A 72,089-nucleotide genomic window follows, 5' to 3' on the forward strand; every position below is an offset into this window, starting at 1 on the left:
GAAGCCCACCACCAGAGAAACCAGTCTCAAAATGGTGGAAAATAGTCTGTTCCACACCTGATGCTTAAGGAAAGATGTGGTTGTGAGGAACTGCAAATCGTATTAGCAAATTCTGAGCATATTCAGGGTGAGCCAAGAAAATGGACTTGAAGCAAGGACACAATCCTGGTCACTCAGCACAACAATAGGGAGAAAGGCCTTTTATCAAGAGATGCACTCAGCAGGGAAGAAAAAATGGAGAGAAGGATCCCTCCCTTCTCAGAGATCTCCAGTGAACTTAACAGGCATGAAACCCTCAGGAGACAAAGAGGAAGAAGTAAGACACAAAATCCAAGTGTAGAAACCATCCTGTGAAGAGTCAACAAGGGAGGAGGTTTGGAAGACAAGAAAGCCTCTTGAGAAAGCACTCAAGAGATGAGCCTTAAGATGCACAGGAAATGAAACAGCACCCAGAGCTCTGCACCTGGGCTGTCACCCAACCAAACACATTTCAACACAGCCATGAGCTATTTCCTCAGCCAAGCACAGACACTGGTGAGGGATGCAGGCAACTGTGAAGACATGTCTTTAGGATGCTGTTCTGCAATCTCCAAAAAGACTGGTTCAGCCTCAGGAGCCTCTGTTTTAACTGACGTTTCCATCTCCTGGACTGTAACAACAGAGAGGAGAACATCACTACAGTGGGGTTTTCTTGTAGCTTTCTACACCAGCAGATCTTTCATCAGTAACTCTGATACCACTTAGCTTTGACTTCCACACCACCCCTTTCATTGCAGTTTTATCCCTGCCTTTGGAGAAAAAGGCCTAGGTCTCCAGGGTCGCCACCAGTTCCAGCTCAGGACAGGGAGTTCAGAGCCAAACCAAACTTTTGCTGCAACACCACATCCCTACCCAGCACCCAAACTCTGGGGCGCCTTCTAGTAGGCAAAGCCACAAGTATCCCATGGGACAGCCAAAAGAAACAGAAACACAGGTGCTGATCTTAGCTCAGCCACTGCAGCTGCAAATCTGAGTTCCACACAGGCTGCAAAAGCCAGCTGAGGCAGTGGTAGAACAGCTGGATGCTCCAGCCATGCCACACTCCCACTGCCAGCAGCACCCAGCCAGCTTCAACCGAACCTGCCTTGCCATGTCCCAGCTGGAGGCCACAGCACAACCACCTGCAGGCAAGTGCCATGGTCTGAAACAAGTCACTCAGCCTTCCAGTGAGTCAGGATCCCTGTCCATGAAGAGTGGTCAGAGTATGACCTCTCCTATCTCACAGGTCTCCAGCAGAGATCACGAGGATGCTTCTGCAATGCTGGGATTACAAGATATCCCATCAACGAGACAGCTTCCATCGGACAGGAGAGCAGAGAAACCTTCCAGCACAGATGTGGTGGGGCTCCAGGAAGGGTCATCAACTGGAGAAAAGGACTGTTTCCAGCACTGTCCCAGACTCCTGGGTGGAGTTTGACTCACACACATACCAGAACACACAAGTGGTACATGTTTTTCCCTCTGGCCCTGTGTTGTCTCACAGGACCAGCCCTGAAATCCTTTTGAAAGGGATTTTGCAAAGCCCACGAACTGGGACCTTAGGTGTGGGGCCTGCAGAAGCTCATGACTGCCAGAGTGGGATGAGAAACACGGTGCACACAGTTCTCAGTCAGGCCAGGCTTCTTGAGAGGCTACAGAAAAGTAGAGGCAAACAAAAATCAAAAAGCAGAAATACCTGGGGAGGAGGAAGAGACAGATCCAGCATCTTCCTGGTGGGCAGGAAAGGAAAGTCTCACCAGTCTGTGAAGGCAGGAGGGTTTCAGGAGAATGGGGGCAGATTACAGATAGCCACAGGAGAGGTAAGTATGCCACACATCAGGAATAATTTGGTTCATTGTCAAATCCTGCACTCTGGCTGCAAAGGTTGGGGGAAGATGCTCGCAGTGAGCAGCATTTGGTGCAGGGTGGTGGGAAGCTGATGAAGGATAAGAAGGGGTCCCAGGACATAAAATAAATGCTGGGATAAGAATTACAGTCATGCTTTTAAAGAGGTTTCTGCCAAGGCCATAGCATGCACTTGCCCCTGGGCTTGGTGGCTGCACTGTCTTGCCATTCACTGCAGACAGACAGACAGACTGGCTCCAACCATGGGAATCACAGTTCCTTTGTCACTCACTCAGTCTTGAGCTCTCTGAACACCTGAGACACCACAGCATCCATTTCATGCCAGTCTCGAAGACAAGGAAAACCTTTCCAGTGTCTGCTGGAGATTTATTATTTGGCATTTCAGCACCTCTCCACCTCCAGCAATTCTCGCAAAGCCTGGGCTCCCAGGACAGGGCCAGGGCAGCTTGTTGCAGGATGAGTAGCAGCTGACCCCACAGCTCTTTGATCCAGTCTATGAACTGCTGGGGTGGATTAAGGAAAGAGAGCTTCAGCTGACTTTCATTAGCTTTCTGCTGCTTCTTTCCCAACTTGTAAATTAGCAAGTATTTGCATCCAAAAGGCAGGTGAGCCAAATTGCTGGGGCTAGGGCAGAGGCACTTTGCAGAGGGGGCAAAGGGGCTTTTTATTTAAGTGAGGGGAGAAATAGACTTTCCTGTCTACCTGGGACAGGCTGGCAAACCCAGACAACAGAGATGCAAGCTGGCTTTCCCCTCCCCTCTGTGGAGCCCGGTAGAGGGCTGGCCAAATGACCATGTGAGATTTCAAAGCTGCCTCCCAACTTCAATAAGTGGGAGAGCAGGAAGGGAAACAGCCTCTCAATCACCACACCAATTTTCATTGCTATTAAGTATAATCATCTCTGCTTTCTTTCATCTTCACTTCTCCTGTGAGAGTTGGCAATGGAGGCAGCACACAGTGTGGAGAGGCAGAGCAGGGGAATTGCAGCAAAGAACATAACCTCCAAAATGCACTGCCGACCCATGGGGAGGGAAAACAGGGAAACAGGGAAAACAACAGGCCCATTGCTGTCAAAGGGTGGGAAAAGGGACCAGACACAGAAACTTGCTCAGCTTTGTTTCTTGCCTTCACCACAACTGCAATGTCTCCAGAGCATTCTGAGCCTGCTCAACACCACCAACAGCTCCCCTCAAAGGCATCCCAAGAATTTTCAGCATTTTCTGCAGCACAGAGTATGGACTATGCCTCCCATCTCCCACCTGGGCTGCCAAATTTAGAACACCAATGTCATGGCCCACCCTTATTTCTGGCCCTGCTCACTGTGTGACCTGCAGGTACTCAGGCAAGAATTTCTGCTTCTGCCCCCATCACCTGGGCTGCTGTCAAGGCATTTTTATGGACAATCCACCTCTTTGTGCTCAGGTGAGCTCCTCTTCTCTCCAGCAAAGGCTGATGGGAAAGACTGGCCAGCAGGCAGGTTTTCACTTTCTCCTCAGCACACCCTGCTCCAGACACTTTGTGGTAAGAGTTCCTTTTTAAGACCTATTGATTTTATAAATAATAGAATAAAAGAAAGAAACATCACACAAATACACAGGTCAAATAATCTCTCTCTTAAGAAACAAATAGGATCTACAAAGAAAAAATAGCCCAGCAGGCAAGCATTGATCTTTGAGCAGGAGATCAAGTGGCATTAGAGTTATTTGTTAATTAACTTAACAACACATAGATAGGGACAGAGTCAAACAGGTCACCTTGGGGATCTTGCTTCACAAACAGGAGTCTTGAAGCCTGCCTTTCTCACTCCAGGGGCACTCAGCAGTTTCTGCAACACCACAGCTACCACTGTCTTGGTTCTACTGACTGATGTCCACAGGGGACAAGTGCCAAAAGCCAGAATCTTCATCCCTAACTCCTGTAAAAAGCTCCTGACCTAGGGAACCCAATATGCAATGAGAAGCTTTTCCAGCCACAGGCTGGCATCAGAAGACTCTGACACAGAAATCAACACCTACTGCTCCAAGGATGAAAAGAACAGTGTCTTCTAAAGTAACCACAGCCTAGAAGAACAAAAGGAAAAGGGTATTCCTAGGCTTTCACAGGATGAAAACCATCCCAGTTAACCATGGTTAGCACAAGGTGCCTGCTTTACCACCAGACCAGGTGTAAGAGCAGACGGGCAGAGCCTTTGTAGCTGTTACAGCATCTACACGTGGCAGTGGATTCACACAAGGGGAACAGCAATGCCCCCCCATCCTCTGCCCAGACCATGCTGCCAGGAGGATCTTGTGGTGCCCAGCATACTCCAAGGTGCTCATTTCAGCTGAAACAGGTAGAAGTCCTTCCTCCAGTTGAAAGCCCTGCACACCAAAGCTCAGCTCTGGCTGTGAAAACATGAGGAGGAAATCATTGCCAGGAGCAGCCACCCCAGAGGGAAGCGAGGCTATGCAGGAGATCCATCCAGGCAGCTGCTTAGCTTAACCCTTTCAGTCACCAGCTGCAAGAATAGCTACCACAGTGGCACATGCTCCCCACAGCCACAAGCTCTTGCAGTAAGCAGAATCAGTCGCAGTAGCATTCGCCACCGGAAATTTGCAGAAAAATCCTTGTACCATGCAGAGCACCACTGTATCCTCAGCTTGCCTAGTCTCTGGAAGGCAGCAGTGAGTTATTAGCTGCATGGAAGGTGCCTGCAGGGAGCAGAAACAGTGAGGGAGAACAGGGGTGACAGGTTTTTGGCACTGGGTCACGGCAGTGTTCAAGCCTAGCATTTTTGTGACAACAGAATGGTGTGTTTCCAGCTGTATTGCATTATCAGGGAGGAAGGGCTGGAGTGAGTATAAAGAAATCTAAAGGTGGTCACTGGGGAAGGACTTCCTTGCAGATGGCAAATTCCTGGCCTCGAGCAGCGGTCACCTGGCCTGTCTCAGCTGCAGCTAAGCTGAAAATGACCCTCTGCCAGAACACACCCAGGTGTTCATGATGCTCACCCCCCACCAGAAACCACCCCACAGCACTCTCTCCTAACTTGCTGGTTTAACCATGTACCCTCACCTTTCTCAGAATTCATACCAGGTAACTTCAAACTCCACCTGAGGCGACAGCCACCCCTTGTGCAGTGCAGCACAAAGGTTCTCAGCACACCATAACCAGCAGCACTGGCTGCTGTGCTACAAGGAGACAGAGAGAAAGGAAGGGGTGCCAGAGACCTGGGCCCTGCAAGCCTAACACTCTCTTTTCACTGACACTCCACATTCAAATCTCTGACAAGCTCTTCTTTCATGAAACCTGTACTCCAACAGAGGAAGTAATTTATAGATATCTCCCCTGACAAGGAGAACAGGGAACAGGGGGACTGAAGAGTGATGTCTGCCTGCAGTGACAGCTCAGTTGCAGAGCTACAAATCCCAGCTTTCCCTGAGACACACGTAAAACTTCCTACAGCACACTAAATCCAGGTCAAACACACAGAGGAGTATCAATAAGAGACTCTTCTTTCCCAGCTTATTTCCTTTCCAAAACTACAGGTGATCAGGTCCTGCCACTTGAGAAGCACTTGCAAACCAACTGTTTCTAAAAGCAAGAGAAGAAACACAGCCCTGCTCTCACGTCAGAGTGACAAACCTTTGTAAAACAATTCGCTTCCCTCCGCTCCTACTCACTTGTGTTTCAAAAAACATTTCGTTCAAAAGCAGCTCTTTAAAGAGGTTATATAATAAGTGATTTGTACCACAAAGCTGGCTAGTTTCAGCCCAGCTACTTAGATCATAGTTGGATTTTATTTCCTGGTTAGCTGGCGGGACTCATGTCCAGTGACGAGCCTGTGGGCAGAGGATGCTCCTGGCCATTGCATTTCCTGGCCAGGAGAGACAGTACCACAGTGCTCTGCTGTTTCTGCCTATTCAGTAATGAGCTCTGCTCTTGTATCTGTCCAACTCCAACTCCCAGACAGGAAGGAAAGTGGGCAGTGCTTGAAGATTCTTACTTTTTCACAGATCATGGTTATGTTTAACATGCTCCATACTCACAGCAGCCAAAAAGCCATTTGCAGCAGCACCAGGCTCCCCAGGGGCTAATCTCAGCACAAAGAACCCTTGCTGAAAGTTTAGTGAGGTCATATGTCTGGCAAATGTAATGGCAACAAATTAAACTACTTTTTTAAGAACTTGGCTTCCACTGTGCCTTGGTGATCCAAAACAAAATCCTTAACTCTTCATAGCCTCCTCCTGCACAGAGCTCACCACATGAGGTTTTCAAGGCAGGATTTGTCCTCGAGCAGTGCAGAGGCCATGTCAGCCCAAAGACAAGCCACAGGCTTGGCTCCTCACTTGGCTGCTCCACTGCTCCCCAAGTTAACAGCTTCAGAAATGGGACACTGCAGATGTGCCCACAATAAAAAAAAAGATCATGAGTATAAAAACAAAAGTGGGTTTAATTCACTCCAGAAGCTCCACTCTCCTCAGCACTCAAAAACTGTGGTGCAGTTTTAGTGGATAAAGCATGGAGCCTCAGGACAAGACAAGCAACAGGATATGGGCTCCTCAAGAATTTTTTTTTTTTTTTTTTTTTTTTGAGGTTGTAGCTCAATCTTTAAGCACAAGGATTAAAATGTCAGTCTTGTAGTTTCCAAGCCTTGCCTGCCTCTGAAGCAACAGCCAGCCTTCAGAAAGTGCTGGTACATTTTAAGTCCTATTCCTGGTAAGAGGGTTGTAAGGGGGAAAATGAAGTTGCTGAGATTTAGGACAAAGAAAGTAAATAATACTGTTAGAATCTTTTCAGATTGCCTTTCCTGCCACCTAAATCATATAGAGGTTGTAAGATTCCCTCTCCTCCTGACTCCCCACTCCCATCCTCCTGGGGATACCGCTACAACAACATGGAACAAGGTAAGAAAAGCAATTTTCCCAAGCTGCTGCTTTTGATTGGGATAGGTTTTTTTTACCCAGTAGCTTTTATAAGGCTGTTCCAGATTTGTGCTGGTAACAGATTTGATAATTCAGGGATGCTTTAGTTGCTGCTGAGCAGTGCTTACATAGAGACAAGGCCTTTTCTGCTTCTCACCCCACCCCAAGAGAGGAGGCTGAGGGACAAGGAGTTGGGAGAGGACAACCAGGAGCCCAACTGACCCAAGGGATATTCCATGTGGCATCATGCTCAGCATATACAGCTGGGGAAAGAGGGAGAAAGGGAGGGCATTCATAGTTTACAGTGGCATTTGTCCTCCCAAGTCACCATTACACGTGATGGAGCCCTGCTCTCCTGGGGATGGCCTTTTTCACTACTTCTGCTTTACCTGATCAATTGTCTTTATCTCAACCCACAAGTTTTCTCGCTTTTAGTCTTTTGATTCTCTTTCCCATCCCACTTGGGGCGAGTGAGGGGCTGGGCGAGGATTAGCTGCCAACTGGGGTTAAAACATAACACCCTACACATCCCACTTGTCCTCAGCACTTGGGCACTTATACTGTTTTAGAAGCACAAGTACATCTTTCAAATGGATTCGCTCAGAACGTCTGAAAAGGAAAAGCATCTGTATCAAATGTACCTTTGGAAACACATGAAATGTGTAAATTGTACTGCCATCCTCTCTAAAATACTATGTCTCCAAGACATTAGAAACTACACATTAAAAATATGCAAGGGCTATTTTTAAAGTAAATCACAGAATGAGCTGGAAGGAACCCACAAGGATTACTGAATCCAGCTCTTAAGTGAATGGCCCCATACAGGGATCAAATCCACTACTCTGGCATTATTAGCACCATGCTCTGACCAACTTAGCTTAAAAACTGCTGTAGGAATGTTTCAATTTTCCCCTCCACACCCCAATCCCAAAGGCCAGTCCACAACACTGAGGATCAAGTTTAAATTTTAGGGTCTGGCAACCGATTTTTGTCATTGTTTCAGTGGCAGAAGATCAGGGCAGAAACAGCTGTTTTTCTAGCAGCAAATTTGCCACAGCATCTTTGAGTACCCTCCTCCCCACCCATATGCATCACCACACAAGCTCATTTCAATGAAAATGATGTCAGTCTCTCAGCAAAAAGCCACTGAAAGCTTAGAGCAAGAACACAGAATATCACCACTGAATTGATTCCATTAAGGGAAAGTAATGATTTATCAGACTCAGAGCCTGGAAACAGAAAACAAAGTCTGTGGCAGAGCAGAGAGAAACTCATCACCAACCAAGCATGGAAATGAGAAAGCTCTCAGCCTCCCACAAATGAAGGAATGAAATATTGTGATCATGCCAGCAAGGGGCTCTTAGAGATGTACAAAGGACCAGGAGGGAAGGAGACCAGAAGCTTCCTAGTGGCTGGCAGGAAAACACAAAACACAACCAGCTCCCCTCATGTGGGACAAGGAGCATTAACACCACCAAGGTATTGTCCCAGCCAACACAGCCTGCAACAAAAGCAAGTGCCAAAAATCATCCCAAAGCCAAAACCACATGCCCTGGCCTTAACCAGCTAAACCCCATGTGAAGTAAGGGTGCCAGCCTGTCCTCAGACAAGCATCCAGGGTGCCACAACACACGTGGAGATGGAGGCCCTGGAAGCTGTGCTAGGTTGGCAGGTGCTGGTGGCACGAGGTACCACCAAGGGCAGGGACTGAGGCAGCCTCCCTGTCTGCAGAGGTCAGACAGACCTCAGTCAGGAAGGTAACCCTGAGGTGCTCAAGTTTCTCCGGGAATGTGGGTCAGAGATTATTGCAAGAAAGGAGACCACCGGTATGTGTTAGCAGAAGGGGTGTTGCAGACAGGATGTCCCAAAAGTCCAAATTCTTGTGCAGTTACATACTGAACACCTGCTCAAGCCCAAAAAAAGCCAGGAGGAGCGATGAGGGGAGGAAGGTGCCAGTGATGAGCTGCTCAATTATGAAAACATCTGCAAAATTACCAAAAATTAAAGGAGTCCAGTATGAGAAGAGTCAAGTTCCATGATGGAGAAAACATTCCACTGATTAGTTCCCTTCCTGACCCTTTGCTCTGCCTTTAATTTAAGAAGCAAAGATGAAGCAAAATCTCCTTGGAAATCACCCTGCATCTGACACGCTGGGACCTCTGTCCCAGCCTCAATCATTTTTCCTATCTTGCACATGGGAGCAGGTTGAATGTATCAGATTTAATCACCTCTGCACAAATACCATCCAGGGTCTCAGGTGCTGTGTCAGATTTGCTGTGTGAGTCTTGGCTGAGACAAACCCTTCCAGGTGCCAGTTGCACAGGACCTCACCTGCTCTATAGGGTCCTAGACCAGAGGTGAAATACCACTGCTCCAAATATCCTGAGAGCATTTTGCTTCTCACCTTCAGGCAGCACACACCTCAGCAACAAGCCTAATACAGCCTGGGCCAGGCATCTGGCAACTCCAAGTTGCTTACACACTTTAACTTAGGATCAGAGGCAGGAGAGATGTGACCTTCCTGGTTAGTACTCAATCCACATGCTGGCTGCTGTACTTCTGGAAAGTACAAGAGATTACAATTGTTACCCACACTTATGAATAAAATATTGCTTTTATTTTAGTGAAGTAACAAAGCTATTTACAGACACAGTAACTATACATTCCAATTGAAAAATAGATTGTGCTCAAAATTGTTAAAGCAAGTCACACACAGTCTGTTAGAAACACAAACAACCTCAAACCTCCCAATTCCTTTAGCTCCTGTCTGATCTCAGGAAATCAGTTTGTTTTGTTCTGAATGATTTTCTGCTGAGTCTCAAGACATTCCTTCAGCTTGTCTTCAGTGAGTGTCAGCCTCTGCTCCAGGATGGAAACTGTCTGCAAAACAAAGTAAAAACTGCTGTTGAGCTACTGACAGAGACACACTGCACACTGCACTCTCAATAAAATGCTAAATTCACAGGAATATTTCGAGGTATTTCTAGGCTGGAACTCGTGTCAGCATTCCAACAGGGCAGAGCCCCGCATGACTTCAGAGAGGAGCAATAGCAGACAGTGGGCACAAAGCCCTCCTGCAGACAACACCAAGCGCCCATTTCAGCACTGGTGCTTTCAGACTGGGCTCTGCATTTCCTTTCCTGGACAGGTTCATGAGGCACCAGACACGCTTCTGCTAACAAAACATAGATTTTAAACAATTTTGCTCAGTTATGGCTCTGATTTTATCTCCTTGCTTCCAACCATTTCCTCCCTTCCCTGAACACCATGGGTCTGCTGTAATTAAAATGCTCAAAACTTGCTGGACAAGCACCATGACAGGCAAGAAAACCTTCCCAGCCTAAGATAATGCAGCAGGAGTTGGAGGGGGAAAACTCCATCTATATCTATAGCAATATCTACCTCAACATAATGCCTACATTTCTTTGTGTAATCCAGTTACCCTGCAAAGGATTGCTCTCTTTCTCCTCAAGCTGAAGTCATCATGTACAGGATGCACAGGAAGAACATTTTAACCACGTGGCAATAAAAGCTTCTGCTGAAAACCTTTTATTGATCACTCCAAGATAATCAAGGGCCCCAGCTATGCACAACCACTTTCAGCTTCCAGAGACACCAGAATGGCTGATAATGGGTGGTGATGATTTAATGCTTTAATATCCATAAACTTATCAGCAACGATCAATAGCTTCACATTTTGAGCACTTTTACTGCATAAATAACATCCTCTGCTAAAAACAAAGGATGCTCAGAACCCTGGACTTTAATAAAGTAATTCAAATAAACTTGGACAACCGCTGTTTGTATAGCAGTTATACATAGAAAGCCTTTTAATAGCGCATTTCGTAAGCACATCTCTAAGTGCCTGACAAAAGCAAGCAGGTCTCATTATCCCCATTTTACAGCTGGGGAAACTAAAGCACAAAGAGAGGAAATAGCTTGGCTAAGGCCACTTGAGACTAAGAAAAGTCTGCTGTAAAATGATTTGGGGAATGAGACAATTCGCGGGGGAGAAAACAGACATAGTAAAAACAACAGCAGGCATAAGGCAAAGCCATCTTGCAAGACTGCATCAAGGAAGTCAGAAAGGGCTTGAGGTTGTCCAGTACATCATAATGCACCTTTTCCTCCTCCCTAAACCCAGTTCAAAGTTTATTTCTAATATATTTCTTATTTCTGACCTGTAACAAGGCAGAAGAGCTCTGCTGCAGCTCTAGAAAGCTTCACCTGAAAGAATAAACCCTGCATTGCCCAAATATTCCATAGGCTACAGCACCAGCTGCATTTAAGTTTTTTCCTTCTTTATTTCCATCCCTTTGAGGCACAGGAACTGAAGTACACAGAGAACCAGAAGAAACATTGTGGAGCCAGCAGGTAACATCCCAGGTGCCCCAGAGCCAGCAGGAGCCCTCCCATCTATTCAAAGGAGAGAGGACTTAATCTTTTCCACATCCAGCCGTGCCATTGCCTAGTGACTGTCTTGGAGACCAGGACAAAGCCACCAAGGGCAGAACACAGCAGGCCAAACGTCTACCAAGGGTTTACAGCAAAGATCTTTATCCTTTAAGAAACCAGACAGAGAATGAAAACCAGTAGGGATCCTGGCTTTTCCATCTAAAAAATGACCTAGTAACTCAACACTCCAATAAAAAGAGAAAGAATGAAACATTGCATCAAATTTCCTTTAGAAAGATAATCAGCTGAATTAAAGGCCCAGTCACAATGCCCTGCCAGAAGCAATGCCCAGATCACTCATGGTTCCTCTGTTCCATGATTTACTGCCACCATGATCCTGTCAATAGGAGTTAAGAACTGTTACACATGGCAATATGAGACACAAGTAAAGCAGATTTCACAAAGTGTTGAATTTGTGAGAAAGCTGGAAGGAAAATGTTTATTGGAATGGAAACTGCGTGTAAGTATAAGCAGAAACTTGCAGTGAGTATTTTTTGGAAACTAGAAGTGGAAAAGTAGTAGTCAGAAATTAAATTCAGGAAGACCAAAGTAGGAATCAATGACTATAGTCCATTTAGACTTGAATGTATGATGAATATAAATAGACAGGGCATCTGATATCCCAGAAAGGTAAGGGAAAGCACAAATACTGCCCAGCTGCTCTAAGTGCTATATTGCAACTTGCACAGAAAAGCTCCTTTATTAGCAGCTGAAAGTTTTACAATATTTCCATGCTGCTATTTATAAATCATGTCATTCTCAGGAGGCAAATGAAACTGCACCCATTCAACTCCTGCATGCTTTTGCTATGGCTTCTTAAAGATAACAAACCAGCAGTGAAGCCAAGGAGGAGAACACTAGCCAGATCCTGTGAAGATTCACCAGAGCCCAGTTTGCACTCTGTAGCAGGATCTAGGCTTCCTGGTGTGTCAGGAATATAGTACATGTCTCCATTACGCCCCAGGGAGTAAATGCTGGATAATTTATTGAAGTCCAGGCTCAAATTGGCACAAGGATAACAGCTTAGGCTTAAACAAGAAAAAAAGACCAAGCTATTTATTTTTAAAGGAGTATTTCTGGCATTACAGTAATATACTGAGCATTACTATGGGCACCAGAACAGAATACAGGAATTTTTCAGAGAAAACTTAAATCACTTCTACCAACACTTCCAGCAACATTTGTCTTCATTTATCTTCACAGACTCAGCATTGAAAAAAACCACTCTTCTCTTTGGAAACATTAATGAGAAACTATGGAGAAATAAAAAGTTGCGTCCAATTTACTTAAAAATTCTGGGGAATATTCACTTCCATCCTCCTCCAGGACACCTGAACTGCAGCACCCAGTAGTCATTCTTGCTTACCTGATACAAGCCCCTTATGGCATTCCTCCACGTTATTTTTACAACCCAAATAACAGTGATTTGGGATGCTGTTCCAAATGCTCTCATCTTTTCTTTAGCCCCTCTTAAACATGTTTGATTAAGCAGCAGAGATAATTTAAAAGCTACTGGCCTTAGGGTTGATGCTTCTGCAGCAGCCCCGGAAGGGCTTTTCAGCAGGACTGATAAGGGGAACCAGGTGCTAATTGAACACCAAAAGAAACCAGTTCCACCAGCATTGAAGGAAACCTGAACAGCAGAGTCCAGAGCAAGGAGCAGAGGTCACCAGCAAGGCTCTGCAGCAGCAGTGGAGTCCCTACCAGGAGAGATCCAGGCAGATGGCTGCTATGAGCTAAAGCAGGACTTAGCCTGGAGCTGGGGGCAAGGTGGGCAAGGGCACAGAAGGGTGGAAAAACTAATGCTCCCCCTGCTCAGGGACACACTCTGCAAGGCCAAAGGTGCTGCACAGGGCCTTTCCAGTATGCAGTCACAGTGTCTCTGAGTTTGCCATGGAACAGCACAGGGGTCAGAGAACTGCCTGACTGATCATCACTAATCAGGGAAACCCCCAAAAATATGGACACAGCAGTTCCTCAGATCAAGTAACAACAGCTTGGCTGAACCTACAAGGGATATGATCCTGCACAGTGACTGCACCACAGATGTGTTCTTGGCGCCGTGCAGGAAAAATAGGACACTTGCCCTTCTATTGGTGTTTCTTCATAACAGAAAATCCCTCTCTCCCACTGATCTCAAAGAAAGTGGAAGTAGTTTTCTAGCTTTACTTAAAAAGATCCTCAAAAGTTTGCTCCACTGTTTTTTCTAAGCATATGCTAAAACATTTTGCAGAGCACTAGCATATCAAACAGCTCAAAGGAAAAATATTACTTCTGCCTCTTCAGATTTTTCTTCTCTATCTGACATGTTAATTTATGAAGACAGCATTTTCTTTTCAATTTATATTACAAAAAATCACCCACAATAAGCACACAACAAACGCAGAAGTTTTTAAGTTTCTGCTCCTACACTTTCTTCACTCCACTGTGTGGGTACAAGGAAGAACTCAGGGACTGATGGTTTCTAAGAGGTCCATTGAAGACTACAGATTGCCCATAGATTTACAGAATGAGACTTGTCACGTTTGACCTGGAGATGCAGGTTGAAGATGCTCTCTGTAACAAGCATGGCCAGTGCAGGTGTGTTCTTAAAGATGCCCTGCTGTAACTTCATGTGAGTTTCCCTAAAATTAGCAATTTCAGAGCCCACTTTACTCCCAAACATGGCCAAAAAGTACAAATGAACTGCATCATAAAAATGCTGCCTTGGCATCCAAGGGGCAGACAGGTAAATTAAGCCTGGGAGCCCTTTCTCTAAACTAATGCAATGAATGAAACAAACTACCACAGGAAGGGTTTGCACTGGGGTAGCCCTACATACCTTTTACAGGAGAAAAAAAAAAAAAAACAACTTTAACTCCCACCACTAATCACAGTTTACAACTCCAAACTGCAGCTGCAAGATTGAAAGGCTCATGGGAGAACTTCTGCAGCAAGAGTTCAAGCACAAACCTGTCTGGCAACAATGGCCTCTCCTCCTCCCATACCATGTTGGGTTTTGCTCCAACATGCAGCCAGGGCCCCTCCACATCAGCAGCTGCACTTGGACCCCCAGAGCAGATCTCTGCTCTTACCAAGCACATTTAAAGAGAGCTGGGCTGCTCTCCTCACGTGCAAATTGTAATTTAACAGCTCTGAGATAGCATCCATGCCAGCTACACACCTGCATCTCTGAAGCATTCTCAGCAAGAGCTGGCAGTTCAGACTGTGAGGAGATAAGTCTCATCTCAGTAGAACAAGACATGAAGCTTGCACAGAATTAACACTTTATGTAGCAAACAAATGCCTGCAAGGACCAGCCTTACTCCAGGAGTCAAAGCCTTAACCTCAGAGTGGGTTTTGGTTTATAAAAAATGTGTTTTAAAATAAAGTGTGGGATATTTCTAACAGGAATGATAGTTCCTCATGTGCTCAGACTAAAACAAGATGTGCTACCCCAAACATTTAAAATCAGGTCTGTAGCTCCTCACCATCTCAATGGCTTTGAAGGCAAACTCGAATGTGAATACTCATCCTATTTGCATAGAATATTTCAAACCAGGCTGAGTTAATGAGTGAAGACTCAGCACTGTCCCATTCTCTAATTCAACACCATTAATTTTCTTGGGTTTACTTTGTAACTTGCTTCAAATTCCACAGACTTTCATTATTGTTCTACAAGACACTTAGCTCCAATGCAGCTGAAGAGGAACAGCTGGTCAGTGCTGCTGTACAGCCCTGAGTTGGGAAGTCCCACACACCCCTCAACACAGGTTTTGTGCATCCATCCAAGGTTCACTGTGGGGTCACATGGATTAGGAATACATGACAATGCCTGCAGAAGGGCAAATGCCAGCACTAGCCTGGCCTCGTCAAGATCTGCTCAAGTTGTGTTGAGTTGTTGAACAACCTTCTTGTCTGTCCTCTAGTGCAGGACATGAGAGTTCACAGTCCCACCAGCTCTCTTTATCCACCATTCAGACATCCCCTACTGAGGACACTTGAAAAGTAAATAATTTTTTCTATTTAGCAGCCCAAAGCACTACAAGAAGGAAATGGTTAGTTAGAAAACTCAAAGCCAGTACTGGTCAGCTACCCTCCCTTAGTATTAAGATGAGGGTGGTGAGGCCCTGGCCCAGGCTGTCCAGAGAGAAGCTGTGGCTGCCCCATCCCTGGCAGCGTTCAAGGCCAGGCTGGATCGGGCAGTGAGCAACCTGACCTGGCAGGAGGGCTGGAACTAGATGAACTTTAAGGTCCCTTCCAAACAAACCATTCTATCATACTCAGCTGCCATCTCTCCTTCCACCTCCCAGCACACCTCACTTTCTGCAGAATTACTTGAATTACAGTTTACCAACCCTTTCACTAAATTATAGAAACAACTTTGGTGTAATGCACAAATCTCCTCCTGTGGTACTCAGCACAGCAAGAAGTGATCACTGTGCTTTTTACAGAAGAAAAAAACACACAAACATACACAAAAATTCCAGTACTATCCAGTATTTGCCAGAGCAAGCAGCATGATCAGTACCAGTATCACAGTGACCAGAAAAGGTTGTTCTTTGTATTAAATCAATCCTAGCTACAAAAATGAGCCACAGGCTCTGCCAGTTTCATCCACACAGGCTGGAGACACAAGGTACACAAGCCCTTTGCAACTGAATCTTTCCATTTACAGCCCTCTGACTAGAAATGTTGCATTACACGTTTCTGTTGCTTTAGTCTTGACAGTTGATCAGCCAAAGCTAAACTGATGGCACTTACATCAGATCCTGCACCTTTCTAGAAGGGAATGGCTGATGGCTTCAGTGCAGCTTCCTTGGTGCAGAGCTCCCAGACCTCTGGGGCTGGGCCAGCAGAGCAGAAGGAGTCAGGAGACTCCCAGTTTCACCAAAAACACAGCCAGTCAGGATGAGCTACAACAAAATGTCCAAACATGCACCATGACAGCAACTGCAGAGTACAGAGGTTAGAACCCCGAATGACCGGAGGTCTTCCCCAACCACAAAGACTTCAAAGCCTTCCCATATCCATCCCCTGCCTCTGAGGATGCAAATCACTCACCTAAATGAACTCAGCTGCTGGTATCCAATAGCTGAATAACAATATATATTAATCTTCAAAGTCTGCTTGTGAAAATAAATTGTGGGAGGTGTTTAATATTCCTTCCCATTGAAGGAAAATGGAAGATGAAGGTCCTGTGAACATCCAGGGAGAGGATCAGCACTTCTGAAGAGCCAGACTTCAGAGTGTCCAGCTAACACAGCAATATCCCTCAGAGTGCATTTAATTTAAACAATCTTAGAAAGGAGACAAATGTATTTGCATCAAGATTTTATAACAAGCACATTTTGGAAGTAAATATGGGAGGTTAAAAAACGTTGCTCCGCTCAATGACACAGAGGACTGGCAATAATCAGGGTACTTTATTTGTTTTGAGTGAGAGATCAAAGCTACTGAATCTCTAAGAGATGGGTCTGATTCACAAGAAATAGCCTCTACGTCTTTTAAATTCAGATTAAATTAAAAACCAAGCTCATCTGACACTCCACAGATTTTCAGATGAGAACTTTTTTATTAGTGGTTCAGATTTCAAAATATTTCTCTTGGAATAAAAATTATTTGCCATTTTTCTCCTTTATATTGGGTCCATCAGTGTTCAGGTCTTGAGAGCAACACAGGAGCCAAGATATTTGTGCACAGCAAAGGTAGAAGCACTTGGGACATGACCCCCCCCCACCACTGCCAATTATTTCTTCTTGAAGTTATTTCTTCTACTCGAAGTCATAAAGCATATATTTTACTAAACCAGTTGCTTAATTTACTTTCAGTGCCTCTCAAAAGAGAGACCACATTCATCCCTCACCAACACAGGCTTGAGACCGCATCTCAAAAAAGGAGTAAAAATTTGATTTTACTCGCTTTCATTACTAGCACTGGACACACAAACATTTTCAGCTTTAATTAAAAAGCAACTCACTTGTGTCCAAGTCTTTTTTTATGCTAAAAAAAATTTAGAAAAATTCTTTCTTCGCCTGCAATCTTTTCTGGAGTGAAATAATCCTTTAATCTCACATGAGCTAGATTGTCCTTCAATTCAGTCTTTGGATTATTTTACAGATTTATCAAGCCTTCTCCATTTCACTGTGTTGTTTTCTCCCAGCTTCAATGCAAGATTAGTTTGGGGAAGCATATAAAGCCGCTTCCTGTGGGTGGATTATCGCAGCTATTTATGAATTTTTATGCTAACCTGGTTCTGAACTCTTCGTTTGGAGAAGACATCTTCCTTCCCACATAAAACCAGCAGCTTTTGCCTCAGTGCCTGCTGCCCACAGATGAACAGAGTGAACACAGCAGCTGGAGGTGTTTGGAGTGAGGACAAGAGAACATTAAACTGTTTGAAGATGATCACTGCAAATATAGCCAAGACAGTAACTCACAGACGATCTTTTCAGCAGGGCAGCTCAGCTGTAAATGCAGGAAATGCACCAAAACCAAGCAAATCTTTGATATCTGCTAGATTTTTGTTTCAGCAAAATACACCTTTCTCTACCAGGTCATCCAAGAGAGAAAATCACCTTGTTTTCCCCTTAAATATTCACCCCAACTCTTCATATAGGCACTGAGTTACTGAGATCCAGTCTTCAATAAAAATGAATAAATTGATAAACAGGTTGCATTTTCATCTTTTTCACATCTCTGAAATGGCAGTAGAGGATTTTTAAATACTGAGACACTGACAAGAGAATAAGGGAAAGGGAGGGGCAAAGCATCGGCATCATACATTTTTTACTCTCATCTTCCTAATTCCTTTGCTTTTCTACAGAGGGGAACCAGGGCATTTAAGTAATCCAAAACTACTGGGAACAACTGGCTTATGTCCAGGTCTCAACTTCACTCTTCAAGGTAGCAGAATTAAGTATATGCCACTCTTCCAAAAAAGAGCCATGTAAGGCTAAATATAAACCGCTTTCAGGAAAAAATATGAAGACCCTGTCAGGTCACATTAGACCAGTTTCTTACAAGTAAAATTAAAGATATCCTGACAGAGCTTTGGGGAGGAGAAGGAAAAAAGATTTCATTGAATCAAAGACTAGTTGAATCATAAACTTTAAAGAATTGAATCATATCAATGACATAAGAATCAAGCTTAGCAAAGCTTCTATTCACTCTTATGGTTACTGCTAGTTGTGATACACAACAGCCACTGATATCTCTCTCATAAGAACTGAAGTGCCCAGCTGAAGGAGCAAGTCTGCTTCAGTGTATCCTCCTGTTCAGGGCACAACACCTTCACAGCCTCAGTGATTGCTGACTGGCTGGAAGAGACCTCTGAATTAGAACAAAAACAATCTCACTCAATCCAAGCACATGACACCTTATTTCATCTGTCAGCAGAGGAAAGGTACTAGTAATTGGTGATGCAGCTTCATGTGTGCAGCTCAGAACAAAGCTGTGTGCTGGCAAGAGATGACAGCCCACAGCTGATGTCTTACTATCACCTCTTTCAGCAGAAATTGGCAGCATTTTCTCTCTTTCCCACTTCTACATGATACCAGGTTTAAACCTTGAAATGACAGCTACAGAAAAAAATATTAGGAAAATAAACTTGGCTTAGATCTGCATAATTTCCCAAAGTAGTTTATCACAACTTTAACCTCCCACCGGTACTTTACATGATGGCAACACAGCCTTTCACCTACAAAAAGAACAATGAACACAGGAACTCAGGATACCCCATCAGAAAATAATCCAAGCTAACAGATTAAATTCCTGAGAAGCCCATGGATGGCTACATCAATAGAGGGTTTCTGGAAATGTCACATGCTCTTTCCCTGCAAGTGGATGCCCCTGCTTATGCCCTTAAGAGTTCTCTTGAAACATGCAATACTCACGAATTATGATTTTAACAGAGCACAGCTTCAGCCCTTCAAGAAGAGAAAATAGTGACACCTTTTTAAGTGTTGTTTATGAAATCTTTCTGTTGTTTTGAAGAAGCAGTGGTGTCCTCCTTTCACAAAGAAGTCAGCAGGCCCCAAGCTGACACACACACATTGGTTTGAATCTGCTGCCTGCAGGGAGCAGCACCCATTTGTGCTTTGGCAGAAATGCCTTGGAAGAAACAGCAGCCCCACACCACCATGCACTGCTTCCAGTTCACTTGGATCACCACAGCTCCTACCACAGCACATCCAGTTGCACCGAAGAGGGCTAGCAGTGGCAGGAGCTGTATTCCCCTCTCCTACCAGCCCAAGCTGGAAAAGTCAAAGTTCAGACATGCAAGTCAACATCCTCCACATGTGCCCTACTACCTGCCCACATCCCTCCTCTCTGAGGTGCTTTCTGCCTTAGTCCAGGAATGAGGAATTCTTCCAGGCTCATTTGCTAAAGTTTGTTTGGTGTCAGTTTGTGTCACTGCTACATATCAAAACCTTGGCACGAAAGCAGCATGTCAGGAACATCTACCTGTACAAATGCATTAAAATGGTGTTAATACAACATACACAGATTAGAACCAATGGGAAATTAAGTACTTCAAAGATGGTAAAAATGCTACAAAAAAGGTAAAAGGTTGAAGAACACAGTTACTTAAAGCAGCTTTTTGGTTTTTTACTATTTCAGGGCTATTTCCAATTTTATCCTATAACTTACTAATTTATTCCTCCCCCACTGAACTCAATTTCTCTTTCTGCTCAGTTTAAAACAACATTTAGAATTTTCTACACTTACACAATATCTTCGACAGAGATATTTGCATTGCTTATATTTAGGTTAAATTCCACATATACTGTTTACTGCAATATTTGCCTCCTCTAAACACCTATGAAGTTGAAAAGGAGCCATTACACATCCATCATCAGAAATGTGGATGTGATTAATGTAATGAAAGATAACAATCACATTCCAAGCTTACTAGGGAGACCTAAAAACATTATTAGAATATTTTGTGTATACACTGAGCTGCTTTTTACTCACAAGTATGAGGGCCCAGTGCCACACAAGATTTCCCTCCCCTCCTCCACTGTTCAGTGTTTTAAAGATCACAGCAAAAGTGCTTTTTTGCATTTCTGCCAAGTGAACTTAAATACCTTTTGTGTTTCATCCTACACTATTTTAGTCTGCTTGTAGTTGTGGCATGTTTTTTAATCCCTAAAACAGCCTTCAATCTTCTGATGGGCCCTCCAACCCATCATCTTATATTCTTTGACAAGTACTTTGACAAGCTAACTCTCTCAAGAGCAGAGAGCTAACTCAGACTACTAATCAATAAGTTCAACATCAAGTGTTTAAGACCTACTTGCTCTTCCTCAGAAACAGTAATTAAACTCACAGAAAAACCCTCCCAACAGATTTTTCCATCCTACCACCATAGTCTCAGCTACAGGAGACCTCCAATGTTTGCCATTCCATATTTTCTCCCTGCTTCTCACATATCTCAAAAAACCACAATGAAATTCATGTCCAGCCAACCAGAAACAGTATTTCTCCACAATGAGCAAGGAGCAGTTATTTAGGTAATCAAAAAACACTTCTATCCCCATGTTCTTATTAAGTAAACACATTCTGTGATGATCACCATTCATGGCTGGTTCTGTTCAAACATTGTTTATTGACTCCAAGAAAGAACTGTTTGTTAATGTTTTAGCAAGGGATTATCTGTTTGTAGCTGTGGGTGAAAAACATGTTCCAGCAACGAGGCACAGAAGGGCCCAGACTTGCTGATGGGAGGAGGATTCTGCAGAGATTGGACTGTGTAGGTGAACACCGGGTGGGGGAAAGGAGCAGGATCTGAACAGAGTTCACCTATAGGCTGTGGTATAACGGAGCAGGGAAGACAGACACAGATTATTCACCAAAACAGAGTTGTTCTGCCAACCACTCCTTTAGGCACCACCTTAGATAAACCCTGGCTAACAGCACAGTCTATCAGAGCTGGCTCCAGCAGCATCTACCAAGCTGCAGCACAAAGAAACTAGGGAAGAGCAATGCCTAAGGTGGAAGACAGTATGAGGGAACTGAAAGAGAGAAGCTGAGAAGCAGATGATGAAAGACTTATCAAAATACTACTAAAAAGCAGAGGTTTTGAACTAGCCATATTATTATTCTATGAAACTATTGCAAAACATTCCCATTTCTTCCAGTCACAGGTACACTTGTCAATAATAAACTAAAAAGTAAATCATACCTGAGTCAGAACATCCAGCTGCCCCACAATATGCTCCAGGGTATTTGCAAGACTGGTCTCCTCCTCTTGCTGTTCATGAGTCCTAACAGAATCCTGAGTTTTTGTTTTCTTATGATGAATGCCACAATCCATTTCTGACTGCTAGAAAAATAAACAGACATAATCTGCTATTGCAATGCAAATAACTGCACAGGGATTTCTGTTCCATGGAGGGCAAACAGTAAAGGACAGCTTATGCTGGGACAGTCTATGCTATTAAAAACAGGCAAAAGAGGAAAGCCACAGCTGGAAAAAGGAAAAACTTCTGCTGACTCATCTGCCTGCTCCAGGTGGAAGGTGGTTTTGTTATTTTCTGGGGGGTTTTTGTGCGTGCTTTTGTTTGGTTTTAAACCACCTCCAGGAAAGACAAGCCTTAGATAAAAATCTTGAAGCAATCCTGCAAGGTTAAAGTTTTCTATGTGCAAAGAACTTTGGTGTGCTCTTGTGGCACACAGGTACAGACTACAGGTCAGTGAAGACTTACTGGAGCAGTTTGGGGAAACACTACATCCCAATGACAGGAATTAAGTAAGCTACCCCAGAGGAGTCTGATTATTTCACTCCAGCAGTAAAGTTAAAACCTCTTCCATGTTTGGTAGTTGAAAGAAGGCAAAGACATTGTACCATAGTTAAGTTAAGCAGAAGCAAGATGTCCCAATATGCATTGGAACTGTTTTGATTAAGTAATTTTAATTTTGTTTACATCTTGAACTGGTTTTCCTCCTCAACGAGATTAAGAACAAGTTTACTTTGAAGTTTCAACTGTTTTAGTTATGCAAGCTTGAATATTTCATTCAGAATAAATTAAGTTAGATAAACACAAATAGATCTCTACTAAAGAACCTATTCTTCTTTCCTTTTCTTTCAAAATGGTATCTTTCTTGTAGAACAAACACTATTTGCATTGTTTATCTGCATTATTGCCAGCAGAAGCAGTACAAAGAAGTTTAACTAAAGGCAGTAGCCAACTGGTTAAGCAACTGCAGACTTCAGTTTCTCAATTTACATTAATGCACAAAATTTGAATTGAAAGCCAAGATCACAGCTCTTGAAACACTTCTCCATAGCCCAATGACTGGTGCAGCTCCATCCCATGCACTTATTACTCACACAAAGTTTACAAATCAACAAAGAAGGAATTCTGACAGATTGAAAAACAGTCTCCAAAAGTTCTTCCACATGTACTTTTTCTAAGTAGAAACAAAGATTTGCCTCTATCTCTTCTCTTCTATGCAACAGCAGGAAAGCATTTCTCACCAGCACAGTACTGATATACCTGCTCCTTTCTGTATTTGATGCCAGATGTGTACAGATGTGCAAATAAACTGCAACAAGAGCAGGTCACATAATTTTAACCACCAGTGTTCAGTATATCATGGAGATATATACATACATACAAAAAATTGTATATCTTTCAAAAATATACATTAAAACTCTTGTGCTGCTGGGAGCCACTGACTGAGGTCACAAAGGCTCCCAAGGCTGAGATCCAGCTCAACACACAGGCAAAACATGCAATAAGTAGTTTGAAGGAGCAGAAATGTGAGTACCTAGGGAAGGTGGAGACTGGATGGGGTGAGCAAGAGATGTAAAAGGCTGCAGCAGTAGCAGCTTTGACAGGAGAATGCCTTGCTGCTGGCCACCATCTGCTAGGAGCTGACCATTCTTCTAGACGCTGCCCACCAAACCATCCTCCTGCAGTAAGCCTCACATGGCCAGTTTTGCATAAGGAGCAGGAAAGAAGGGGAAGGTTTAGATGACAGCTGCTCCACAGGGATCACTGTGCTCCCCCACAGGCCGGGGGTGCAGCCGGTATCAGGTGGTACCAGCCACACCGGCCTCTGCTAATTTCCTTCCTCCCACCTGCTTGAATAATTTGGATTGTCTACCGGCCCCTGGCCAGCACAGCCCACACTCCAGTCACACAGCATGGCAGCCACACTCCAGCTACTCCTGTGCTGCAGGAAGCTAAAGAGCCACACGTTGCTCACTGATGCATTGATTTAATCAACTAAAATATGTTCTTGCAGAGATGAGATCAATCGAGTTTTAAAAACCTGCTATTTGCTGCCTAAATTTAAAAGTGAAAACAAACAAAAACCACAAACCACTGATTTTCAATAGGTAACTAGGATAAAAAAAACATTTTCTTTCTATGTTAAGGCTGACTAGCTTATGCTGATGATGTAACTTCAGGCCAGTCAATCATGGCACAGCAGAAATTTTAGTGAGCTAACGCTGCATACAACCTGCACTTAAAAACCCCAAATGATGATGAGCTATCCTCTTCAAAACCCATCAGAACAAGCTGACTCACAGAGCAGAAAAATGACTGTACCAACAGATTTTCTCCATCTATCTTTATAGCATATGTCAGACAGCTTTACATAAAAAGCTTCAGGGTTGAACTCTGAGTCTATATTCTCTTTGTTACAGTTCACAAAGTGTAAGAGTCTGGCAAAGGCAATACTGCAGAGATGCTCCCACACTGATGCTTTAGGGGTCAGATGGTCCCTCATCATGCCAAGTTGAAGCCTGAGCTGTCAGATGCCAAATTCTGCAGCTCACCTCACAAGCTACGTACCATTCCCACGAAAGCCACCTCCAGAATGGCCATGAGGGCTCCTGAAGGCAACAGCCCCAAAACCACAAGAATACCTACATTAAGAACAGAAACATGACAACATGGAATACTTCAAACACCACAGCTGCTTGAAAGGCTCCTTACTGCCCATCCCTGAAAAATCCCATAGCTACAGCCTTCAGCAATGAGGTTCTGAGTTAGTGCCTGTGTCTAAACCAGGGACACAGACAGCCAGCAAATAACCACTGGGTCACAGCAGTGGCTTCCAAAAAGGAGGCTTCCAGCTGACCAAGGTCTTTGACCATTCAGTTTTAGGAAGTGTGCACCTAGCTGAGGAAGACCCAGATTGCCTCCAGACTAAAACATTTTCAAATTTTGTAAAAGCAGACTAAATCAGCTGCTGTTCCCAAGAATGAATAAGAAAACCCTTAGAAACATACAACCTTAGAGAGACTCTAGGAGCCCTTCTAATGACAATTTATATCATCTGAGCCAGCCATCAGGAATTTAAATTCTAACAGATTTAGAAAGAAAATTGCAAAAAGCTACAAAATTGTGTCAGTCTCAGTACCAATTACCATCACAATTACAGGGACACCTGTGCACTCATCTGACCCACCTGTGGGTAAAGTGCCAGCTGAATTCTGGGGACAGGCACCAGAAACAATGGCACTGCTGCAGAGGTTTCAGTCAGAGTTCAAGTGTACAATTTATTTGGCATAACCAAACAAATGTCTCTGTCATTAAATATCTTATTACAACATCTGTGTATTAAAACACTGGGAGTAGAGCAAGGAGCAGCTGAACATTAAAGGAAGAAGAGATGAGCAATTTCAGAATACAATACACATCTCAGTGACAAAGGGAAAACAGAAGTGATTTATTTATAGCAACCACTTAAAGACAGCACAAGGCAACTACTTGGGGGAAGGGGAAAATTAATCAGCCTTCATTCCAGAGGTCTCTTACTGAGACTTTTATGAAAATTGTTCTGGCTAAACAGCATCCTGGCCAGTAGTTACAGTGCTGATCAGGGGTTGGGGGGCAGGTATGAACTAAACAACACATGTACTTCTGTAGCAAACTGCATGAGGCAAGTAAGAAATGCCATTTTGTTTCTTAAATGGTGATCCTCAGAAGACATATTGATACAACAACCGCCCACCTCAGTTTTACACCTACTAATAAAATGAATTATTCTTATAATTCAGTCCAGAGGAAATATTTCTTCTCCCTCTTCCTCACCTCTCTCCACTGGATGGGAAGAATCGAGTGGTGTGAAAGGGGTAGGTTCAGCTCTACCTTTAAGTCCTTTTCAATTAACACGGTGTATGTACTCTTTTGAGGGTTTTGTGTTTTGGTGATTTTAAGACAGTATGATGTTGCCAAGAATTAATTTTCAAGTATCTAGAAAGACAGCACACCCCATAAACAACACATACATCTAACGTGTTCAATTCAACACAGACCTTCAATGTTAAAATTCCCTAGTGCAATCAAATCCATTATCTTAGCTGAAAAAAATCCCCTAAAACAGAGCAGCAGAAAACCCTCAAAGGTGGTGTATACAGTTAATCTGAACCCCAATTCTACTAATCCAAAGAAAAGAGAAATACCTTTAAAAGTCTATTTTGAGACGTCGTTTTCACTACAGGTAAAATACTTTAAATGTGTTCCCAAAGAGCAACAGTGACATCCAGTGGAAGCACATCAGCTTCAAGGTAAGCTCCACAGGAAGGTTAGATGGAATACACCATGCTAGATAGAAGGGCTCATGAAAAGCTGAGAAGTACCTCAGTCCTCCCTGCTGCACACAAAGTACCATTGACTGAGCAGAGGCACATTTCTCTGGCCTGGAAAGGCATCCCCTCTTCAAGGCAGCTCTGAAATTTCAGGAGCAATCACATTGTTCAAGATTTGAATTACTCCCCATCTACTGTCCAAACCAGCATAGGGTAACAACTCAACTTAGGACACAAGTTAAATTAACTTTGTGAAACAATTTATATGATCTATGCTCAATTCTTATGTCAGAATTCAAGCTACAATAATGCAGGGAATTTGGGAGGGAGAGAACAGGCAGGTGAAAAGAACATTACCTATCTTTTATTTTTGCTTCAGACAAACAGTACATTGGGTTTGATGCAATTATTTATGTAGAACCCTCCTCCCTTACTGGTGTTACTAAAAAAACCACTAAAATTTGGCACCTCTATTGTAACAGCCATGTTTCACCATAGGCTAATAAATATTAAGCTCTTGATAAACTCAGGAAGAAATAAGAGTTAACAGGAACATCTCAAAGCCATATAAATCCCAAGGCACTCTTGTGCCAAAGCCTAAGTGAAGCACTGGCAGAAGGAGGCAGATGAAGCAGGCTCGTGTGTTTTAAGTGAAACAGCATCAGAGCATTCAGCTCTGCTGACCAAAATGCCCAGAAGGACAGAACCAGGGGAAGAGCTAGTGGCCAGCTAAGGTACTCAAAAATGTTCAAAACAGCCTGTCCATACAGAGAAGGCTGCACTCGGACTGAAATTTGGATTTGGTTGCAGAAATACCAGCATCCTATCTCTCTCTGCAAGTGACCCTGTCTGGCAATCTCCAGTCAAGAGCAGGTCCACACCAGAAGGGAAAAGCTGTTCCCACATTTCAGTGACCTTGCTCGGTGGTTCAGTGTCTATTGGTCCTGTTTACTTACCCTATAGTCTGTAAATGTCACTTTTAAATCAGGACAGACAGTAGTACCATCAGCTTCAATGTAACACTGAAGACAAATGGGAGCTCGGCACATACTGCATTTCCAAAAGCACAGATAGAATTCATGTAAAGAGTGAAATGACAAATGGTAATGCCAAACACTAAAAGCCCAGTGACAGATAAAACTTAATGACTGCCAACTGTTAAAAAAATAAAGCAAGGCTGTGTTTCTTGAGAAGGAAAAGCTACATCTTAAATCAACATTTTACATTTATGTTTCCTGCATTTCATCTCCTTTAACCAATTTTCCCCTCCCATCAGTCCTAGAGTTTCTTTAGAAAAGAGGAAGAGGTCTTCCAGAATTCAGTATGGAATAATTAAGCTTTGTTGCATAGGTGATGCCCAACTGGTTAACACTGCTCCTGGAGAATAACAACAAAAATTTCAACAGAATAGTTTTGTGTGGAAACAAGCTACGATAGGAACAAAAACATAAGAATAAAAACGACTTGTTAGAAATGTCATCAAGAATTGTTTCTGGTCCTGATTTTTGGAGAAAAACTCCCAAGAAAAGGCAGTCAAACATTGAAAAAAAGTGTTTATTCTCAGCCTTGGGTTGTCCAGCTACAGGTTCTTTTACATCAAAAGCCTCAGCCTCCAAGGCAAGACACACAGTGATCTCCCCAAGTGGGAACAACAGCTTCCAGCTCATTCCCTTCATCAGAATAATTTTGCCTTTTTCCACTGAATTAGGTATATACACACTGTGTAACATACAAATTATGTGCATAGCTATTTTGTTACTTATATACATGTATAAAAATGCATGCCATGTATGTGTAAATGCAGACACAGACACTACAACACATGCACTTGTTCTTACTCTTGCTTGAAGTTTGAATTTTAGCAGAAAAGTTTGAGATCTTAGAAACTTTTAAACCTTAAGCTAACTTCATCCATCTCCGAGCTGGCACAAAACTGCAGCTTGAAAAAAAAACAAACTTTAAAATCTTGCCTCAATCTCATTTCTTTGAATTATGACTCAAGCATTAAAACAAGCCACATACAGCAGCAACCTAAGTGGGAGAATTTACATTAATTAGCCTGAGATGCTGAACTTAAAAGGCAATTTTTATTCTGACCAATAATGACTTGTCAGGACTTGCCTTATTGTTCCAGAGTCTAAGAACAAATCTATTCACTGTAAGATGACAGAAATTAAAAGCTGATCCTCTTATTTCTGGAAGAAATCTTGTCAAACCAGAGCACAAGGGAAAACAGTTGTAGCAGTACAGCTGCTCCATCCACTACCAGGCAAAGCTGCTGCAGGTTGCTGCAGTCATTCAAGTCCCTTGGAAAGCCAAGCTGAGGGTGCTGCCTTTTCCTTTCTCCCACCTTCCTCACCAAGGCACTCCTGTCACTCCATGACCAAAGACCCTCTCCAGCTCTTCCTGTAGTCCCCCCTCAGGTACCAGAAGGGGCTCTAAGGTCTCCCTGGAGTCTTCTCCAGGCTAAACAATCCCAATTCTCTCAGCCTGTCTCCACAGCAGAGGTACTCCAGCCTTCTGATCATCCTCATGGCCTCCTCTGGACCCACCTCAGCAAGTCCACATTTTTCTCATGTTGAGGCCTGAAGGCAGCACTGCAGGTGGGGTCTCACCTGAGCACAGCAGAGGGGCAGGATTAGCTCCCTCAGCCTGCTGCCCATGGGGCTTTGGATGCAGCCCAAGACATGCTTGGTTTTCTGGGCTGCAAGTCAACATTGCTGGGTCAAGTCAAGCTTCTTGTCAACTAACATCCTCAAGTCTTGCTCTTCAGGGCTGCTCTCCATCTCTTTTACTCTGTTCCTGTTTAAGAGCTGTTCCTACGTAAACCAATTACAAGGTCACATCTCCAAACAGGCTTAGATAAGTGGGTTTCCTTTAATAAAGGGAGAGGCAGCCCTGGATAATCATCTTCAACCACCCTGCTTGAGAGGGATGTAGAGAAGAGCTCCTGTGATCAATCATAGCAAGGCTCCTGTTCATCCCTACAAAGCTTCTGCTTGGACAGCCAAGTAGGATAGAGAATTGTGGAAACATCTCGAGTACTCATCACACTGTTGCTCTTTTAAGTAAACAATCTACCTACCTATCCCAGGAGGAAGGCAGTTGTGCACCAGACTAAAGCTTCCTGGAGTGGGAATCCTCAGAAAAGTAAGGTGATAGCAGATGGGGAAAGATAATAATTTTGCAGACCACATATCTTCGCCATAGACTGAAGACTGGGTCCCTGCTCTCAAACAAAGGATGCCTCCCTTACAATGCTTAAAATTACATAAACAGAAGGGGGTGGAGAAGGTGCAAATAAAATTCCACATTCACATCCCATTGCAAAGAGCTGCAGCTCTATGCAATGAAACTGATTCCCAGGAAGGAATTTCACAGGAAGTAAAAAAAAAGGTATAACAGGATTCATAAGTATTAACAAATGCCAAAATTAGATACAGTTACCAATTTGGAAGCCAAAAGGTCAAAAAAAGAGGCACATCTGGCCTATGAGTAATTCAGAAGGAATTTGTTTACACAAGGACAAGCTGACAGGATGAACTGCTGCAGTCAGCACAAGACCATGGGCTGAGCACTGGAGGCACCCAAGGTCACCAAACAATCCCAACCAGCAAAGAAGAGAGGTGAAGTCAGCTCTGGACATTCAGTTATGGACTTCAGACAACTTTATGATCAGACCATGTTTTCTGGAATTTGCCTCCAATCCTATCTATTTTGGATAAATGGTCCTAATCCTAGGACTATTTTGGATAATTTACCATTGAAGAAATAAGCACAGTCCAAGGCCTGGAGAAAGCTCTAAACCCAGCAGCATCAAAAGAGTCTAAATGTCTGTCTTAGCTGAAAGACGTATTTGAAGAGTCACAGGCTACCTGTTTTAAAGTCCTTTCTGGTGAAATGCAGAAGCTCTTACCAAGCTTTCCTTTGTGAAGGTCAGCTATGCCTAGAAATTTGGTATCTTCACAACTGAGTGCCACTTAAATATCTTAGCTCTTATGGAGTTAAGACATTTGTGCTCCAGAATTTCAGACGAGCAGAAAGACTTTTTGGTAAGAGAATGTCAGAGGACAATTCCCACTTCTGGCCAATTTGCCCTATCAAGGGCTTACCTCTTTCTGAGTCTGTCTGAGGTACCTCAGCATAAGCAAGTTTTAAGGTATTTTTTGTTAAAAAGTTATATACAGAGGCTGAGGCTTAAATCTCCTCATAAGCCTCCTACTTTCCAAAATAACATTTTGCACAGTTAACATGCCTCCAGAAGGTTTACGTTTAAATCTGAGCAAAAAAAAAAAAAAATCTATATCTCATATCTATATATCAATGCATATTTTCTCTTTTCCATAATATTTCATAAGTCTACCGACTTAGCTTATAGTACAATGCTTTTATTCACCATTTTCAGTGTTTAGATAAGCAAGCACACCCAAGCACTTTCTAACTGTTCACGTGACACCAACCATTCAGCATTTGCTGTGACACTTGACTATACACAGCCTTCCTGGAATCAGTAACAACAGTAGCAAATCTGTCCCATAATGAAACAAGTGTTCTTGCACACTCTTGTCAGCTGCAACCACACACTTAAAGCTTCCCCTGTACCTCTAAAAAAAAAGTCCACCACCAAACCCACAAAATAAAATACATTATCTACCTTCTCCTAATAAATCCTATGTTGAATGTTTTCATAACTCATCAGAACATGTGTTCACTAACACATCCCCTGATCTGATCCTACACACCTCTTCACCCAGACAGACCTAAATGCTTACCGTTACTGACAAGAGCTTGTACTTTTGAAATCACCTGCAAAATCCATTCCTCTCATTCTGACTTTCCTTTGATCCTCACCACTCAATATTGTAGCATAAAGCATGAATTTACCCTTTAGATTCTAGACCAAAGCAAGCACACTCACAGGATCAAGGCACAGGACTGCAAGACTTCCTTTCTTCCCATCAGCTTCCCACTGCACACACCAGGAGTGCTTGCCCTGAACTTTGGGTTTCAAGGGGATTATGCAACACTTTAAAGCAACAATTATTAGCCTATAATTTAAAAGCAAGCATTTATTGCAGAGCTACTACTTTTAATCTAACACTTACAGTCTCACATCTATGCTAACATACTTAGAATTCACTTCTGATGGCTTTAGTTGTTTCTCACGCTTTCACATCTCTGCTTTCACACCAGCCATGACTGCAATTCTGCCCATGGTGTCCTTCTCTCTCATTTGCATTAGTCCTTGCACAGATCAGTTCTACTTCCAAAGGAAGCTGCATCTCCCAAGCCTCATAAGTTTACAGAAAACACAAGCAGGTGGGCAGAGCAACTTTGAAGTTTATGTCCATTGCTACAAACACGTCTAATAGCCTGATTCACACTGAACTTAAACCAACTGCCTGAGAAACCAAAATCTTCTAAAGGCTCCAGTCTCCCTCTGCCTAGGGAAGGGAAAATTGGTTTGGAGCAAGTTTGTTTTCAAGCTCACCAACCTTGACAATATTTCATGACTCTTATCCCACAGCTTATTTAGGATTGTTTTTTCTTCCTATTCAACTTGATGACAAACTAGTTTTGATGTCTGTATTCAGTTTTTCTTTCTTGCATGTTAGTCAGCCTCTCTCCATGAGAAACCAGATACTGTACTGAGTGGTTTTACACAGCCACTGTTTTCATTAATATCTGTGACTTCACAATACTTAAGAAAAAAAATTACACAGCTACACAGCAGTATAAGCTCTCCTTGGAAAAATATTCTCATGGACTTAAGGGTGAAAACAGATTCAAGATGTGTCAATAATAGTGTTTATGTATTTTAGGGGTAGTAAAACTAAGTAATAACCTCTGTGCCTATTTTAAATGTAATTAGATCCTGAAATGTCTGCAAAATCTCAGGATTATTCAACAGGCAGAATCCTGGCACACTAACACAGTAGTAGAGAAAGGAGTAGGTTCACTTTTCATTGAAGGAAAAGGTGACCTTGGCATGAAATCAAGATCTGCGGGTGGCAGCTTCAAGTCTGAATTTGACAGAAAAATAACCATCTCACCTACCCAAAAACTACCAAAATAAGCAATTCACTATTAAAAAAGCAAGTATTTGGCTCAAAACAAGAAAGAAATTAAAATACATTTAAGTCTTTAAATTTAAGTCTTGCAGTGAGTTGTAGGAGTGGTGGTACTCTTAAAGAGCCCAGCACAATCCATTTCTAAAGGATACAAGACATGACATTCACTTAAAAAAGGAGACTGACATGACTGTCTAAGTTATTATGGAGCCAAAATCTTCATGCTCAGGTTATACTTAAAATAGAGAATGAAGCCATTTTCAGATATAAGTTTCTTTTTAACAGCAAAGAACATTTCAGATCAGTTCTAAATTTAATCTTAACCTAGGGTATTCAAATGTCTCAGAGGACATTATTTATTCTTCCCCTCCTAACTTTAGCAATTTTAACTGCCTTAATCCAAGGATATAGTACTAGCTATATTCTGCACCTCCCATGCTGCATGCCCAAGCCAAAGCTTGCACTTGGATGGCTGTTTAAAAAGACTCCTTTGAAGTAATTTAGGACCCCAAATCAAAGTATCTTTCTGCTATATAATTGAGCATGGATTCAGTTCTTTCTCTGCAAATACACACTACTTGGGCCAAACCAACATATTATACCTCAGAATATAGAATGCCTTGTTTCCTACAGGCTCAGAGCATCACTAGAGCAAACCCTGTCAGCCACCAGCACATGACACAGATTTGCCTGTCAGTGGCACACAAACAGCTGGTCCCAGCAGCATCTACTGGGTGTTTGGCCAGGTAAAGCCTCTTCCACAGGGGACCACTTGTGTTGGCAGGGACAGATGTTCAAGGTGGCTAGGCATTGTTCAAGGGATTTGCTCAGCAGTTCCCTTCAATGGACATCTTAAGAGGTTTTATAATGGAAAACTAAGTTTTAGAAGAGCTCAGCCATTTTCTTCTTTTTTTGTAAAGATTACTGGATAAAATTCTCTGGCAATAACAGCAGCACAGAAGAAGGCAAATTTACCATAATTTCCCATTAGCTGATACTTTGGCTACATTTTTTAAGCCATTAAGCATGCTACAAACCAAAACTGTTATTTTTCTTCCAGAAAGGATATATTTCAGCCCAGTATTACACTATGCCATATTTTAAATTAAAGCTGATAGAGTTCAAGGCTAGACCAGTTCAATAGGCTAATAAACAAAGAGGTCATTGGACTGATAGTTTCATAGCCTTCATAACTTTAGAGTTAGAACAGGAGGGGAGGAAAAGGAAGAAGTCAGATTTAGCCAAAAGCAGGCAAGGATCAATAAAAACTTTCACCTCCTTCCTCATGTGACCGCTTCCTCCCATACTCTCCCACTAACCCTACACTAGCCAACCTCATGTTTTGTTTGCTGTCTTTACACAGCACTCCACATAAGGCATCAGGCTTAGAGCTGCAAACTCAAATCTTGTTCATCCCAAAACACCATGGCTATTCCAATAATTCCAGCAATGGACTGAAGCCATATTAAATAAAAACACCATTGTGCTTGAGAGATAACTTTAGTACTTCCGTAAAGATCTAAATTGATATGGTCAAAGACACTGCCACAGAGCAACAGACATTGCCTAGAAAACTGCCCTTCAGCTGAGGCATAAGTTTGCCCACTTATGCACAGACCCCTGGTTCACAGAAAGCCTTTCAGCTTACAGCTCATGCTGAACAAGATTAACCAGGACCAGCCATGGTAATGACATACAGCAGAATCCTATAAGTATACACAAATGTATCAAAAACATCCAAAGATTGACAAGACAAAATAAAGATTTTTAAATGAATCATACCATGTGCAAAAATTACAGCTTTTACAGGCAGCAGCTTTAAAGGGTCACTTTTGTAACAGCCAGCATCTGAAGCACTGATCTAAGTTCCACTCAGATCAGTGCATCACTGAATTGCTCAGCTGCTGAATTTATCCTCAGGTTCAGTCAGAACTCAGAGGTCTCAACACATGATTCAGGGAACAGATATGAACTAATGTCTCCAGGTATTCAGGAAAGAAGCTCCAGTACAATATGTCACCTATTTGTCATGTGTGACACCTACACACAGCAATTTTTTTTTTTTGTCTTTGCTGACTGTCAGTGAAAAGATATTGTGAATTCTATTTTCAGGACTGACACCAGCCTGAAGGAGTCATGTCAGCTAGCAAAGCCAACTTTAGTTGTAGCTTACATCTGCTTTTTTTGGTGAACTATAATTCCTGTCATTATGAACCACACATTCCTAAACAGTGGCTGTTACTAAAAAACACATCTATACATGCACTACGTTTATCTTCCTTTTAAGATCATTATATATAATTGCCCTATGAAGTAAGTACAGTTAAACAAAAACAAACAAGGTTAGTTAAAAACCAGGTGTCTTGTAGCTCAAATAAACAGCACAGAAAGATTATTCTACAGTTCAACCACCTGAGTCACACACTCCAAGGGTGCACCAAGGATATTGAAAAGGAAGTCTCCACAATTACTGGTTGCAGACCTACCACAGTGCCATGGGTCCCATCCACACTGCTGCTATATTTCTGGGGTTTCACTACATCACCATCATCAGCATCAAAGTTAGTCTTCCACACCATCACCTGCAGAAGAAAGTTAACTCCATTAAAATTTTCCATCTAAGTTTGCTTATAGGTCATTTTTTTCAACCCTTCAGAGAATAATCAGCAAATCCACAAGAAGTTTCCATAGAAGAGCTTTGCCATTGATTAAATTAAGGATGTTGTTTGTAAATATGCTACTAAATACAGACAGTTTGACTGAGTTCTCAATGGATAATTGACCCCTTTCAGCATTCTTTGGGTCAAGAACATCATTAAACTAGAATGTCCAAGAGAAGTTCAAAGCAACATGAAGAATACACCATTAAAACCACAAATATTTTAAAATACCATGTTCAGCATTTTAACATTTATCAGCCACACCCCAACTCAGTCACTCATTTATCATGAGACTCAGAGGAAAAGGAGAATTAGTACTAAGACCAGCATTACAGATCTTAAGCTGGTTTGTCAGCTGGATACCAAACTTAAATCCCACTTATAGGCTTCTGCTTTCTGTTACACAGTACTGATTTCAGAAAAGAGGCCACTTCAATACACCAAGAGGAAATCCATGGAGTGAACCCCTCAGTAGTGACTCTACAAGTCTAAAAAAGTTAAAGAGCAATCAATCAACAATTTCAGAGGTCTGAAAGACACCCAAGAATCCAGACAGCTCATTTGGTTATCAGAAGGAGCATTTATTCTTCATTTACAAATTTGCATCACTGCTTTGCATGAAATACAAGCATTTTTCTTTCACTGTTGCACAGTTAACCAATAAGGCCATTCCACTGTGCAGCAGGCAAAAAAAGTTATATTCTTAGTGACTAAACAAATCTGTCTTTTCACAACGGTGCTGTTAAAGATGAGCATTGCACCTGGTCCAACCTGGAGATTAAGATCAATGCAACACAGCTCTTTAAAGACTGATGATCCTTACTCAGCCCACTACTTTGGGTTGAAGTCTGTCTGTATCTTCAGCAGGGCAACTCACTGTGCTAAAATCAGGACATCTTTGCAGCACAGGCTCATGCAATGGGCCTGTTTGCAGTTTGGCAATTGAGTATGGGTTTCTTGGGCTACATGTCTTACATTACTAACCAAAAAAAATGGGTTTGACCTCCAGAGATGTTGCTAATAGAACATCAAGTTGCTTCAACATGGTCCAGACATACTGGATAAAGGGTACACTTTTGCTTTCCCCATTGACAACAGAGAACAAAAAGCAGCAGCTTTTAAGGAAATGTGAATCCAGATTATAACTCAGAAATTAATCAGGTACCTGTTCATCAGAACCTCCAGAAGCAAATAATTCTCCATCTCTTGAAAATGCTACACAGGTAGCTGGACCCTGCAAATTCATTTAAAAGACAGGTTTAAAACAATGAAAATGAAGTGTTACAACATTCCATTCATTACCACTTTACAAGGTATTTATCATTTGACATCAGCAATCTAAAGGCAAAAATTGAAAAGCTCTTACCTGTCAGGTAAGTGGGCCGTAATTAAGATGTTAAGCTTGCTGGCACTTACCATTTCCCACACTTTTGACCCCAGTTTAACACATTCACTTTTCAATATCCATGGCAGAGACAGAAACAAACCCATTTTTACATCACCAGGCTTTTTCTTATTCCCCTCAAACATTCCCTCCTAACTTTAGAATTAGAAATTTCTAAAACTCCTGTTCATTTATTAAAAGTGCTGAAAATACGAGGTTTTTGTATAGTAGGTTGGCTTAAACTGCATTTCTCTTAGTCTGATAGGAGAGATGCCAGAGTTAATGCATCCAGGATCACCTCTGCACATCACTTGCATTTTGAAGAAGCCTCATGCTTAAAACACTCAGTTCTGAGAGCCTTTAAATGCTTCTGAGTGCTACAGCACACCTTTTACATCACACACCTATTTCAATGTGATTTCCACCTTCCAGCAAGAACACAGGAAGATGCACATGGCAGGCTGAGGCAGGAGCTGAGCTGCAGTTAAACACAGCAGAGGAATTGCTACGGGTGTTCGAGCCCAGACACAACAGACAAACTGTTCTGCTCAGAGTAAACAGCTGAGAACCCAGACCATGGAGTTTTATGTCAGCTGCTGAACACATTCCTCTGCAGACTGTTCAGCAGCATGGGCAGAGGTCAGAATGAGAACTTCCAGAGGCTGCCTATGGAGCTGACAGGCTGGGGAGGGTTGGGAGGAAACACTAAAAATAAATACCAAAAACAACCAGAAAAGCCACAACAACCACCAGAAATCTTCCCCACGTGATCATCCACCTCCTGACAGAAGCAGTTACCATATTTCAAGTAAGATAATGTATCTCAGAAGGCAATTAAGGAGCTTCTCCTTACCCAGTTGGAAGGAGACACAATTCTGAGTCCACATCTTTCCAAAGGACATTGCATGAAAATCTTACACCCTTTTTCTTTGCCTTCTTTGTAAAAGTGAATTCAACATCACAAATCCTGAAGATAAACAAAAACCCCAAGATTGCATGTGAGATAAGCACCCAGCTCTCACTGCAACCTGAGCCCCAGAGTCCTGTGGGCTTCCAAAAGTGCCGGCACAAGGTTATGGCAGCAAAACCAGAGCCTTGCTGTGCTCAATCCCAATGTGAACAGTTTTAGCTTCCTTAAAACACATAAAGGTGTTTCCATATTATCATTTAACATGCAGTCATTTCAAAGTGTTTTGAGGCCTTCCCATAGCAACACCTCACTAGAGAGGATGTGCCAGGAATGATCCAGTAGCAGCAATTCCAAACCGCACGCGCAGTCGTTGGTGTGACTAAGCTCACTCACATGACACACCAATAACTAGGGGAGATATTTCAGACCAAAGACACTGCCATCAATCAGCTGAGACAAACTGTGCCTCTGCCTTTATTCCCACCCACCTACCCCAGTGTTCAGCTCTCTAATCACGTGTCAGGAATGGAGGCTCTAAAAAAAATGCAAGAGCAAAAGACAAGCAGTAAGAAAGTGCAGAAACAACCCCACAGCCAGAAAACTGCATGGGTGAATACTGATCCAAGATAACAGAGGTGAGCATACAGAAGCTGCTCTTGGACTATAATAAACCAGTCAGAGTTAGAAGGGCAGAAAAAAGTTTAAGACAAAGTGTTCAGGAACAAGCACAAGCAACGAATACTGGAAAGGAACTGTGTTTCCTAAAAATATTTTTATCAGTCTAAATATTTCAGTCTATTTAGACAAAATCTAGTACAACACAAATCACATTAAAACAGGCAATGAACTGACTCCAAAGTCATGGCATTCTGAAGGGAATAAAAGTTCAACAGAACATATTCTTCCCAAAATAGAAAATTATATCAAAGACTGAATGTGCCTTTATAAATTGAAAGAAAGGGAACAAACAAGTCTAGAGACGCAACATCCTCTACAGATTTGTTGACATAAGTGAAAAGTATTCCTGCTACATACACTCCAAGAACTCTTCCAAGATACAACAGGTTTGCTATAGCAACATACAAAAAACCAGTTTGCCAAATACCCTTGCAATTTAATATTGACACACCAAACAAAAATAAAAAGCTACACTTGCCAGTTATTAGACACAGTCTAACTTCCATTTATCCCAGGAAAGCACAGCAGAAATCCAACAGATTTCTGATGAAGACCTGGGTAACAGACATGAGACTGGAGAATGAAGAATTCAAACCTTTTTTAACTTATTGCTTGCATTACAAGTATCAAACAGTAGCAGTTTCATTTTCTTCTACAGAAGTTGTAGAGAGAATTTTAAGCTTATTTCCCACATAACTAGACCTTGTGGGATGCAGCAACCTTCTTCTACTGGATCTGTAGAAGGATCTCACTTTCTGTAGCAGGAATAAATGCCCTCTATTAGTATTTCCTGGAGGTTCAGAATTTCCAGTCTGAACCCCCATGGCCCAAGGTGCTCCACACAAGGTGCTATCACAAATCCCCAAATTCCAGCAGCTTCCTGCCTCAGACTAGACAGCAAGCTGCAGGAAGAAGGGGTTGGGCAATGACATACACCAAGTCAGTGATAAGGAACATTTCTATTTAATCCTCAGCTGGTCAACGTCAGGACTGTCAAGCTTTTGTGCATGTCTAGTACAGTTTGAAATTATAACAGCAACTTTAGTGATACTGGGAGAACTGCAGGAATTTTGAAGAAAATACAGAAGAAAGCAACAAGTCATCGACTGAAATTGCTGAGTGAGAAGAACATGACCACTAATCAACATTCAATTCATCTCCTCTAGTGAAAGAGTACCAGGCAACCTAGAGGGAAGTACCAGAGAATCTTGAAAAGGACAAATAGCTCAAACACTGAATGGAGCAAAGCAACCATAAAGCAAAAGGAAGCCATAGAGAAGGAATGATAACAGCATCAAGCCTCATTGTTTGCTGCAGCATTCCCAGTGAACACAACTCGGGCAAGGTCAGATATGCAAGGCATGGCAGCTGAAACACCGGGTGACAGTTCATTTCTAGCTACTTTCATAGGTGAAAAAGGTGAGGCCCAGCAAGTTACATAATTTATGTGCAGAGATAGAGATTGCACCTTCTGCCTAGTTTCCCACTTCCTACAATGGAGGTTAGTGACTGCAAGGCCTTTATTGTCCTAGCATTTCACAGGATGATCAGCTTACATAGCTTACATAAAACATTATGTTTGGCCTTCAAATGACTTGAATGCATTAATCGCCAAGAGAGACAGGATCTGAAGCCAGGACACAGATTACACCACCAAGTGACTGGCAGGATGCTAATAGCATCAGTAACAACTGACACAAGGGTGACATAAGACAACAGGAATAGCATCCCTAAACACAAAGCTTTCAAGGGTAGAGCTAAAAATAGATGTCTCTGAAAGAAATACTTAAGAGAAAGTCCAAGAGTTTACTCTGGAGAAATATGACTGAAGCCCAGAGTAACACCTGCACACAGGCAGCAGATGAATGCATACCATACATAAATAATGCATGGACAATCACAGAGAAATCCCTCTTGAACACCCTTTTCTTCTTCCAGAGCTGCTGGGCACAGAAGGCACAACACTTCAACAACAGCAGGGCCAACACCAACAGGCAAGTCAAGAGAGGCCAGACTTTCAGGCTTTAGCTAGGAACAGAGCTAACATTTCAGCTTCAGCATAACAGAAGAAAAAAGAGCCAGGTTGAAGAGGGTCCAGGAATAAACCAGAGAAGAGTAGTTTAATGATGCACTGTCTGCACTATGAAAGGAGAGGCAGTGTGGAAGGAAGTTGGAGAGACAAGTGGGGTCAAGGATGCTAGCAGATTTTTACTTTTTTTTAATTCAGTCCTGTGATAAACTAATGCATGGTAGAGAAAAGCCAGGTAAGAGAGCAAGGAAAATGCTAAGAGCTGGAATAAGGCAAATCTAGAGGATGCAAACAGTTGAATTAAAGGAGAGCTTCCTCTTCCACTGCTACAAAAGGAGATGTAAAAGTGGGAGCCAGTACATTTAGCTAAACTCTCCAGGAACAGACTAACTAGTGCAAAGAGAAACAGGAGACATAAGAGGAGACAAGGCCTGAGAAGCAAATCCAGCAGCAACCAGCACACTGGGATCCCAGCCCTGGCATCATCAGTTCTAGGCATAAAAGAACTAAGAATAAACAATAGAGCAGTCACTGCCACTGTTGACAGTGCTTTCAGCTGCTTCATGCATGGGAGAAGAGGGTAAGTCACATAGGAAAGGAAGAAGGGAAGAGAACCAAAAAGAAAAGCACAGGGAACAGAGATGGCAATGACAACAGGAATGTTTTCAGGTGGAATACCTCTGACAAGATATCCCAAGGATTCTCAGTACACTGGGCTTTGAAAAATTCCTAAGCAAGACTGTCATGTTTGCATCCTCCTTCATCAGGGAGTAAGAGCTACAACTAACATAGGGAAAATTTATACTGGCATCTTACAGGTGAATCTTCAGCAGCTTTAACGCCTGAAAGTTTCGGTCTGTAAAAACACAAGGCAAGGACACAGAACTCACATTTCCTTTCAAGATTCTGAAATGCTACCCTAAAGTCAATTGCTTGTTGTTCACATTTCTTTCTTTTTTGTTTGATTTCTGTGTAGCTCAGAGAGGCCCTCACACTCTTCAAAGAGGACAGGCCTGTACAGATGTTTAATGCTACCTAGGCAGAACTGGAAGCTGACAGTAAAAGAGCACATTTGTTTCCTATGCACCTGCTCAGGAGACCTCACTCATTAGTCAGTAAACAAAGCAGGGAGCATTGATGTTGCCAAGGTAGGTAGAATGTAGCTACTTCATAGTTCAAGTCAAGGCTCCTTGAAAAATTGTAACTTTGCATTTTCTGTCTTCCTATTTAAGAACATAACCATGAGATGTTTTCTAAATATTTACTGAAAACTTCCATTCCACTGAGGAAGTCAGTCTGGAAATGCTCTAATTAAACCACTCCAAAGGGCAGACAAGTACCATGTACATACCTGCTCTCCTCTAGAAACTCTCTGGGGGTGGCTTAGAGGCCTCAAAACATTCTGTTCTTCAAGAGTGATTCAGTACTAGAGGTGGATTTACATACCAAGCCAGTGTCTCATCTGTATGGAATTAGATAAGAGCACTTCACAGCTTGAAACACTCCAGAACCAAAATATGCAGCACAATACAGAATATTTTGCAGCTGCAAGATGTCAGCTCCAAGCTCCAAACTTCTGTCTCTAATGAGCATTCTGCTACAAGGGGCCAGCTACATTTCAATTAAAGACAGTAATGTAAACTTGGCCAGCCTCCCCACGTAAACTACAGCAAACCAGCTGCTAACAAATTTCTGGCACTCCAGTAGTTGCGTCAAAGTATGTCTAAAGGACCTTAGGGTTTTTTTCCCTTCAAGGGTCCACTTGCATGCAGCCTTCCCAGAACAATGTAACAGCTGTCAAAGTAGGAACAAAGTGTCAACCAGAACATTCAACCTCAAAAAGTCACAACTCAGGAACATCTTCAGAACAGGCTGCCCATCTGGTGACTAACATACAGCACTCACTTATAAAAAGGCAAATCAATTTAGTTACTAAAAGTCCACACCACTTTGGATTTAGCCACTTAGGGATACTGGCACAAGTCACAGTAATAACAGAGGGGACAAAAAAGTCCCTGGTTATTAAGTAACCTGGATTTATCTATGAGTAGAACTAGCTGGAGAAGCAGCCCTGGCACAGCATGTAGCCACTGACAGAGGCTTACTGGGAACCAAGCACAGGTTGGCATATGCTTTTAGTGGAAAAGCAAGGTATCTGTTCAATCAGGCAGTAAAAGAACCAACCCACAACAATACAGCCCATGCCAGACAGGGAATGCCAGGCAGGACTGTGCCAGGACTGGTTCCACAGTGCAGTACCCTTAAAGGCAACCAGAAAGTTCTACTAACCACTTCAATACTTGCACTTGTTTCCAAACTGAAGAAGCTGTAAATGCCACAACAGCAGCTACTCTTCAGCTGTGCCAAAGGCAAAGCTTTTCCAATGCCAGTTAAGATGCCCAGGAGAAAGAGGCAGACACTGTTTTACTGATCTGAAGCAGCAGGGAGGAAAAACAGGGAGCTTTAATTTTACTTTTGAATAGATGTTCCACAAACTGTTCTTTTAAAGCCTCAAGTTAAGTACAACATTAGCCTAAAGGGACTTTCTATTGCTCATTCTGAAGACCTCCATCACCATAATCAGTTTTGGACTCTCATTCAATGCTAAACTCTGGGGTTTTTTTGTGCTACTGCAGTCAGTGAGGCACAGCCAGCAGCTCAAATGGGAGAAAATGGAAAGCAGGTTCAGCCTCCTGCTGAACCATAACCAGGCACATCCCTTCCTGAGGGAAGGGGGTGAAGTATAAAGATTTAAAGATTTTCTGCTCTTCCAACACTTAGCATTTTCCAGGAAGCTTCTTCCCAGGAACTCATTTGTCAGATTAACACAACAGACAAATATGAAAACAAGATTATGGCAACATAAGATTTGAAGCCTCCATCTGATAGGAGTAGCCACTTAGTCCAGTCATCCAATAACAGTTTTATACAGCAAAGGCTGACAGGATAACCAGCACTTGTTATCTCCTCCCCATTCTTTTAACAGCTGAACCCTTTGGTCAATTTTAATCAAAGCTCTACTTCATGAAGGATTTAAGTATAAGGTTTTCCTATTTTTTCCATTAATTTTACAAAAAAAAAAAAAGAAAATTTTATTAATATATAGGAAAAGAGAAGTTACAGAAGAAACTTGATCTTTTTAGACATCCAACAAGGCAGTCACTAAACAAAGCCACAAGAAGACAGAATTATCACATATACAGCTTATACAGATACCATTATTGCCCACAACAATCCCCATCATCTCCAAGAAGCTTCAGGCTGTGGTTTTCCCCTGACAGTTTTTATGCTTTAAAACTCAGCCTCCACTTTAAAAGAGACACAAGCAGGTTAAGAATTTCTGTTCTCTTTGTCCCTTTAGAAAGGGATCCCTTAAGGCAGTCCTGCTTTTTCACACCCCAGTCTACATGGACAATGAAATGAGTCCATTTATTTTAATTTAAGATTTAGAAAGAGAGCTACAAGCATTCATAAAATTAACCTTACAAGCAACAAATCCAGCAGCATAATACGAATAGGCCAATCAGTTAAACTTAACCAACCAGCACCATTTTTCACCTTCAATTGTATGATTCAGTCCGTTAACAAGATGTTCCCAAATCAAGTCCCAAAATAGATATCCTCTATTTTACTGCTACTCTTCTTGAGTCTCCTGCAAGGTGAACAGCATTTATCTTCAAAACATCTATGTCAGGGGGTCAAGTGTTATTTGAAGCTCTCTAGAGAGGGAGGGAGACAGAGCTGCACTAGAGAGCAGCTGACAGGGTCAGTCAGAGTCAAGGGTCCTGCTCTGACTGCCTTCTGCCAATCCTCAATACTGGAGCTCACTTTTAGTCTTGCTTTCTCATTCTCTCCATTCCTGCCTTACCTCCTTCCCTTCAAAACAGTGATGATCTCAGAAATTATTAGCATTATAATAATAATTTTACACAAGGAAGCTTTCAAACAATTTCTGGTCATGAAGAATGAAAGTCTCAAGCATGCATTTGCTCAGTTTATTATGAGTCTGTACATTACTGTAAAAAAGGCTTTGCCTCACCTGGTGACCATGCAGAGTATAGAGAAGTCTTCCTTCTAACAAGTCCAGAATCTTAAGAGTTGAATCACTGGAAGCAGTAACCAGATAGTTTCCAGAGGGATGAAAGGAAAGACTGTTGACCACAGAGCTGTGCACTAAAGATGGGAAAAAATGTATAATAGTCACCAAGAACAGTTTACATAAGCCCAAGGCAAAAGAATAAAATAAAGCACAAGCACATTGCAATTTTCTGTTATAAAATTTAACAGGAAAATTATCATGGGGGAAACATTCCACAAAAGCTCTTCAAAGCACTGGAGAACAATAACAGTAACTCAGTTCTTGTAAAAATAGGCACTACTTTACTGAAAGGAAAAAGGAAGCTTTGCCAATTATTCTGGGAGATTTAATGCTACAAAAGCTTCCAGTATAGCCCCAAAATGTACTGTATGTGCAAGTGAAGTACAGGATTCTGTGAGAGTGCTGGACATTGATGTACTTTACTACTGTTGAGGTGCTGGTCTCGCTCTCAAGTCATTCTAGATTAAAATCTGTATTTTAGGACACTGAAGATTGAAATTACAATGGAAGACATTTGGAGTTGACACTGCACAACATCTTTTGGTTTATTATCTGACTTTAGCCAAGACTGGGGTTAAGAGAAACTAGGAAATAAGAGCAACTTGAAAATGGTTCAGTATAAGCATTATTTCCTCAGACATCCTATTTGTCTCACCAAAAATTTAAAGCAAATACAAATAGACAAACCATAAAAAGTGTGAAGTTGCAATAAAGCCATTTTTCCTGCATGAAGATGAAGCCAAAGATTTATTCTGCAAAAAGCTAAAGAAAATGTTCTAAGAAAAGTCAAACTTCACTGAAGTTCTGTGTAACATTAAACATCTAATATATGACTTTTTTCCCTCCCCAAACTTTTACAAAACAGGCTATTGAGCATATTTATTTATGAGAACACGCAGTACTTCACATATGCCCAGCTTCCTGAGCGTATGTGACATTACAGAATATTAATATGCCTGAGGAGGGATTTAACCATCCAATTATTCTTAATTATACTATATGCCCTCCAAATGTTCTGGTATCTCAAGTCTACTACTTCTGATACATCACACCCAAGTAAATTTATGTTGTGTTGAGGGTCTACTGTGCATTTGAATCCACACTGCATGTTAAGAAACCCCTTAAAACACCATTTGAAGTACATTAGAAGCAAATATTTTTTGCATGCATGGATTTGAAGCAGATAGCTGAAATAACCTTGTTCAACTGCAAAACAGAATGCCTCTACTTTTGAAATTCTTGGAACAATAAATACCTCAGCTGAGTTCTGAAAACAACTCCTCTTGACCCAGACTGTTAAAAAACAGAAGAAAATCCTAACACAGGTAACATCTAAACTGTTATTCTTGTTGGTGATTACTGTCCCTGTCACACAGCTCGATCTTCTTCTACCCCCAACCCTGTATCATGCTACCTATTAAAGGAGAAAAAGGTCTGTGTGGAGTTTTTTCTCATGAAACTGTGATAAATACCTTTTTCCCTTGAAAATCATATTCTGAGTGATTTGTAGTATTCCTCACCCCCTTAATATCTGTATTCAGATAAATGTAAATGTATTTGTCAACTAAGGAAAGTCCTGAAAGGAATCACATCAGAAATAGACAAGGTAAGTAAGTAATGTATCGCATCTTCCAAGGTCCAGAATAAAGTATTTCCAGCTTCACAAGAAAAAGCTCTCCATAATGGAAAAAAGTCACACAGACTGTGGCTGCATAAGCAGTCACAGCTGCTTTGCCCAAGGAGTTAGTGACTCTTGTAAACTCAGAGAAAAGTTCATCTCTACTGTCAAAGCAGCTCATACCTCCCACAAGACCATTCATAACACCTCTCCAAAAAAAGTGCCAACACATCCTGCCACCTCACTTGGCTTCATGCTGTAAACAAGAAATCCAGTGCAGCACAAGGTGGCATCTCCCAGTGACTTGTTGCTACAAGCCCACCCTTCTGCCAGCCAAGCCCTAGCAAAATAGGAGTCTCTTAGGGGCCTAATAATGGGGGTTAACATCTAAAATTGAGTCCTCCCAGCCTGCACAAAACTGTCCCAAGCCCCACAGCACTTTTTATGTAATGCAACCCTTAGTAATCACCAGGAAGAAGATAAATTAGGATGAATTTGAGACAGACACAGTCTCTACTGAACAGATAACCACCATCAGCCCCATCCAAACTGGATAGAAGTACCAATTATTCTTTTTAAACAGGAATAAAAACCAGGTCAGAGCTGTTTCCATAGACCTGCTACAGAGGTGTCCCACACACAGCTTTGGACAGGGAAAAAATGTCAGGCAATAAACATTGGCCATTTTTGTAGGGGCTGTACAAAATCTGCTGTACAAAAGAGTCACTGCCAAGCAGAGAACCAAATAAAGCATCTGTGTGTTCTCCTGTACAGTAAACGTGACCAGAGCATACTTTGCTTGGCTCAAAGAAAAACACACCATACAAAAGGTTTTGCAGCTTGCTCTCTACTTCCAAGTTTCATTTACAAATGTCACAGTCAGAACAAGTGTTGGCAACAAGAGCAACACTGCTAAAAGACTAATCAGTGCTGGAAACCAGCCCAACCTTAAGACGCAAGAGCCCGAGGCAGGGCTACTCATCTGTTAACTCCTCCTGCAACTCCATGTTTAAAATGGATTCCCTGGAAATCAGGCAGCATCAGCACATTCTGAAGGCACAGATGCCATCTAGTGGGACAGGACTGGCAGCCTCACAGGGGAGTTACAAAACTAAATCAGATTTTGCCAAAAGGATGTATGTAAAAACCCTCAGAAGGGAAGGACTTATAAACATCTCCAGAACATGTTACAAACACATCAGTTTGTGGCCACAGGTGCATGAAGTGACTGCAAAAAACCACCATTACAATTTAAGGTTTCTTCAGCTATTATTGCTATTTTTAGTTAAAGGTTTAATACACAGGGTTTACACAGTAGCTGTTAAAAATAACACTCACTCCAGGAAAATGCTCACTTCAATAACAAGGGTGTCACACTAAAATGCCATTCAGTAAGGGTGGGATACCAGGGAAATATGTCATTCCAATACAAAAAATAGACCTGGCAGCCAAGCCTCACATTAGATTTGAACAATTTAATAGCAGTAAGTGGAAAGGAGGAAGAGACAACTTTTGAGCCAAGTAATACTGTGGCTGGAAACATGCACTGCAGATCTTGCCACCATTGAAAAGCTGATAAAGCAGGTTAAAGGACAACCTGACACTGCCCAAGTATTTAAAAACACTACTGATTTTAGCAACAAGATTTCAGGAAGGCGTTCCCGAGTTTTGATATGGGCCACAAGTTAACAATACTTATTACACAAATTGCACGCTCAATACTGATGAATTGGAACAAAAGTCATAAAAAACTTTGATTTCTATTAGATTTTGTTAACTATCAGAGATCTGGGAGTGACTGGGATCCAGAAGAATGACTGAAGCTGTGAGGCTATCACAGCAGGAGTGCACAAAAGCTGATGTTGAGGGCAGAAAGAACACACCAAGCTGCAGCCCCATGTCTCTGATCTGCTTTACAAGCACACCAGAAGCAGTTCCTCAGGGAAAGTTAGCAAAATTGAGTTTAACAATCTATCAACACTGGAAACAGTGCTGGAGAATGTATTCATTTTAAAATATCACAGCAGCCTTAAAAACTGTTATTAGCAACAAAAAGCCCCATTTTGGCTAAAGAAACTAATGCACAGAATAGGTCAATCAATCTCACAGAAGCTGGCAGGGATGGGAAAGCACCCTTCTCCTATCCAGATCTACCAAACAGCAGCACTAATCAGTGGGACAAGAACATGTAATGGGAAGAGATGCCATTTGGCATCATCAAAGCTAATTATGGAAGCTGAAAAACAGAGTCTGGAAAAGGTACCATAAACATGGATCATAGTATAGAATTGCAATTGATTGATTTTGATTTTTCTTTTTTGTTAACTTTTCCTTATTTTCACATTAAAGAATCTAACATTTTGAATTGCTGGAATACAATTCTGACTCCTCCTATAGGCTTATTCAGAGGCAAATGCCACAGCTTTTTTACTGTAGACCACCTACTCAGGAACAGTGAATGTGAGCCAAATGGCATCACAGGTAAGACCCATGCCCACCTGCAACATGGGACAGCTTCAGAATTAGCTCTGGAGCTAAACACAAAGCAAAGCAGGACATCTGGTGAAGAAAGGCTCCCGCTAGCAGGCCTAAACCAGTGCCATTTTGGAAAAGCAGCAGCTGATGGAAAAACAATCCTTGTGGACTTGCTCCTCAGAGCAATTTGCATCAATACACAGAAAAGCTCAACTTTTGTAAGCTCTTGACTTGCCTTGGTAATGCTGAAGCAGTCTGTTCATCCTGACATCCCACAGCTTCACCGTGTTGTCCGTACTGCCCGCAGCAATGCAGTGACCACTGGGATGGAATTCCACGTGGTTCACAAACCTGCCAATGGCAACCAGACCCAACTGCTTACCTGCAACTCCTGCTGAAGATCAAAAGCCTTTACAACAAGGGAAGCTAAATCATGACTCACTGAATGTTAAAGAAAGGATGAGATAACCTGAAAATTTATTTTGCTGAATTCCTCTTAAGACCTTGCTTCTAACCCCAGCCAGACTGCAGGCTCCCACCTAAGCACACCTTCAGGAGTTCACATTACAGGTGTAGGAGCTGTAGACGCAAACCTCCCGAAATCTGATGGATCCAACTGTCACAACAACATTTTCAAGTCTTCATTTAATGTTTGCATAATATGTCTTCTATTAAATTATTTGCAGAGTGATGTGTACAAGACTGAACAGAGACTTTTCTTCTGTTAATTAAATTTAAGATGTGACTTTGTGCCTGAAATCATATGTTGCCACTTGGAAAATAGCAAGGCTGAGGGCAAATTTCTTTCTGGACCTGAATCCAATCAATTTTTAGTTTGAATACATAAGTACAAGAAAAGCTTCAGACCCTTCAGGGAAAGATACCTTGTAACTATGCACCAAACAAACTGGATAAATTTAATTATCTTTTGAGTATTGTTGTAGCAAGTACTGAAAAAGTTGAGATATTTGAATAGGCTGTGGACAAGACACATACTTAAGAGCACTGAAAAAAGTAATGTCTGAATTTGTCTTATTACCATTGTATATTACCTAGAAAGAACATCATATTGCACTAGAAATTCAGTGCAGCAATTAACTAGGTAGACTCCAGTCTCAGTTCTCTGAGGACTTGTTTTATGTTTCTGGGTAAATTATCTTTTGCTGTGGCTCAACATTCCAAATTAAACAGCTATTCTTCTGAATGCAAAGTGGGGGTTTTGAATAACTTAATTATTTAAAAACTTGAAGATGAATCAAAGCATCCAAGTGCCATTCTGTCAGTAGACTTTTGCACTTTTGATTTACATCAACTCAGAGCAAAATAAAAGAAGAAATATGGAATTTAAGCATCTCAAAAAATAAACAAGCACAAACAAACTGAGGCTTAATGTGCTGGAGCAGTCAAAGGAGTCAGGGCAATTCTGGACTGGGATCTCACACTGGCTACTTTTGTAAGAGGTGCTAATGTTTTTTTAAGCAGTTTTATAATTTCCAGGACGGGGACCCCTGAATCTCACAAACCCGGTGTAGAACCCCACGTCAGACATTACCACCAGGTACTTACCCTCCATGCTCACAGAAGGAGTGGATACATTCTCTGCTGTTTTTGTCCCACAGCTTGACAGTTTTATCATCACTGGATGACACTATCAATCGTCCATCAGGAGAGAATCTAAGGCAAGAGTTACAGCAATTAAGAAAAGCCCTCAAATGAAAGGAGTACAGGGTCGGCTGAATTTGGCCAGGTGTCAAAGAATGTTGGTAAACACACCTAGCTTTTCAAGAAGTCACAGAGGCATCAGTGAGACTCAAAATCCAATTGCTAAGTTGAGGGAAAAGAAAGCAAGCCCTAAGTACTCAAACTACCCCTAACTCGGCAAGCATATAAAATAACCCTGAGGAAAATCCTGAGTTTAACTTAAGATCTTGTGTCTTACTTGTTTCAATTCAAGCCTATCTCAAGTTGTTTCTCTGCCCCGATTCAAAACAATTCCTGCCTTTGCCACAAGAGTTCAGAGCAATACAGTCACAAGAAAAGAGATGCAGCAGAGACTTCAGTATTTTAGTGCCTTAGGAGAATATATTAAGTTCCCATCTCAAAAATAACATATACATGACAGATCCAGATCTCTCTTCACAGGAATACACATTACAGAATCAGGACCTGAGTCCCTAACTACAGATCATCAGACATACTGGAAAACATCCTTTCTGCTCTTCTATGAACATCCATAGTGCTACCAGCCACTGCCACCACCACATTCCATGAACTGTAATGAACTTTTCATCTACAGAGGAACCACGGCTTTATCCTAGGTACATGTATGCATAAATAACTCCTTGAAACCAAATCTTAAACAGTTATCATGAAATAATGCCATTATCATGGCAGCACTTAACATGTTTTGGACGTAGCATGAATGATCCTTTTAACAAGGGGCATGGCAAGTCTAAAGAAACTAAGCTGAAATAACAGCAGAAACCTCTCCATTTTTTCTATTAGCAACCTCAAGACACAGAATTCTCCTTACCAGGTAAAAATAAAACAAACCACAAAGCAGGAAAGCCTCTGCTTGACAGAGGTTACTGGAGAAACACAAAGTGGGTGCAGACTACTGCTCAAAGGATGTCTGCAGGTCAGCAATAAATTTCAGTCACTAGTCACACCTGAATAGAAATGTGTTGCACTAGACCATGACATTGAGCCTCTGCTTTGAGGGATAAATCTCCATCTCTGCTTGTCAAGAGGGCCATACTCACCTGGCACAGCGAACCCAATTGATGTGCTGACTCAGTGAGAACAGAAACTTCTGCCTGTGAACCGTCCACACTTTGATTGTTTTGTCATCAGAAGCTGTAACTAAGGACTGGCCATCGCTGGAGAAATGAACACTTCTCACGGTTGCTGTGTGAGCCTTGAACACAGTCGATTCTCCTTTGCTACACAAAAAGAAAGAGCTCTTTAAAACTGCACAAAGGGCAGCAAAGGCATTCCGTACCTGAAAACACAGACCTGCTGTATGCCGAGCAGTGCTAGTAACCATCACGGGAACTGCGTGTGACCACATTAGGATAAAAACATTGATCAACCCCAATCTTGCTCATGCTTCATGAGCAGTACAGAATACACAGCTAAAACCAGTTGTTCCAGTTCCATATTGGAGGCCAATCCAACAGTAAACAACCCATGTTTCCTACAAAAGGGAAAAAATGCCACAGCTAATTTGTGCAACCATTTAAACACTTACAGAAAGATCAATGTAAAAGAAGACACTGAGGTTCTGCACTCTTGCCAGGTCCTTTGCTGCAAAGCAGGCAAGGAGAGAAGTGTTTTCACAGCTCATAGAAACAGAGCCAAGCAGGCAACGACCTCACAACTGCTCCTGTAATGGCCCATGCTCCAGGTGGCCATTCCAGTGCCACATCACACAAGAAACAACACCACTGAATTCAGCACACCTGATGCTGTACAGCTGTGAGCAAACTGCCATTAACTCAGCCAGGCAAGACAATTCAAATGTGCTCATTTTTCTTGACACATAATTTCCAAATAAATGCAAGATGCATTTTTCTGGTAAATAAAGGCAAGGCATATTTAGAGATCCAAAGATCCAACAGGTTTATGGAACTCTCAGTCCAAAATCTGTTTCCAGCACATACTATAGCACCAGGAGCTCCACATCCACAGATTGAAGAGAAGGCAAAGACACAGTGGTTCTCCTTTCCCTCAAACATATCCCTGTCCCATAGCCAGAGAACTGCTACAAAGCAGTACAGAGAAATTCCAAGCCATAGTTAAACACCAAGAGAGGCAGAAGGGAATAGGTACTCACACACTAGGGATCCACAAACGGACTGTTTTATCTCTAGAGCCTGAAGCCACAAGGTGACCAGAAGGTGAGAACTGGACACACAAAACTGCATCTTTGTGGCCCAAGAAGCGAAAGGCTCTCATCTGAGGCTTCATACTCCAGATCATCAGGCACGAATCCATTGAGCCACTTACTGAAATAAAAAATGAAAAACAAAACTACATACAACCAAACCTGCATTTGCTCTCCTCCAATTGCACTAAAACTACATTTCACAGCAAGCTCTCCATCATAGCTTCCAGCAGTCTCAATACATTGCCCTTGAAGCTTCACCAGTCTATTGCAAGCTGTGTATTTCATTATTGTTATGTATATAATTTAATCAACAATTCAAACAAAACAAGGCCAGCCATTAATTACTTTGGACTGACAATTTAATTTCAAGAGGCCAGCCATGCAAGAGCTGCAGAGGCAGAAACCACACAGGTTGCAAATCTTCCACACACTCAGGGAAACCAAGGTTATCTCATCACTTTCTTATTGGCAGCTGCAGTAGGTTAAATGTCACTTCAGATCAAGCAGAGAAGACCAGTGAGTTGGTGACTTAAAAGTACCCTGGCTACACCTCCCTCCAACACCTCTCCCTTCTCCCTTGTGGCAAAACATTGATCAAAGTCAGCTCAGCAGTTCTTCACAACATACTAAAAACAGAAGCTTGCAAGGTGAGTGGAGCAGTGTTCAATTTGCTGTTAGCCAGAAGCAAGAGCAGGACCTTTTGCTGTTGCAGAGCTCAGTTCCCTCCGCTGCTCCCCCATCTATCTAAAGCAGAACAGCTCTTTCTTTATCCTCTGGCCATCAAAACACAGACAATTTACCCAATTGTTTCTTAGCACGACTGAAGTCCACACTAGTGACAGCATCTCTGTGGCCTTTGAAGTGCTTCTCCAGGGATGGATCTTCCTAGAAGACAAGAGTGTTCAGACACTACAGATTTAGAGAACCATCTTTGTGAAATAAAATAATTTTATTTCTACAAGAAGTGAACCATAAATTTTAAAAGAAGCAGTTATCCAAGCTGTTATTAGCTTGGATCTTGAGTGACTGCACAAATCCTTCATGCATTTTTACAACATGCAGCTGGCACAGAGGCTCTAAAGCTGACTGCAGAACAGATAAGCCACGTCCATGATCACCTGAGCAGGCAGCCAAGCTCAGCTTTGCGCTGACAGGTCTCATCTCAGCTCAGGTGTAGCCAAGAGGCCACTACTTGCACAGAAAAGGCAAACTCACAATATTTAACACACCTTTGAAACAGGCAGGACGAATGAGAATTGCAGCAAAACAGACTGACACATAACCACTCCCACAGCACCTTGCTGCAAAGGCTAACAAAAGCCGGAGGTCAGGCAAAAAAACAAAGACCTGAGAGAACTATCACAAGAGGTTTTAACACTTGAAAATTGTTCAGGACAGGTTGACCAGCTTTCAATCCTTGTTCTCACACACACCGTCACTGCCTCACTGGCAACCCTCACCACAGCCTTTTAACCAGAGCCCCCTGCTCAGACCAGCACCCAGCCCCAGAGCGGGGCAGCGCTCCCGCTCAGCACCGGCCCCGGCCCTCCGCAGATCCAGAACCGCTCCCCACAAACACAGACCAACCCCGGCTGCAGCAGCACCCCAGACCCAGGGCTACCCCAGCATTAACCTCCTCGAGCCCCTCTGTGGGCACGATGCCAGCCCACAGCAGCGCTGCCTCCACCGCCACCCCCACAGCACCAGCCCTGCCTCCCCCTTTCACTCTTCCCTCCCGGCTCGGACACAGGGGCTAACACCGCCGCCCCCCCGCTCGGCGGCAGTCCCCGCAGCAGGGCGGCAGGCCCGGGCCCCACACGGGCTGTTCTGTTCCGGGCTGCTCCGCTCCGGCCGCGCTCACCTCGCACAGGGCGGCCATGACGCCCCGCGGCCGCCGTTCGGTTCCCGCGCCGCGCGCGCCCCGTAGCAACGGCCCCGCCCTGCCAGGGGCGGGCCCGGCCTGAGGGCGGCGCGGCGGCAGCGGGCGGCCGCGAGCCGCTGAGGGCCGGGAGCGGGCTCGTGTGGGCACGGCCGGCCCGGGAGCCGCTGAGGGCCGGGAGCGGGCTCGTGTGGGCACGGCCGGCCCGGGAGCGGGCTCGTCTGAGCGCGGCCGGCCCGGGAGCGGGCTCGTCTGAGCGCGGCCGGCCCGGCAGGGCCTCAGGACGCTGGGGAAAGCCCCTCCATAAAGCCCCTGCGGCGCTGTTACAGCAGTTCTCCTGGCAGGCTGGGTGCCCTCCCTGGGCAGCCCGGTCAGTGCCGACCACCGCGCTGCTTTGTCTCAGGGCTGCTGTGGGGCCGAGCGGCTCCAGAGCCTGGTGGGGGCGGTCCCCGGATCGGAGCCAGGGGAGCAGCACAAACCCCTGCTCTCTAGGGCTAAGAGGCCGGGTCACTTGCAATGGTTCAGCTAGTGGGAGATCAGTAGCTTCTGCTTGGTCTGTGAGAGTTGAAAATAGGAACTCACCCAGGGGTTTTGCAAAGAGCACAGGACAACTGAGAAGGGTTTATTCTTCCAGTGGTTTAATACCAACTCAAATCTATTAATTCCAACTCCATTTCATTCATCTCTACCTAGGAACACTATTAATTAGACACTATGGACTGCACACTGACTGCTCTCTAAGGGGTGCCTGTGTGAAGCCCAGATCTGCCTCTCCATGAAGCTTGGGTTCACCCTCTGAGCTTCTAAAGGGGCCTTTCCTCCATCACTTCAGCATCCAGGCCCCTTCCTTTAAGGACACCTCTCCTCTTGCACGTTTCTGACAGCCAGGGATGTGCTCTGTTGAAGCTGGGGTTATAGTAGTAGAGGATCTAAAACAGGCAAAGGAGAAGAGTTAGTTGCCACCATCTCCCCAGTTACGCAAATTGCAGCAGGGGATTATGTACTCTGAGGGCCAGGTAGAACTAAAACTTGTGATGGTTGTGTTCAGGCCCCTGGGTTTTGCCTCCTGAGAGCAGAGCAGTGTAGGATTTTCAAAAGCAGAACAACTGTTTTTGAAAACCAAATACCACTGTTCTCTGCAGCTTCATTGCAGATGTAGCGGGCAGGTAATCTTGGTCCTTTGATGTATCTGTTGGCATTGGGCAAGTGCCACAGGAAGGTTTCAGATTTGATACAGCAAGACATGGAGTAAAGACATTAAGAGAAATCAGGTTGTGCTGAGCCTGTCTGTGCCTTTGGTGGGTTCAAACTCAGTATCCAAATTCACTCACCAAAATGTATCTTATCTGCATTTCTACTAGTCAGAAAGATTCACTCAAACCTGCCTGAGCACAGTCTTAAGAAGGAATAAAAAACAGACCACTCGCTCCCATTCCTATCCCCTCCACCACAGAATCACACACTGTCTTGGGTTGGAAGGGATGGGGCATCCACAATCTCTGGGCAACCTGGGCCTCACCACACTCACAGGGAAGGATTTCTTCCCAACATCTAAACCTGGCCTCTTTCACTCTACAACCGCTGTTCCTTGTCCTGTCACTCTCTGCCTGCACAAAAAGTCCCTCTCTCTCATTTTTATAAGCCCCCTTATAAAAAGTGGCTTCTTTTCAACCTGCAAATGGTCCTCTATGAGGAGGCCTTATTTGTTGTGAAGGTCCCTCTCCTCCCCACCCCAGATTAACACAAGCATTAGTAGCTGTGCAGAGCAGCTGCTGTACCTGGCTGTGAGCAGAAGCTGCTGCTTCCTCTGCCAGGAATTCGGGCAGGGAGGCAGATCTTTGGAAATTCCACTGCATTTTGGTGAATCCATATGCATTCAGCTGTCGAATGAAACTTTTAATTTTTTGTGTGTGGAAGACCCGCTGTCCTTCTCTACCCAGCACCTCCACTTCAAAGAGGTCTTTGTTGATGGCCACACATTTTCCACTCTCACTCCACCAAATTGACTGAAACTTGCCACTTTCCAGCATTTTCCAAAGCTTCTGTGGAAAGCGCAGGGATGAGAAATCTCGCTCCATGGCCATTGCCCTGGACAGCTTGGCTGTGTCCCACCAGCTGCAGGTAAAGACCAACTGGCACCAACAGACAGCAGGTTCCAGTGGAATGTTCTGGCATGTTACTGTGGTGCCCGTGCTGTGGGGACATTGCAGGTGACATCTCAGTGATGGCTGGCAGTGGTGCCCTGGCAGGGGGAGCAGAAACTGCTGAAGGGAACTTGTTGCTTCTCTGTCCCAGAGCCAGCAGTGGTGGGATCCAGAGCCCAGCAGTGTCCACAGAGCTGTCCTGAGGGGCTGTGGGCAGGGAGAGGCCTGGGCCGTGTCTGGCTGCACCAGGGAGGAGCTGCAGGGATGGCTGCAGCCTTGGGCATGCCAGGGCCCTGTCTGGGGAGCTTCTGGCTGGGCCCCTCTGACACCTGCAGAAATGTGGCTCCTGGATCCCTGCAATGCAGAAACAGCAGCGCAAGCATGGAGAATCCTTTTCATTACATCTACCCCAGAGCAGCAGGGATTCATTTATGTCAACCCATTGTCTTTGCAAACTTCTCAAATAGGATTGCACATTTTTTATCTAGTGGGTTTAAAACTAGCTGGGAGAGGTGGACCAGGGGGCACACTTGCTTCACTCCTGGCATGAGACCCAAAAGCAGTAATTTCCATTCCATCCATGAATGACCCAGCAATCAGGCTGGGGGAACAAAGCCCAGGCCCTCGCTCAAGCTGGTCAAGAGATGTTCTGGTTTACTTTATCTGAATCACTCCTGCTTTGTTCATAAATGCAGAGCCATGAACACAGTTCCATGAATTGGACTTCTCAGGGAAGCCATCCCTCCTTCTCCCTGATCACTGCCTTCCTGCAGCAGACAGTCTGCTGGTTCAGGGGTGTTTGTGTGCCTGAAAAGCTCTTCATTCTTCCCTGCCCTTTGAGGTACTGCATCTGAAGAGATACATTCCTCCCTCAGACATGGCCTTTCTGCCCACATAGCTATGGATTTTGGATCTGGAAGTCTGAAGTGGTTTCTAGCATGGCCTGACCTGTTCCTCATTACATTATTTGGCATTTGAGTATTAGCTTTTCTTTCTCTGTACTGAAATAAAAAAAGAAGATATACATAATGCTAAATATGCCTGAGATCTGAAAGAATCCATTTTAGAGAAATAAAAAACGAGAAACATGTTGTAATTGCATTCCCACTTATAAAAGGAGGAAATGGGTACATTTGCTTTAATTGAAGGATTCCACCACCCAAAAAAAACACCCCAAGCTGCCTTCTAGATAATACACAAGCAACATCTATAGTGGCCATACTTTGCTTACCTCAGCCCTGGGGTGGCACTGTGTGACACCAACAGCCAGAGGTGACAGCAGATCATTGGCATGACACTCTCACCTGTGGGAGTTCAGAGCAAATGTCAAAAGAGAAAGAATTAAAGAGAATTCACGTCAAGAGGGAAAAAGGGGCCCTTGGGAGCAACAAGCACACACTGGGTCCAGCGGTGGAGTTGGTAGCCTTGAATAGCCCCGTTCAGCCATGCTTGTGGGGTGTTGCCCCGGGCTCGGCAGGACGGGCAGGCGGGGGGACCCTGCGCTGTCCCCTGGTGTCACCTGCGGGTGGCCACCGGGGGGCAGGCGGGGCCGCAGGCAGCCCGCCTGCATAAAGAGGGACAAGCCCGGGAAAACGGGATGAAATGCAGCCCGGCTTCAGTAAGATCCATCAGGCCCATCTAGGCAGCTCTTTTAGGGAGAATACCGCGAGTCTGGGTGATAAAAGCGCTGAGCTTGCCTCTTTCAAATGCCGCTTCCCAGCCTGCCACCTAGCATTATCTTAGCTAGTCCTTCCCTGGGCTTATTTGTGTCACAGTGAATCAGAAAGAGACCAGAAGCCCCAGGATCTGCCCCCTCTGTCACATCGACAGAGCCTTGCACGGGCAGCCCTGCCAAAGCTGTGATTTTTGCATGCTGCAAAAGCTATTGCAGAGCATCAGACACACCCAGAATCCAGGTGAGTTGTTCTTGTATGAAATTACAGTTAACCTTTGACTTCAGGCCCAATTCATAAAACCCTGGATTTCTCTCTAGAGTGCGTGAGTCTAAGTTTAGCAACTAAATGTTTACCAATTCTATACAGCAAACCCCAGTTCTCACATGTCCTGTTAATACTTAAACTGCTGAGCATACCAGTCTCTACTTATACCTTTGCAGTTCTAAGAATATTCCAAAAGACAGTGTGCAAAACTTCAGAAAGCTACCATGAGACGTTTTCTGAAAAAGCTGAAGTTCTCAACACAACTAGTGGTGGGAAGAAGTACTTTGCCATCTGCAAAGGAAGCTCCAAGAGGCATGGAGTTGGTGAATGCAATGTGCACACACTAAAATGGAACCAGCACGTACACCCAGGTCTCCCAGTTGCTAACAGCACTCTCACAACAAGGTCATCCTGTCCCCATGATCCCCACGATCCCAGCATGGCTTCTTCACAGCTGTTTGTTCCCATCCCAATACATCCTGGGATGGAGGCAGTGGCATTGGGCAGGAACCCTGCAATGCTATGGCACAGGTTGAAATGACCATCTGAGGTGTGTGACAGCCACCTTGGTGTTGGCGCTTTGCATCCAGAGAGCACAGCAGGGACTTGGGCAGCCCAAGCACACAGCTACAAGGAGCCAAAGAATGTAGATGAAGATTCATAGCACAGAGGGTTGTTGTCCACCCTCTTTTGCTGCTGCTGTGGAAGGGGGCAGCTACAGACAGGTTAGACACCACAGAAGGGAGCAGACCTACTGCACAGCTCAGCTGATGGCAGTGAAATGTCCCATTGTTTCCATGGGGAGAGGCTGCTTTATATCAGCTGAAGATGTAGCTTGCTGCCACATCAGTTATTTTTTCTCTTACTAATGACTTTGTCCTCCCCTGTGTGGCAAACCTGTTTATTTGTAGCCCACATTTCTTTTCCCACCTGCCTTTGTGCTTATTACCCTTCCTCACAGAGTTAAGAGAAAGACAGAAGGAAAAAAACCCCAACTTTTTACTCAAGTAACTCCTGACCTAAATGCAAATATGTTCAAGCAATTCAGAGAGCTTTGATACTGCATAAGAAGAGAAAGGGAAGGGGAACAGCCTCTACTACCATCAGAACAAGCAGACAATGAAACAAAAGCCAAGGGAGTTTAAAGAGGAAGCTCAGACAAAGGTCACCTGGCTGCCCCAGGTGCTTTTTATCAGCGCCTTGAAAAGAGGGAGGAAAGTGCCACGAGCTGATTACAGCAGGAAACAGCTGACAGGGCTGGGGGAGCTCTCCCCTCAGCACGCAGAGGGCCTTTGCTGCTGTAAAGCAAAGGGGCTGCAAAGCCTGGACTCTGCAGTTGCTCAGGACACTAAGAGAAAATATTTCTGCTTCAGATTTGAAGCATCTGCTAGATAGAGTGTCAGAAAGCACCGTGTAATTAATTGCAATACCCTGTTTTATTTGCTGCCTAGTCTGCAGTGGATTTGTACTACTCACTGCTCATCCGTATGGCTGAGGGGAAGGGTGACGAGGGGATGCATGCAGAAGCACCAGAGGAATACACTGCTACTCCCTCTGTGGAGCTACACGGTTCTTAAGCCATCCGAGAGAGAACAAGTAAAGGGAGCTCACACATGCCTGCAGTTTCCAGAACTAGCCTAAAGGAGTGAGAAAACCTGGCAAGCTGGATCCAGCCAGAATACCATCAACAGCCTCTCAGCATCTACAGAGTTGTCTCTGACCACTTACATCAGTTCTAGTGTCTTAAGCCACTGTAAGTTCTTAAAATCTGTTACAGGAATGTAGATCAAACCTGGCTTTAAAATGTCTCCAGCACAGGTGGCTCAGCTGTGCTGATCTTGCTGACCAAGGGCAGGTGGCTGCTTTCAGTCCCTGAACTTTCTCTGCTGGTGTCTGCAGGGTTGAGCAGAGTTCAGGCTTCACCGAACTCACAATTGCATCAACCCAGAGCCCAAAGTACACAAAAACTGGTGCTAGGAAAACGTTAGCTGAGTTCACAGGAGTAAAGCTGAAACCTTTGGGCCATGGAATTCTTCACTCATGGGGCACATGTCCAGAAGCCACACCCACAGGGTTCATTGCCACACAGACCCTGGGGCTGGGTCTGGCCTGGCCAGGGCAGAGTGACACTTCATGGTTCAGCACCACTCACCTACAAAGCAGGTGGGTATTACCAGTGCCATGGAAGCATGTTCCAGAATTCACTTCTCCCCATGGGGTTCCTTTCCAAATAACATTGATCACTGGGCTGGATCACATTTGGCCTTGACTTTTAAGCCTCTAATCTTATTGAAAAGTTCTTTGTCCCAGAATTTCACAAAGCCGGGTCCTCACTCCAGAGATTAGAGGAGGGTATCGTCAGACCCTGCTGAAGAGTATCAAGTATCTATGGAAAGTGTCACATGGGAAAAACTAAAAGGATGAAGACGCAGCCATGCTGAGAGCAGGGTGGGGAGGGTGACATCAACCTTCCTAGAGAAACTCCTGCTGATAGGAGAGTTTGGTCAGCACAGGCAAGCACAGAACTGCCCAGTCCTTCTTCTAAAGCTCTACACTCTGAGGAGCCTTGCACCTCCTGAAGACCCAGAGCTGGCTTCTCTCCTTCCCACACACCATCCCTGCACTTTGCAGAGAGGAATGGCAGGTAAGTGTGACCAGAGCAGACCACAGAACAACCCCAAATATCTGTTGCATTTGCTGCCTTTACATGCTGAAGGAAAGGATGCACCTGTTTGCAGAATGTCAGAGCAGCCCTTGTTCCAATTAGCATAAACTCTATGGCATCCACCTGAGTATCCCCCCTGTGGCATTTTCCCCTCTGAACAGACTATAATTAGTAAAGTTAGACATTCCTGCCATGAACTGAGCTGTGAGGGGGTAGTGCTCCTTTGTATTTCCAAGCCAGTTGAAGCAGGCAGAGCTAGATAGTGATGGGCTCACTGTCCACCCCCCAAACCAATTGCTTCCTTGCACAGATCATTTGCCCTTCCAATACCTTATCCTCACAGGGAGAAAGAAGCTCCTGGCATCTTTTCTGTCCAGTGCCAACAGGAGCTCAGTCTTTGCTAGACCTCTTTGTGCTAGCATGCCATGGCCACATTTGTGCTGGGACATCTGTCTTGCTGAGACCACTGAAGGACAAGTGGGACATCATAGACAAAAAACTGTACCAGAGAGTTTTCAAATAGGACAGGACAACCAGAAAAGTTTACTGTTCAAACAGTTTATTATCAACTCTATTAGACTTTATATCCACAAGTGCTTCAGGAGGCTCTAGAAGCATGGGAGCAGCTGCCAGTAGAGATGGATGGGCTTCAGCTGACACCTGCATGTCCCTCCACACTGACCATCTGGGCTTCTGGAGGGGCCTTTTATCCAACCCTGCTGCACACAGGGCTCTCTGTTTGAGGGCACCTCTCCTTTTGCATGTTCCCAGCAGCCAGGGATGTGCTCTGTTGAAGCTGGGGTTATAGTAGTAGAGGATCTAAAATAAAGAGAAGAGTTAGTTGCTACTATCCTAAGACTGGAAAAACCCAAGCTACAAGAACTAGGACTCTGAATTGCAAAAGAGGAGCATGGCTAAGGAAAAGGACTTTGAACTTAAATATGATCTTAAATCTCAGGCTAAATGGCTGATCGTGTTCAGCCATCACCCACAACTGAGATTTTGCCCTGCTGGGGGCTAAAGCACAACAACTGCTTTCAAAAGCTAAACATCACTATTTCTCTGCAGCTTCAGTGCAGATATGAGCAGGCAGGTAATCCCATGATCCTTGGATGCATCTGCTTGGCATTGGGCAGGTGCCACAGGAAGGTTCCAGATTTGGTCCAGCAAAACACAGAGCAAAAACATTCAGAGAAATCAGATTACACTGAGTCTGTCTGCCCTTTAAACAGGTTTAAACTCAGTAGCTCTCACTGAAATGTATATTATCTGCATTTCTACTAGTCAGAAAGACTCACTCAAATCTGCCTGAGCACAGCCTGAGAAGGGAATGAAAACTAGACCACTCGCTCCCATCTCCACCTCTTCTGTGGAAAAGCCTTATTTGCTGTGAAGGTCCCTCTCTCCCCCAGATTATTACAAGCATTAGTAGCTCTGCAGAGCAGCTGCTGTACCTGGCTGTGAGCAGAAGCTGCTGTTTCCTCTGATAGGAATTCAGGCAGAGAGGCAGATCTTTGGAAATCCCGCTGCACTTTGGTGAATCCATAGAGGTTCAGCTGGCGAATAACACTCCGGATGTGCTGTGTGTTAAAAACCTGCTGACAAACTCCCCTGCCCAGCACCTCCACTTCAAAGAGATCTTTGTTGATGGCCACACATTTTCCACCCTCACTCCACCAAATGGACTGAAACTGGTCACTTTCTAACATTTTCCAAAGTTTCTCTGGAAAGCAAAGGGGCAAGAGTTGATTGTCTTTGCCTGCTGGTTTGGCCTTGTGTCTGTCACTGCCATTCCGGATGTCCTGCTCGTCCTCCATCGCTTGTATGGCAGTGTCACAGGGCACAATCCCCCCCTGTCCTGGAAGGCCAGGAGCAGCCATGTCAGCCAACTGCCCCAGTGCATCTGGAGTAGAAAGGGGTGGTGCTTCTGTGGGAATCAGCTTGCTTTTCTATTCTCACAGGTGGACTGAAGCTTCCCTCATTGGCCCTGCACAGCCATACCTCGTTCTCACAGTCAGTGGGCAGAAGCCAACTGGCCATGGCTAACTGTATGTTCCAATGGAATGTTCTGGCATGTTACTGTGGTGCCTGTGCTGTGGGGACATTGCAGGTGACATCTCAGTGATGGCTGGCAGTGGTGCCCTGGCAGGGGGAGCAGAAACTGCTGAAGGGAACTTGTTGCTTCTCTGTCCCAGAGCCAGCAGTGGTGGGATCCAGAGCCCAGCAGTGTCCACAGAGCTGTCCTGAGGGGCTGTGGGCAGGGAGAGGCCTGGGCCGTGTCTGGCTGCACCAGGGAGGAGCTGCAGGGATGGCTGCAGCCTTGGGCATGCCAGGGCCCTGTCTGGGGAGCTTCTGGCTGGGCCCCTCTGACACCTGCAGAAATGTCCTTGTGGATATCAGGGAGAGAGGCCAGCCCAGGGGATCAGCCCAAGGGACAGCACTAGACTGCACAGGGGGAATGTGGGAAAGTCCAGCCCTGATGCCAAAGGTGGAGGCCAGCCACAGCCTGACTGCTGGGTGGTGGTGACAGAGATGAGGCATTCCAGACATTCTCCAGCACAGCTGGGAAGTGGAGGAGCAGCTGCTTGTCAAGGTGTACAGGGTCTGCATATGCAGGGACACGTGTTAGGGATTAGCTGTGTTACTTTGGCAAGCACAAGCTTTCTGTGAGCAGACACCTGTGTGTCCAGTACAGGAGCTGCTGTGACCGTCTCCTTCTCCCTTCCAGCAGCAGTTTCATGGACAGGCCAAAGATCTTGGTAGCTTCCTCAGGGGCAGCTTTCCTCCAGCTTCTCATCCAGGCACAATGCAGCTAGGGTTCTTTTTTTATGACTCACTCTTGGTTTGTAGTCTTCCAGCACCTTGTGATGGACTATAGAATCATAGCTGGGCTACAGAATCATAGAAGCTAGAAAGTACAGAGGGGGAGAGTTAGTTGTAACAAGTTCAAGTCTGAAAAACAAAAATTCATAAGAACTAAGAGTTCAGTCTTGGCTAGATTCCAAACCTAGATGTTGAAGAAGACAGCTATGGGAGTCTGAAACCTTGGGCTGGCTCAGATGTTACAATATGGTTCTGTTAAGTGATAACCAGCCCTGGGTTTTTACCTGAGCAAGTCCACAGAGCTATGGGCAGGAGAGGCCTGGGCCATGTTCAGCTGCACCCAGCAGTGGTTCCCCAAAGAGCAGCAGGGACAGCTGCACTGGGACATCCCAGTGCTCCATTTGGAAACCCTTCCTGCTGCACCCCTCTGACACCTGCAGAAACACCCTGACAGTCTGCACCTTCTGTGATTCACTGGAGAAACACCTTACAAAGCTCCTTGGTAACAAACGAGTCTTTCAATTGGCTATGAAAACTTCTGCCAAGCTAGGGGAAAGGGTTTTCCTTATTGAAACACATTGCAGCAAGCCTCTGTGTGGAGTCAACACTCTTCATGCCAGCAGGATCGATACAACCAACCTGTCTTGCTACCCAGCTCTGAGCTGCTGTTTGTCTCTCTCTTGCAGCCCAGTGTGAGGCAGTTTGGCTGCAGCATTCTGTGATCTGTGTAAGAGGCGAGGCTATTGCTGAGGTGACAGAGACCCAGCAGACAGCTGAGAGCCCAGAACAACCCCTGAGCTCACCTTGTCAGCACTGCCTGCTTGCTGTTCTCTGACAATCTGTTCTAAACACTGGCTAAGTTTGGAAACAGTGCTAAAAGCAGGCTTGTCATGGCCATGCCAATGAATGAAGAGCTTGTCAACAGAGGGAGAGTCACCAGCAGCACAAGGGAGAAGTATAAACATGACTGTATTTCCTCTATAGAATGGTTTATATCTAGCTTTGAATCCTTCAAACTGCTGCAACAGAGCTTAATACTGTATTAAGGACTGGAATATTGGAGGATCAGAGGATATTTCACTGTCTAGCTCCAGTCTTTTGCAAATGGATGTGAAAATGGATGTTAAAAAAGGGGGAGGTGCTACAGCTGCAGTGAGTTTGGGGTGTGCTGCTTTGAATTATCCTGAGATATAGGAAAAGCCTGTGGGTGTAGAGTCTCCTGCAACACCTCAGGCCTTCTCAGAAGAATTTATTTCCCACTGCAAAGTCACCCAGCTCTGCATTTCTTGGTCAGGCTTACTCCCTCTTGGAGACCAGGCACATTCCTCTGCCCCTGCCTTTCAGCTCAATGCCAGGCCTGCAATGTGTCTGATAGATAAACCAAGCCCTGGCAAAACCAAGCACATTCTTGTCTAGCACCATACCTTGACCCTCTGATGAGTTCTTTTTTCATCATTTCTTGGAGATGTGGGAAACAGCTGGAACCAGAATCCATGAGAGGAAGCAATAGAATTTCAGGCATTTCAAAAATAGATCAGAAGGGTTAGGCTTGACCCAAGTGAGGCAGACAAAGCCTATAACACCTGCCAGGAAGATGAGCAATGCAAACAGTGGATGCCTGTATCTGAAGGAGAGATTTTCCCCAGTCACAGCAGAGGAATATGTTTTAAGTAGCTGGCTTTTGGTCTCTGTTTTGTTTACTCTTCCAAAGACAAAACCAAAAGTGACGCCATACCCTACTTTATTAAGTGCAGAAGGAAGCATCTGGGAACAGCAGCAAAACATGACAAAGTCCAGACCAGCCTAAACAGAGACACCCACAAACCCTCCTAAACCTGCTGAGTATGTAGATATTTATCTAGTGCAGCCTGCTACCACAGCTGAACAGAAAACACCTGCTGGGCTTCAGGATGCTCCAAGCAGCCAAGAGGAGAACAGGGGGAATATCACACTCAGCTGCTCCTCAGGGGTTATCTGGTCCCTTGAATAACCACCACTGCACAGAAGGACCAGACCTCAGCTGCTGGGAGCAGACCCCACGCCCTCTGCCATAGCTGTGTTCATGCTGACTCCAGTTCAAGGGCTGTATGGCTACTGCCCAGTTGTCAAGCTCCTGGCAAATTCTAGCCTGTGCCAAGTAGAAGCTGAGGAGCAGAATGAGGAAGTGATCCACTGAAACTTGTTCTGTGTGATGGACTTCCCCAGAGAACAGCACGAGAAAGGCATTGCCTGCCCAGGAAAGTGCCACACTAAACCTGGAGAATGGCCAAGCTCTTGTTCAAGCTGGCTGATTTGATCACAGAAGCCAATACCTCTGCTAAATGCAGGCACTGGCTGAACACTATTATAATTAGAGCTGAGGTGCTAGATAGACCTGTTGTTTCTAACTCCTGTTATTTTTATTTTCAGTAATTTGTGTTAACTTGAAGTATTTTCTGTATTTTGTGTTAACCTGAAGAGAGATGGTGTCCAATTTCAGGGGGTAGAAGAACTTCATGCTAAGAATATCCAGTTTTGTTTTCCTACTTAAGCAGAGTGGTCCAAACCTAGTGGTGCAAACCTAGGTGCACCAAAAAGGTCCTAACTATAAGGCAAAGGGGAAGCACTTCACTTGCTAAATCAATTTATTCAACAATTAGGGTTTGCAGCCTTTAGTTCTGTCAAATTACCCTGAAGGCAATTATTCTAATCAGCAAACATTTATTAGAAATTGCAGAGGTACAGTAAAGGACCAGCAGAGGAAGGGATTGGTTATTTCATCTGCAGCTGTCCTGACCTTCAGGGAAAAATCTTTCTAGCACAACATGGTTGCCATAAATACTTACACCATGACAAAAGATGTCAGAAATGCAGGCTGTTGACATTACAGGATACTCAGCCAAAGCAAAACCGTATGGCTTTCAAACGGTGAGTTTAAAGACCAGCAAGTTTCATGACAGTGTGATATGCTATCCTAGATTTCAGAGGGCAGGAAAGTGTAGCTGATATTGAACACAAATACACTATTTTCTTTCAAGAAATTAGTTTCTGAATGACACAGAACTGTTTAACTCATTGCCAAGTTTCAGCTCTAAAGTGAGCACGTTTATCTTGTAGGTCTCTTCCAACCTAGTGATTCTGTCATGTTCATGAAAGTCCATCAAGGCAGAGTTCACCAGAACTTTAATTATTTTAATGATTAACGCTTTTTTTTTTCTTTTTTTTTTAAATTCCTGGTCCATATCCTCTGGCTCAGGGGATTGCCAGGAGCACAGTGCACACCAGCATCTTTGTTTAGAGTCTGCTGCTAGCTGGATGGACATTGGCTCTGACTCACTTGACTCATACAGTCAGCCAAAACTGAAGTATTCAAGTCTCAGTGTTGTTTGTGCAAAACAAAGCCTCATTTGGCAGTGTGGGATTTCAAAAGCTCATTTCTCAAAGTGTCTTCTCAGAGTGTTCAGTTCCTCCTTCTGTCTCTTGTGAGCCTAAAAAGACAGACCACCATCCCCAAGGAGGGCAGACACAGGGCTGCTCTGCTTCTTGTTTGTAAAGTATTACAACACTGTGCAAGAAAATGATCTAAACTTGCATGAAAAGACATCTTAGATAAATCCCTTGCATGGAATTAGTCAGACTGATGTTGCAATCATGGGTGTCATGGATAAAAATGACCCAAAGAAGAGGAGGATGACGATTTTCCAGCAGGCTTATTTACTCTAATTATAAACAGAGATTCCCAGCTCTCTTAAGGTAGGCCAAACAACTAGTACCTACCTGTGGCCCATTATCTTAGCTGAGGATTATGCTAGAGCAGATTTTCTGTCACAAGGAGGGGGCTGCCTTGATCTTACAAAGTCAACAGCAAAAGCATCATTTTACTGTTAGTGCTGAAAATATGTTTCTTGCACAGTTACGGAAACATTTCCTTGCTACTATGAAGAGGTACCCTCGTATCACCTCCAGATGTCATAATTATAAGGTAAAGGTTCCTGGTGCCAACCCCACCATGAGCTCTTTTACCTTGTTCAGTGTGGTACAAACTCTGCCCCTGAGCTGAGCTGTGGTCCCTGCTGTGCTGGTGAAACCAGCATTCACAAAGAGGTTCTGGGCTTAGGCTGTGGAGAGGAAGCTTTAGCATTAAAAAATAAAATAATGGATAATCACGTTAAATTAAGTTGAACATATCTTTTATGCAACCCCTGTCCTTCCCAAGTGAAATGCACCTGTATGGATGTGGTGCTCTTACAGCTTTTGATCTAATTAATGCTTTTATGCAGTAGGGGTGGTGGAAAGATGACACAAGGCCCACACACAGTAAAACACCTTTGCAGCAGGAAAATCAAACCCTCTACATTGTAAAAGCAAGGAGAGAATCAGGTCATTTGGCTCAAGCAATTGACCAGGTAGAAAACCTGAGATATCTGAATGGTTTTCTTAGGAATGGTTGACTACTTACACAGATTGTGCAATTGCTTTGCCTCTGCTCTGCAAACACAGCCTGATGTCCAAACAGCAGTGTCTGTAACAGCCTTTGTATTGATATCATTTCTGTGTGCTTTGTGAATAAACAAATAGTGACTCACAACTGACAGGCTTGGAGAAACCCAGGGCAGGGGTTATAGCACAGGCTAAGTCATCACCTTCTCATCTGTCCAGGCACACAGTACAGGCTGGGCCTGGCTGCAGCAGGGTAACTCCACAGCAGCAGCAACCCTGGCTGCCAAGGCCAAACCTTCGCCCAACAGCTCAGTGACATTTGGCCTAACTGGCAACAGCAGCCCTGGCCTGGCCAGATACCCCCAGAGGTGAACATTCACACTATATCCTCACCCAAAAGCATCTCTTTCCCCAGCACTGTGTGTGCCATCCACCCTCCAGACTGCTACACTGAATTAGCACTGGACAAGTGAAAAAAAGTACAAAAGAGATAAATAGAAATTAATGTTTAACCTTTTCCTGCCTTACACTACTGGCAAATAGCTGCAAGCAATCCAGAATTTTTTTTCCACTCATTTAGTTTCTACTTGGTGAGTGATTTTGTTTCCTCTGCCATGCAAGGAGCTCCATCAACAGCAGACCTAAGGAAACCAGGTCCCTCATGGATTTAGTATTTGGATAATTAGTTTCTCATTTGTTTGGTTTTTTTTCTCACATCTGCTATGGTTCAAGTCTGCTACAGCCTGTTTTTTGGTCAGTGGATGGCAAGGTTTCTATCAGCTGGCTTTGTGGTTTCAGAGATCTGTTAGGAACCTTGAAAAGCTTCACTGATCTTTGAGCTTTTCACTGAACTGAAGGATGGCCACCACGTTCAAAGCCACTGGTAGGCAGTCAGCACAACCACAGTACAACACTGTGCCCTCACGGAGTTCAGCTTGAAACAAATGGAAAAGGAAGCCAAGAGTAAATCATATCCTAGCCTAGCAAAAATCCTTTAAAACACAAGAGAATTGCAAAACCAAATCTGAAAAGGCACCAAGTCAGAAGATTCTTGTTTGTAGGCTTGTCTCCAATTCTTATAGATGTAGCCTGAACTTCCAAACCAAAGCACTTGGACAGTGATGTAGTGACTGGATCTTCAGCCCTAAACACCCAGAGCGTAGGAAAGCTCTTCAGTCCAAGTCTCTTTCTCCTGTCACCAACAGCAGTCAGCCACATCTGGCATAAACCCTCCTGTCACAAGAGGAGAGTCAGTCCTTTATCCTTGCAGCCCATCTCCGTGCAGGACTGCCTGGTACTGCTGGAGAAGCTGGGTATGAATGGATGGCTGATTCATGCAGGGACACTGGGCTATTTTCTTGTCCCCCACAGCACAATCTCAGCCAGCACAAGAGAGCTGTGAAACCAGTTCCCTGCACAGTCCCACTCCACTGGGCTGAGAACCAGAGATGTCAGAGGCTTACCTGGAGGCCCTGATCCTTGAGGCTTTGTCTGGTTGTAATTAAGTCACCTCCTAGGGAGGATTTCCTGCCCACTTAACCCAGCAGTGTCTGGGTAAGTGCAGGAACAGAGACAGAGGCTGCAAGGGCCTACTTTGCAGACTGCAGAAAGAGCAGAGGAATGCTAAGACCATTGCATTGAGGTTCCAGCAGCCTCATCTTGCCTCCTTACCTCCCTTAACCTGCATCCAGAGGTGCACAGTCATCTCCAGGTCCTCCCTCTCTTGCCCAGCAGGGCCCAGCTGTGTTCCTCACTCATTCCTGCCCTGGGCAGGCCAGGTCTGTTCTGGGGTCACTGCACACTCCAGAGGTGAAAGCCAAGATCTGAGCATTGGCAAACTGGGGGTGTGCAGGAAAGAAAAACCCCAGGTTGCAGAGAACTCACTGCAACACAAACAGCCAAGGTGGTTCATTTCTTCAGGCACCCTTTACTTTGACATTAATTCAAATTAGAAGTTGTGTCATCCACAGGACAACTGAGGCTTCCAAGACAAGTAACTGGTGGGACAACTACTTGCTAGCAGCCCAAGTAATTATCCAAGACTCAGGCTGGTGTTTGCTTCAAAGACCCTCCATGTTCCAGTACAGCTCACCCACTGCCCACAAGTTTTACAATATCTGAGGCTACAATAACTGTTAAACTGCTGTTCATGGTTTGGGCAAAAACCTACGTTGAACAACACTGAGAATTATCTTGATATTAGCAAAGCAAAGTTGTGCAAATGGGAGATGTGCTCTCGCAACAGAAAGCTATGCAGAGCCCCAGGCCAGGCAGAGTGCTGTCAAGGCCTCCATGTCAAGTCCAAGGGCCACCTCACCTCATCTCTTATCCAGACCAACACCAGACACTTCCCAAAGAAGTGCAAGAACCACAAACTGCCTGCATACCTGGCCTCCAGCATCTCAGGACTGGTTTATATCTGGACAGTAACACCCAAGTTTCCCTCATCACTGTTGATTCCAACACCAGGTTGCCTTGTTTTCCATTTAAGAACCTGAGCTGGACACTCCATCTTTCTAAATTTATGGTCTCACCAACTTCTGAAGACAATGAGACACACACAAGTAAGCTCAGTTAACCAGTAGTTAAAGGGATTTTCTCACAGCCCAATCATGCTTTAGTTAAGCTCCACAATTTCATGACAACAAGCTCCAGATAGGCTGAAGATGTTGAGAACAGGAGGTTCTTCCCAGTTACCACACAATACATATTTTTCCTGGGTGGTTATTTGTTGCTACCAATCATGCTGAGAACAGCTCTGTTCCCTGTGGCACAGTGAATTCAATTTATAAGAAAACCAAAATGAGAAAAAATAGGGCAGCTTTGACAAGATCTGCTTGACTCACCCCTGCTGCTGTGTTTAATATTGTTGTAGAATTGCTCCATGCAGGGAGCAATTTAGAAAAAGCTTGATGAGGAAAAGCTTGTGATGAGGAAAGCTCATCTGCTTCCCTTTAGAGCAGCTGCCTGCCCAAGACAGATGCACTTGTCACGTATGTGGAGATGGCTCATGCATACTAAAGGAGCAACTCATTCAATAACCACACATTTGTGAGACAGTTTCTAATCAAATCCTTCCTCCAAGCACAGATAACAAGCCATCCTCAACACTCTCACCACAAGTACATGACAGCTCCAGCACTCTGCTGTCTCCAACACACAGCAGCCTCATTGTGCAAGGAGCCACCAAGCCAGTGTGACAATCCCAGCCTCAGGGCACCCATCCCCTGCTAACTGAGAAAATCCTGTGCTAGGAATGTACCCTAATCCTACATCTTGACTGCGACTTCCAAGCTGTGTGCAGTACACTGGCAGATCACTTGCAGTGCCTCCAGCTAAGGCACATGCCTGCTGCCTTAATGCTCTGCTCCATGTGAGTGCACAAAGCATGGGAGATGTCCTGTTACTGAGGGTGAAAAAACATCATTCTGTTCAAAATTCCAGTGCTTTGTTGCTTCCTGCATTGACTTCTCCAGACTACCGTGGTGTGATGGGGCAAGGACTGACTACCCTTGGGTGAGACAGGGAGAGCTGGGATCTGCAGAGGGCTCTTCAAATATTAAATAGAAAACACCAAGATCAAGACACTGAAGAGGAAGGACAGTCCAGTCACAGGCAGATATGCTTTATCAAGCCAGCACAGCAGATGCTGTTATAAAGCAAGGAGCAAAGGCTGCAGGAGGCTGTATCCAAAACAGAGTGAGCAGCTCTACAAGAACCTGTGATCTGGGAAAAAGTCAGTGTGCCTTCAAGTACAAGAGGTGGTGCCAGGAGTCTCCTGCAGCTGGAGAGGCTTCACTCAGCTTTAGGCTGGGTGAATGGGGAGGGAACCCAGCAAACAGCAAGGCAAATGCAGGCAGAGCCATCTGCTCCCTGCATATCCCACCTCCCCACACACCTTTTCATCACCAAAAACGCAGCATACTGAAATCTCATTTTACAATTTCAAGATTGTGTTGCCTCACCTTGATTATGACTGAAGCCTTTGAGTGATTTTAGCTTCTCCTGTTAAACCCAGCTGTCTAAAAAACATGGTGTTTTTACATGTTTAAGGGAAAGAGAAATTCCATAGTGAGCAAGGAGAGAGGGGAGCTACATTCCTGCTCCTGCCAAGATAAAGCTGCAGCTCTCCCTGCCTGCTGGCTGGCCAGCAAGAACACACACACTTTCTCAAGTGAGAATTAGCCAGGGCACAGGATGTCTTCCACCGAGCTGATGTTTAGTGGGTGATTTGGAAGAGAAGTGAGAATAGTGAGGGATACTAAGATTTACTGCATCAGAGGCAAGTACAAGTGAAATTGGACTTCATCAAACCTGTTGTGCACAGAGCAACTTGTCCCTTGCTTAGGTTACAGTCAGGAGTTTACGCTAACTTTATGCTGTTTCTCTTTCCTCAGAGGGTATCACAAAGCATCAGATGTACTACAAGCATAGTGGAGCAGCCCCAGGGTAATGGCACCAGCACAACACTGAGATGAATTTTGGTTGAGGTCTCAGTTTTAGTTTGGTATCCAAAGGCATTTGCTTGTTCTGTGTCCCCTTTTCACCCTGGCAGGACATTTGTGTCCCAGCAGGGACTGCTCCTCCAGCAACATGGCACCAGTCTCTGCTGTGCAGACACATGACCAAGCAG

General features: G+C 44.0%; 1 protein-coding gene across 3 annotated transcripts; it reads right to left on the reverse strand.

Moving 5' to 3' along the window:
* Positions 1-9,383: 9,383 nt before the first annotated feature.
* Positions 9,384-53,541, reverse strand: POC1A (POC1 centriolar protein A). 3 transcript variants are annotated; one of them, XM_031505951.2, is made up of 11 exons: positions 53,448-53,541; positions 52,387-52,471; positions 51,533-51,704; positions 50,460-50,639; positions 49,264-49,371; positions 47,933-48,048; positions 43,545-43,678; positions 35,670-35,738; positions 34,331-34,426; positions 21,409-21,546; positions 9,384-9,668 (listed from the first exon to the last, which is right to left on the reverse strand). In XM_031505951.2, the coding sequence occupies exons 1-11, from the start codon at positions 53,463-53,465 to the stop codon at positions 9,570-9,572; spliced, it is 1,215 nt and encodes a 404-aa protein (XP_031361811.1). In that variant the 5' UTR covers positions 53,466-53,541; the 3' UTR covers positions 9,384-9,569. The 3 variants fall into 3 exon arrangements, with proteins under 3 accessions (XP_031361811.1, XP_021389356.1, XP_021389365.1); XM_021533681.2 differs by having other exon boundaries at positions 21,409-21,549; XM_021533690.2 differs by having other exon boundaries at positions 21,409-21,549; positions 52,387-52,467; positions 53,448-53,480.
* Between the last annotated feature and the right edge of the window lie 18,548 nt (positions 53,542-72,089).

This window comes from Lonchura striata, chromosome 12 (assembly GCF_046129695.1).
Source record: "Lonchura striata isolate bLonStr1 chromosome 12, bLonStr1.mat, whole genome shotgun sequence".
NCBI classification, from domain to species: domain Eukaryota; kingdom Metazoa; phylum Chordata; class Aves; order Passeriformes; family Estrildidae; genus Lonchura; species Lonchura striata.

Coding starts and splice junctions, on each gene's coding strand:
- POC1A (XM_021533681.2), bottom strand. Junction 43,679..47,932: donor ACTGCTTCAGCATTACCAAG/GCAAGTCAAGAG, acceptor TCCCATCTTTAG/TGCACAGCTCTGTGGTCAAC. Junction 34,427..35,669: donor CTGGAGGTTCTGATGAACAG/GTACCTGATTAA, acceptor TTTCTTCTGCAG/GTGATGGTGTGGAAGACTAA.